The sequence below is a fragment of the Eleutherodactylus coqui genome, chromosome 9 (assembly GCF_035609145.1).
Source record: "Eleutherodactylus coqui strain aEleCoq1 chromosome 9, aEleCoq1.hap1, whole genome shotgun sequence".
NCBI classification, from domain to species: domain Eukaryota; kingdom Metazoa; phylum Chordata; class Amphibia; order Anura; family Eleutherodactylidae; genus Eleutherodactylus; species Eleutherodactylus coqui.
Window position 1 is genome coordinate 123,790,993 of NC_089845.1, and position 72,089 is coordinate 123,863,081.

At 43.1% G+C, this 72,089-nt stretch overlaps 1 protein-coding gene across 1 annotated transcript; it reads left to right on the forward strand.

The window, feature by feature from the left end:
- Nucleotides 1-475: 475 nt before the first annotated feature.
- PSKH2 (protein serine kinase H2) lies at nt 476-13,681 on the forward strand. The gene is made up of 3 exons (XM_066579027.1): nt 476-944; nt 7,124-7,790; nt 13,341-13,681. Exons 1-3 carry the CDS (start codon nt 703-705, stop codon nt 13,656-13,658), a joined length of 1,227 nt encoding a protein of 408 aa, XP_066435124.1. The 5' UTR covers nt 476-702; the 3' UTR covers nt 13,659-13,681.
- The last annotated feature ends 58,408 nt before the right edge of the window (nt 13,682-72,089 follow it).

Sequence of the window (72,089 nt, forward strand, 5' to 3'; positions counted from 1 at the left end):
AATAAATATTAAAACAAACATTAATAATATAATAAAACAAATGAAAAGGGAGACGGGAGTATCACATATGGTCTGCTTTACTCAGCTATGGAACAAAACTCAAGATTCCAGCAGCCACTTCTTCTCCGGAGGTGGTTGGTTGAATTCCATATTAATTCTGTACATGACCCTTATTAAGGTCATTGCAGCTACATGCATAATGAACTTGGACTGCAACCCCCACTGGAGGAACCAGCTGCTAGAAGTTTGAAAGTTACACTGTAGTTGGACCATAATATAGAATCTCCATATTTAAAATATGAGCCACCTCAACTTCATAGAAGGTATTGATTTACTGTAAATGGTAAATGCTGGTTGAGTAAAGAAAATGTTGGATGAAACAAGAGATTCACTTCACAATGTAAACAAAATTTGAATGATGCAAATGGCGGCACACATGCCAGCTGAAAAAAATGTCAATTAAGCTTACAGTAACTTCCAGCCGTGGTTAGATAGATTCTGCTTGGCTGCCTCCTCCCAGCTCCATGTCTACTCTATGTGTCGGACACTATGTACTCAGCTATTAGATGTTGTCATGGGAAGTGTGTAGGAGGGGCTGGTATAGCTGCTCAGGAGAATCTCTCTTCTTTTTGTCTTAGGTAACTGGATGTGTGATGGGTCCCGGTCTCCAGGTTTCATTCCTTCTGCTCCTATCTTCCTGAGATGGGGTGTGTAGTCAGCAGTAAGGTATTCCCAGAGACCATGGAACCTCCTCTCAAGAAGAACCCTTACTATGTCAGACTGATCCGTGCCATGGTCCCTGTGCAGTTCTGTGGTGAACCAGTGAAATGCAAGGCAGAATTTTGGGGTTTGCAAGAGGAACCTAAAAGAGATCGGGACATTGAGGAAAAACAGAATCAAGTGGCCCGATACCGTGCAAAATTTGACTCCAGAGTTACGGCAAGGTGTGTTGTTTCATGTTACTTTTGAAAATGTTGTGTTGCGCAAAGATATGTGTCTACCTGTTTCTTGTGTTTAAGCATAACTATCTGTGCTGAAGCTTTTGTATCCATGTATATTTTAGATCAACATCTCTAAACAAATGTCCGAAAAGTTAAAAAAAATGAATGAGTATATTGTCAATTACGCATGGGGTTATTTTGATGATCTAATTGGAAGGCTGCAAACAATTTATATGCCTTGTGCTTGTCCTCTTTATCCATCAATGGTCTATGACAGAGGTTGCCAACCTTTCATACCTTGTGAGCCGCATCCGACTTTCAAGGAAAGTCAAGAACCATATTCAAGTAAAAAATGAAGGAGAGAAACAATAATTTGGAAAAACAGGAAATTGTGAATTTGCAAACATTTTCTGCTCGAAATGAATTGATAGTATACTATCCAACTTGTTTGGAGGTTGGGACATGTCTGTAATAATGTAAATTACCAGTGCAAATGATTATAACCCAAGATTCACAAAGAGAGCCACACAGCATGAGATTGTCAGCCACATGTGACTCCTGAGCCACTGTTGGGGACAACTGGTTTATGGAAACCTACATCTGCTGACAGATTCACGTGGTAATGGTAGTGAATTTGACATCTAATTCGGATGTCCTAGTGGGTTTCATTGCATTCACTAAATGGACATTCAGACATCCAACTGGGGACTGTAAGCAAATGTGCAGTTGATGGCCAAGAGGCATTATGTACTCCATTCCTCGACCTCTTTCTAGTAATGGTGCTGTGGAGCAGGTCTGAGATCTTTAATGCACAGATCACACATATGCCCTCTCTCACAAAAGCCATAGGTATAAACCTGGAGAGATGTTTACTCTTTACTAGTTTTATCTAAATTATATATTGTTCTAAATAATGGTTGCATGTTTCAGAGGTCCAACATTGCCATTAACTTGCTATACTTTAAGACTAGAGGTTCTAAACCAGGGTTCCCAGTATCCCTGGTCAGGGTTTCCTTGGAAGACCATAGTGGTAAGAGCTATCGCATGTAGTTTCGGAGCAGAAAATGATCTTACACTATTGGAAGATGTTTGGTATATAGAAAGTCAACCACTCTCTTCCTGAACATATGCTGATCAGTGATAGCATTAAAACTACTGACAGGTAAATAACATTTATTATCTTGTTACAATGGCACCTCCCATGGGGTGGGATATATTCAGCAACAAATGAACAGTCAGTTTTTGAAGTTGACATGTCGGAAACACAGAAAATGGGTAAATAAAAGCATCTGAGTGACCTTGACAAGGGTCAAAGTGATGTCTAGACAACTAGATCATAGTATCTCCAAAACAGCAGGACCTGTAGGATGTTATTGATACAGTGGTTAGTAACTACATAACGTGGTCCAAGGTAGGACATCTAGTGAAACGCAACAGCTTCACGAGGGTCAGGTCTCATTGATGCAAATACAACAAAAAAAGGTGTACTGTACATTACCGCTTGCGTGACTATGCGGTCATACACAGTACATTACGGTGCTCTACATAGGGTCACAACAGGCTCACAGATGGAATCTGCTGCAGACCTCCGCAAGTGGATTTCGCATACGTCCATGTGAGCTCGTTCTAATGTCAAGTTGACTGAGAATAGAATGCCTTTTCCACTCCATACACACCATTTTGGAAGTATTGGATCAGCAGACAAAGCAATCTAATTTTCAGGGTTTCCCCAATGGTAAAAAAGTTGGGAAAAACATACCCTGAAAATAAGCCCTACACTGATTTTCAGGGTTTTTGGTGAGGCTTGAAATATAAGCCCTACCCTGAGAATAAGCCCCAACTGCATTACATAAAAAAGGAATACTTACCTACGAGAGTTCTCCTTTTGCTGTCTGCAGCTTGGCCGTGCACACTGCAGTTTTCGTTCACCCGCAGAAGATCACTTTCTGGTTACGGGATTCATAAATCCCACCTTCTGGAATAGATAGCTCTGATTGGCTGAGTAGCGCTCGAGAAGCAATCAATTCAATCCTTGATGGACCAATGCAATGGCTGTGAATTGGCCAATCAAGGTCGAGGCTCAGCACGTCGGAGCTCCGTAGAGCAGTGGGAGGGATATGGACCAAGTCTGCTAGGTAAGTATAATATGACATCCCCCGAAAATAAGACCTAGCGCCTGGGGCAAAAATAATATAAGACAGGATCCTATTTTCGGGGAAAAACGGTAGATATATTTTACCAGATTGGTCATAGTCATAAGTCATTACTGTAGCTTGTCCATTTGTTTTCAAGCTATAGTCAAGTATTACAGTAAGGATATATCCACACGCAAATCCATAGTTTTACAGAAGTGTATATTTATTTACCGTGTTTAGACTATTATGTTTCATTTACGCTGCATTGTTCCTACCCGGTTGGAGCTCAAACAATGGAAGCAATGAATGACATAAATATCCAGTGTCTTTGATAGTTGTCCTTTCATGGCAACCTTGTACAATGAATGCTTATATATGTTTTTTTTTTACATTTAGTCCTTGCTTTCCCAATGGATAATGCGCCAGATATTCTTAATGCTGAAGTTCTGAAACCATATATTTTATCTATCTCACACCCAAGGCAGTACTATTGTATTATGTCTCCACCAGAATTATGAAGTGGAGTGACAGCAAAGGGCTTGGTAATGCCCGCAAAGGCCCTGATTGGCTGCAGGAGATTTCCAAGCAGGTCCTCCAGCAGCTGCTACTGCTGTGGTGATGTGCGGCCGCCGGAGACGCAGACATCCGTGCCAGAAGCAGCAGAGCGGCGGCCAGGAGAATTGCAATCGGATACCGGGCAAAGTTGCAACCGGTGGCCTGGGATCAGCTGAGATCGGGGGGAGGCGGAGAGGACACTCACAGCGCCTCAACAACCGTAGATGGTAGGGGCACTGAGACCACAAACAAAAACACTGCTGAGATGGGATGCCACCGGGGCAAGCAAGGAGAACAAAGCTGCAGCATTCAGTCTCTCTGTCTGCCGCAGCACGCACCGCTGTAAGCAGTCGCATCGCAGGGCACCCTGTCACTGGCCCTAGAGCAAGGTCCTAGCAGCCTGGGGACTGAGGTTTGCCTTGGATGGATGGAGGGTTAGGGTTCGTTTAAGTGTTAGGCTTACATTATTAGCTGTAAATGCTTTGATATGAATGCCGGCCCCACTCTCACATGGAAGCATTTACAGCTAATAATGTAAGCCTAACACTGAAACTAACCCTAACCCCACATTCCAGGCAAAAATCACTCCCCACGCCGCTAGGACCTTGCTCCAGGCAGCAAATTAGTAGCTTGTGGGCAGATACAGCCCATTACTAGGTCTCCACCTCTACTTGTCATGAAGACAAGATACAATAGTACTAGCAGGACTACCCCAGCAGAGTATATCACAGGATCTTCCTGTGGGCCCAAGCTCTGACATAATTGACTCTAAAGATCCATCAGAAAAGAACCCCATTTTGATTTGATTCTGAAGCTAATGACTTACTACAGGGTCTGCTAACCGATTGTCACCGCAGGGGATGTAGATCTGCTGTGGCTCTAAACTGATTTGACTTGGGGCTAGATCCAGGGCAGCTGGATCCCCCAGTTTTTACCTTTTCACCCCACCAATTGGGACCTGTCTTTTACTACAAGGAATCCCAGACCTTTTCCATAGAAATAGTTTTAGTTGAGAGGCAGCTGACATGCTTGGTCAGGTTTTCCGGAATGTGGTACCAGAGGGTGTACACAGAGATGTAGTTGTAGAATGGAATTGGAGTCAGGGCAGGCAAAATAGTTCAACAGTGTAGATCATCCCAAGGGTCAGGGCAGACAGCGGACAAGGGAAAGCGTACTCAAATCCGAGATCAGGATTGGAGAAGTCAGGAAAGTTGGGTGGTTCAGGCATAGAGCAAATATCAGGAGATCAGACAGGAACACACTTGTACCTCCACACAGTATAGAGACTGATTGCTCAGACACCTTGGCCAGGAATGGAAAAGCTAGGTGCATACAAGACTGGGGCTGGCCAAATGTTTGCACACTATGGTGACAAGAGAACTGACTGGAGACAATGCATCTGCCACAGACAGCACGGGGAACATGACCTGGTCAAGAGAGACAGCAAAAAAAGGTAGGGAACGTTACTAGTCATGAGCATATTGATGATATGTCTTCTGTGTGCAATGAAAACACCAAAAATTACAATTTTTTTTAAATGGTTGGCCCTCATTGTCTCTGGCGGAACCCCATTCTGATAATTATCTCATCTATATCTTCAAATAACCAACTATGACTAACAACGGATAACCCTGTTCTCTACTTTGTGACCTTTCTTTTAGTTTTGTGCTCTTTACGTGTTAATTGTCGATGGAGTTTGCAATAAATGGTGCAAACAATTTTCAAGAGACACAAGGATAGTTGGTGCTTCATTGTAATCATTTAAATTAATTCTTCATCTACATTTCCTCGAGGCAAAGTCTACACATATTCACTCCTTGTGCACCAGGAGGGATTTTCAATGCATTTTGTGCTCAGTCATACTTTAAGACGTCTTAGGTCAGTTACCTGAGACCTTTTCTTCTTTCTGTTGTGAAATCACAGATCCGTGAAGGCTCTTGAGAGAACACAGAAAAGATATTTCATCTGCATTTAGTTGTACAAGTCCAGACAAGTAAGATTGTAGAACACATCATGGTCTATATATAGCCTCGCATTATGGAAATTATTGTCAGTTTTTTGTGTATGTTAATTAACTATTTAAGTCATTCCGTTTAATCAACACACCAAAGATATACCAGAATTATAACAATAGCCGCTCATGAGTTTTCCCGTGAAATTCTTTAACATTGGTTTTCAAACTCTATAGTAATTGGGCGTCTTATATGCCCCATCCATCATTGTCTAATGCGAGTGGACCTCTCACCAGTAATAATACATACTATGTATCCGTCGGAGGTCAATTTCATTACAATGGTTTAGCGCTGGTGGCATGGAATCAGAGGTCCCAGTACACCCTGATCTGACTACTAAGCATATAGGTGGGAGTGTGAAGCAATTAAATAAACTACAACAGCATTGAAAACCACAACAAATTGCAGCAAAACTGCATATGATTTACCAGGTTCAGTTTTTGATGTGGTTTTAACCACACCTTAACCAAACTGTCTAAATACCCGCTAAGCAATATTCACATTGGTTGCCCATCATTACAACTTTCTATTATTCTTCTCCATTATAGGAGCAGAACAAGGAAATTAATGGACACCAATGGCACTTGGCATGGGGTCCATTGGGTTCTGTCGGGTTTCTGTTTTGGTGTCCGGCATATTACTGAAAGAGATAGTGTTGCATGCTGAGCTATTGTCCCCATTATTCTCGATGGAATCTGTGGTGGAGGTTCCTACTAAAACCTGCAATGCAGATGTGAATAAAGATTAAGGCAATGGTATATTCACATGATTGAAATCCGTGTAAGAAAAATCTGACGCAGAATTCAATGATAACTGTAACAAAATCTGTGTGCTTGGAGGGGTTGTACCAAGATCTAAAGTTATCCCCCATCCACAGGATAAGGGACAAGTTTATGATCAGGGGCAGTTCGACCGCTGGGGCCCCCACCAATCCCAAGAATGAGGGTCCTGACGGTTTTTGCATGAATGGAGCACAAGTGTTCGGTATTCTCTGGCACTAACATTGAATTGAATGTCTTCGCTCCATTCATGTAGGGACGGTTAAGACTTCCATTTTCGGGATCAGTGGGAGTCTTAGCGGTTGCTCCCCCACCAATTATAGTGGTTCCCTTAAAATTTTTATACAACCTTTTCAAGCACAGATTCTTCTGCGAGTCTGACATTTCACTTCTCTTTTTCCAAGATCTCTGGCAACAGCGTGTCTCCCCAAGAATAAAAGAATCAGGCATTTGAAATCCACTTGCCTGACTTTTATCCATCCCAACACCTGCAGGTGAAGGGAGAGTCACCATTAGATGACCATCCGGATCTGCCAAAATCACCGGATTGTTGGATATGCTATACTGTACATCTAATGTGAATGGCCACCTTTAGATGTAGAAATTTGGATTGTATTTGGAATATGGAATGCAGAACCCAAGGTCACTTGATGCATGTGTTATGTACAATATTGGTTCTTATTAGAGTCTTTGTCTTTCAGATATGATATCAAGGCTCTTATTGGAAGGGGAAGTTTCAGCAGAGTGATAAGAGTTGAACACAGAGCTACTCGGCAACCATTTGCCATTAAAATGATTGAAACAAGAGCCAAAGAAGGCAAGGAAGTCTGCGAGTCCGAGCTTAACATCCTCCGAAGAGTCAGCCATAATAACATCATCCAGCTCATTGAAGTGTTTCAGGCTCATGACCGGGTATACATGGTGATGGAACTAGCCACCGGTGGAGACCTCTTTGACAGAATTATCGCTAAAGGATCATTTACTGAACGTGATGCAACCAAGGTGCTTCAGATGGTTTTAGATGGTGTAAACTACCTTCATGGACTTGGAATAACACACAGAGATCTAAAACCAGAAAATCTTCTTTTCTACCACCCCGGGGCAGACTCAAAGATATTAGTAACTGATTTTGGCTTTGCAAATTCTGGTAACAAAGGAGGTGACTGGTCAATGAGGACCATATGTGGGACTCCTGAATACATTGCACCTGAGATTATTCTGAAGAAGCCTTATAGTAATGCCGTGGACATGTGGGCTCTTGGAGTTATTACTTATATTTTACTAAGTAGATCTATGCCCTTTGAAGATGATAACCGAGCAAGACTTTACCGGTTGATCCTTAAAGGCAAATACAGTTACCTAAGTGATGTAAGTATATAGAGTGTACAGGGACATTCTGGACCTTTTGTATCTCATTATACCCCACCTCTACACTTGGTATGAGCTGCATACAGTCAGACCCATAGAGCTTTTATATCTTGAGTTCTGCTTTGTTTTAAAGAAGGTCTGCAGAGTTGATTGGTGATTCATTAACAATATTTGGATCTACTGTTAGACTAATTTGTTGGGGAAGGCAGCTCTTCAGTGTAAAAGGAGTCGACTGTGTTGCTGAGTATTCATAAGTAAGATGCTATATGTTGGCATGGTATGGGACTTGATACACTACAGACTGTACAGTAAAGAAGCATTAGGGCTCTGATACAAATGTCTATTGGCATTCTGCTATGTGAGGAGAATGAATTTCCAGACAAAGACCCAGATTTATCAAAGGGGTTGACCAGGACTGTAGTAGTATTGTTGACCTATTCCTCAGCAAAGGTCATCAATACTTGATCGGCAGGGGTTCACCACCCAGGATCTCCACCAATTAGCTGATATCAGGTCAGCTGTCATTGTAGACAAAGCCAGAAGCAGATAGCTCCGTCTGTAGTGCAGTGGCCCAGGTTGGTATTGCAGGTGTAGTAAGGTGGGAGTGGGACTTAATATTGTAGATGTTTTTTGTAATGTGACATTATTACTGTTTAAGGTTTGTGCCTCACACTCATGTAATGTAGAGAGAGTGTTTCCCTTTAAGTGCGTTCTTGGCACTAAGCACGTCAGGGGAGCGCAGGAGGTCACATAGGGGTGCTCAATGCAGGCTATAAAACGGCAAGAAGATAGGCGCTGTTGAGTTGTGACACAATGGAGCTACAGACAAGTGGTTTTGCTACTAGGCCTAAAGATGAATACACAGACTAAGGGGGGAGAAGATATCAGGTACCCGGCTGACAATGCTGACCTTGTGCATCCTCCCTTCCGCCTGCAGTCTACACTTATCTGTTACAGAAATTGAATTCTGCAAATAAACCATTAAAAATGTAATAGGATTATGATCTTGTCTAAGGTCTGCCACGCCATGTTTTCTGTGAACATTATGACTTTTCCCGTCAAGCTGCGCAGCGGTATCAGCAATGGGGATGTCTGAAGGACAAGACAACGCACAAAAGAAGTTGATGTAGGCAGCAGTTGCGGTGCAAGTATAAATGGTCTTTATTCCTCCCAAAGTGTGACGTTTCGACTCAATGAGTCTTTGTCAAATGTACTCATTGAGTCGAAACGTCACACTTTGGGAGGAATAAAGACCATTTATACTTGCACCGCAACTGCTGCCTACATCAACTTCTTTTGTGCGATGACTTCTGGTGGTGTAACGTGGATCTAAACCACAGTGGGCGCTGCAGACAACCTGTTCAACCCGACGTGGATGCTTTTTTTGCTGCTGACTCCTTTGTTGTTTCTATATGAAGGACAAGACAAGGCTCCATATATATTACCCCCCAACAGAGCCAACCTCGTCCGTGGCAGCGGGCAAGTTTCCTGAGCGCATCACAGAGCAGGAGATTATATATATATATATATATATATATATATATATATATATATATAATGTGTGTGTGCATGCAGCTATATGAAATGATACTAATGATATAGCTGTGTCATATGGAGGTGTATTAGTCTTAGGGTGGTTTGACATTTGCGTCAGGGGTTCCGGTGTAACAAGCCATAGTATACCTCCAGTTCGGACTATCCTGGGGTTAAAAGGCCTAGGCTAGATTATACCACTATTATACCACTAGGGGTACTATGGCCCAGGCCACTTTATACCTCACAGGCCAGATGATATCTCCATGATATCAATAGTGTTGAGTGATATGGCAGATCGTAGATCCGCTGGGGGTACTTTTGTTGTGTTGCAGAGTAGAATCTCAAAAGCTGGTCATACAGTTGGACTTCCATGGTTGTAAAACTTGGAAAACTGCTGTGTCTGAGAATGTTAACATATAAATATAAAAAGATAAGACACGCTATATTAAATTATTTTGCTTACAATGGGAGGGGGCGGGACAGGGGCGGAACTTATCCCTATTGCAAACAGTGGCGAGGAGAGGAGAGTGGGCGGGAGCTCAGTGCACTAGCTCCCAGCCTGTCCCGCCTCCTCCCCTTGCAGAGAGGGGCAGCGTATAGCGTGCAGGTGTGAAAAGCTGACTGATATAAGCCCGTTTGAATAAGCCCTAAAAGTGATAGAAAAGTCCTATGTTCCCCTAAAATGGTGCCAATAAAAACCACAGCTTGTCACACAAAAAAAAGTCTTCACAGAGCTCCGTCCATAGAAAAATAAAAAAAGTTATGAGAATTTGAATGTAACAATGTAAAAAAAATTCCAAAAAGTAAAGACTTTTCAATTGTAGAAAAACCTAAAAAAATTAATTTTGCTATCATTGTAACCGTACCGAACCGCATAAAAACGTAATCTAATCATGTCATTTATGCTGCATAATTAAAAAAAAAAAAACAATGGCAGCATTAATGTATTTTCTCTCCCTACCCTAAAAAAAAAAATTATAAAAATTCTACAATACAGTATATGTATCCCAAAATGCTACCAATAAAAACTACAGTCTGCCACGCAAAGAACAAGCCCTCATACTGCCATCTTGATGGAAAAAATAAAAAAGTATGGATTTTGAAAAGTGCAGAAGAAAATCCCCCTCCAAAATTTTTGCGTCCTAAACGCCAAAATAGGCCGTGTCCTTAAGGGGTTAAAGTGCTATTTTCTGGAGTCTCCACGCCTGCTAAGCCTTTAGAACCTGCTAAATATTTCTCTGAAAAGAACATAAGGTATGTACAACACAGCATAGTAAGAAGGCAATGGTGTCCCTTTAAGCTGCATACTATATACCTTTCAGGAAAGAAGTCTCAAGGATGAATGGACAAGTCTGTTGCTTTCTTTTCACTTGAGTTGCTTTTGGGCATTTTAATGGCTTTTTAATGAACTTTACCCCGTTCTATTTAAACTTCAGGGGATCCCAGCATCACTTGTATGTAATATACCATTAATACTCTTCTAGTGAGATGTCTTATCGCAGCCTATATGGCCCAGTTGTGGAGGGGCGAGCGTGGGGAGGTGGGCGATTAAAAAGTACCTGTCAGAGTTCTGCTATTAACTAGTTAGCAGACCCCTACCAGTATGCCTCAGCAGTGATGATGCTGTGAGACGGCTTTGGTTGCTGCTTATTCTTATACGGTTTATCATTTGTTATTGGTTCTATTTGGCTGCTGAAAAACATTATAGGTTACACTCGATGAACTTGTATCTTTGGTCAACCTTCTGAATGGCGACCTTCCGCTTGCAGGTCCTACTTACTGATTTGAGAAGGTCTGGTTTAGTGTCTTTAGGCTATTGATGGAATTACATTAACATTTAGAGTATTACAAGACATGAAAGACACTTTCTGGTCTCGTTAGGCTTTCTTCCAGTCGTCTACCATACATCTACAATTGCTTCCTAAATTTGCCAGGTCTCAGATACTTTGATGGTTCTTTCAAGCAGGCGTAATGCAGATGGAAATTCACTGAAATGTAAGTTGTGATCCGTCTCCTTAGATAACCGTCTCTCCTACGTAGATGAATAATCCAAGTCTTCAGTAACCAAGTGCTCCTTATTTATTGGTAGTGTCAGGATCTGTGCTTTATGGTGCTGCTGATGATGACATTCAGAGGCACCGCAAATGGAAAAATCCAAACTTTTGCCTTAGTCCAAACACAAGGCTTGCAGCAGTACATTGTGCAGATACGTTTCCAGCGTAGAACATTTATGGAAAACACAAATAACATACCTTCCCGTTTGGGAGCGAACTAAGCAATGTGCAGGGCTCTTCACCTGTAGACATCGGGCGGATTTATTAGCACTATACTTTAATATAAACAGCTTATAACTGGACTAGAGAGGCAGAGGCGGCACCAAACGCCTCTTGGTGGTTCACACATTGTAAAAGTTGGCGCATCTCCCTAAACAAGTTACATACTTTTCTCTTACTTATGCCACTTATTTTAAATTAGTAGTCTGTGCCACAATTTTGGCTCATGCCATTAATAAATCTGCCACATTTTCAGACTTTTCCTTTTCTAGAAACTTTTCAAAACTGTCTAGCACAAAAAGTGTGAAAAACACATTAATAATCTAACAGGTATGCTATGTTTTTGGAGCAATTTGAGCCATTCTGAGGCAGAATTCTGACCGATTTCACAGACGGACTCTCTCTGTGACCAATATGACCCCCGAGGGGGCTGGTTGTTCTGCTCATCTTAATAACTGAACCAGCCTCCTTCTCTGCATTGATCGTGACAGAGAAAGGGGCTAGATTGGTTACTAATGCGAGCGGAACAGCCAGCGTCCTGTGGAAAAGTCCATACCATGTGACCTGGTTTTGGAACCAGGTTGGAAGTGGAGGGTTCCACCTTTCTAGACAATCCCTTTAAGTATTATGTATATACACTATGCTAGCAAAAGTAATTAGACACCCGAGAATCAGAATTAGTATTCATTTAAATACGTTAATACTCAATGGGCCCTTCTTTGGCCTTAATGACATAAGATACTCTATGTGGCACACTTTCTATGGACATCTGATACACTACAGCTGGTATTTCCCTACATTCATCCTGCTAACATCTGGTGAGTTTTCTCAAAGAAGATGCATTGGCCCATCTACAATGTTGCAAGGAGCATTGTCATTGGACAGTTGAGCAATGGAAGAATGTTGTATGAGGTGATGAATTGTGCTACTCTTCAGATCAGATTGATGTACCTGGGTGTGGAGGATACCTGGGGAACGCCTTTTGTCTGAGTGTGTTGTGCCAGTTACGTACAGCAGAGGTTCCTTTATGATCCAGGGATGTTTTATTTGCTTTGGTTTTGGCCCGTTGGTTGTAGTGGCAAGAACCATGAACACGGAGGTGTACTTTGACGCTCTAGACGATAATGTACTGCTTACAATATAGTAATACTTTGGGAATGGTCAGCCATACTTCCAGCAGGACAACGCACCTTGTCACAAGTACAATGCTGTTTTACATTAGGTTGAGGATATGGATGTTCCACGGTTAGACTGGCCTGCAAACAGTTCTGGCCTGAACATACTGAACATCTTTGGAATGAACTAGAACATCGGTTCAGGAAATATGAACAGCGTCCATCTTCTCTGAGGAAGTCTCCAGACATTTGCAGGATGAATGGAGGGAAATAACAGCTGAAGTGTATCAGATGTTAGTAGAAAGTATGCCATAGAAAATAGCCAAAGGAGCCCCGCTAAGTATTAACATATGTAAAAAAAAAAATGCTACTTTTGATTCTTGCTCAAGTGTCCAATTATATTTGCTTCAATAGTGTAAGAATGAACAACACATTTACTATTATGAAGCATAAAAATCATCCTTACTGTTTCCTCTAGTCTGATCAATGCCCCCCTCCTCCTTTCCAATTCTTTTCTATTGTACTCTGATGTATCAGTATTACAGGTCCATTTATCATTGATATTGTCACAATATAATATTACCACCGTTTTCTAAGAAGTGAATAAGATGTTATTGTTTCCTTAGCCATGGCCAAGTGTCTCCAATCTTGCGAAGGACTTTATAGACCGCCTGCTTACTGTAGATTCCAAAGACCGGTTATCAGCCAGCGACGCTATACAACATCCATGGATCAAAACTATGGCGGCTTCATCATCCATGAAGAATCTTCACAGATCAATCTCACAAAACCTAAGAAGAAGAGTCTCATCTCGATGTCAGAGCACCAAGTCAGAGCAGTCAATGAAGTCTGGTAACTCCAACAAGTCCCGAAGGATGAAAGAGATTATGGAACGTAATATGCGCTATCACGTACATGTTGTGGGCACTGCGGCCCTGCATTGAGTATTTCACACAGTGTTGTATCTGCCACGTTCTTTTATTGATACATCTAGTTTTCACTCGTAGACTTTGAACTCAACACATTGAAGAGAAACCTACAAAAGCAAAAGGCCTGTCCGCATCACTAATGTTGCTGAATTATCCTTGACAATGTATATTTACTACCTGGTGTATCTTGGATGTCACTATATGTTTGTCTTTTAACCCCTTAGTGATCACACTTTTTGGTTTTTTCCATTTTCGTTTTTTTTCCTCCCCCTTTTAAAAAATCGTTACTCCTTTATTTATCCATCTACATAGCTGTATGAGGGCTTCTTTTTTGTGGGACGAGTTGCATTTTTTATTTTTTATTGGTACTATATTTATTTTGCTGTACTGCTTATATTTTTTTAAAGATATTTAATTTTTAAAAAATTATTTTCTGTCTCCATCATCTAAAAAACTTTTTTATTTTTCTTTCGAAATAATTGTGTGAGGGCTCATTTTGTGCGGTACGTCCTGTAGTTTCCGTTGGTATCATTTTTGAATACATAGGACTTTATGATTGCTTTTTATTAGATTTTTTTCTTGGAAACAGGGTGACCAAAAAAAAGCGCATTTCTGGTGTTTTTTATTTTTTTTTCAGGCAATGTTCACCGTGTGCGGTATATAATGCATTGCTTTGATAGATCAGATTTTTACAGATGCAGCGATACCAAATATTTATTTTTGTATTATTATTTAGATTTTTATTGTAAATATGGCAAAAGGTTTTTTTTTAAACTTTTCTAACCATTTAAAAAAAAATAATTAATAAAACTTTATTGTTCTTATTTTTACATTTTGTTTTAGTCCCCAGGGGAAACCACAACTTGCGATGCTTAGATCGCTTATGCAGTATGATGTAATGCCATAGAATTACATCATACTGCATTCTGCCATGACAGCCCTGGGGCCTTTCAGAAGGACCCTGGTTGCCCTGACACCCACACGGCTCTCCCGATCTCATCTCGAGGGAGCCGTACGGGACCCCCAAACATCGTTCGGGGAATTTAAATGTCGCTGTCAGATTTGACAGCGGCATTGAAAGAGTTAACAGTCCCGATCGTCCGTGCAGCCGAATGGGACTGTTGCCCGTAGGTGTCAGCTGTAATAAACAGCTGACACCCACGATGTATGGAGGGAGATAGCAGCGCTATTCCTCTCCATACACGTCCTGCAGCAGCAGGACATAAAAACATGATAGGGCGGTCACTAAGGGGTTAATGATTACATTGACTACACATTCCCAGTGCAAGGAGAAAAGCAAAATGTGAATTTAATGATCTGTAGACCCCCCCTTTAGAAGCAATCATCTCCAAACTTTTCCTGTAGCAACAAATAAAATTTAAGTAATGTTGAGGAGGTATTTTGAACTTTTCTCCCTGCAAATGTGTTGCAGTTCATCAAAATTTCTGGGATGCCTTGCATGTACAGATCATGCCACAGCATCTCCACAGATCTAATGTTAGGATTTTAAAGGCTGATTTAAACGCAACGATTATTTGCTCAAAATTCGTCGAAACAACGGCTTTTGTGCGATAGCCGTTGCGTGTAAATGTGTGCCCATTGTGCACTTACCGTGTACTCTTTGTCCATCACTGAGTTCAGCTCAGCATAACACCAGGGGGACGGCATGCTATGTTCTCCGCGGGCAGCGCTGATAGCATTGTATGCAGCCGAAAGCCCACAGGAGAACAAAAGGGATGTATTTGGAGAACAGACTACCCGCTGTTCTCTAAATACGTGCAAATGAAAGTAGTTACCTATTTGAAAAAATAATTGCTCAAACTGTCAGTTTCTGATACATTTTGAGCTATCATCTTTGCGTGTAAATGGACCTTAACTTGGCTATTCTAAAAAAAATCTTCTTTTTCAAACATTTTTCAGTTTACTTTTGTGTTTTGGGTTATTGTCTTGTTGTGTTACCCAATATCTCTTCAGCTTAAGGTTATGGACTGCTGCTTTTACACTGTCCTGTACAACATTTTGATACACCTTAGAATTCATTGTTGCCTCAGGTGTTTGACCTGAGACAGTCAAGTAGCCCCAAACCATTATTCACAGTTGGGATGAGGTTTAGGTGTTGGTGCTCTGTGTTCTTTTTCCTCCAAACATAGCATTGTGAATTTGTGCTACATAATTTAACTTTGAACATAGAACATTTTCCCAGAAGCATTATGGAACATTAGGCAGTCTTGGGCTACCTTGAGACAGGCTGCCATGTTTTTTTGGACAGCAGTGGCTTCCTTCATCATGTCTTTCCATGAGCACCATTCTTGCTCAGTGTTTCTCTAGTAGTGGATGTAAGAACAGATGTTTTTGCAGTTTGTAGAGTCTTCTATAGTCTTCTACAGGTCTTTTGCTGCTGCACTTGGGTTCTTTCTCAAAATTTTCAGGATTTCTTATTGCGCTCTTGGAAAGATCATAACACTCCTAAGAAGAGTATCAACAGACCTGAATTTTTTCTATTTATATATAATTTGCCTAACTGTGGATTCCTGTACTGTCATTAGTAATGTTTTTGTAGCTTCTTCTTGCTTCATTCATATTTAGAACATGTCTTTTAAAAGCTGCCTGCATCACTGCATGGTTCACACTAACCAATCTTTCTTGAGAAGAACAGATTTGACAGTAACCAGGCTTTGTGTGCCTTTATTTAATGGCCAAAGCGCCCGTGCAACCCACACTCCCAATCTCATCTCACTAATTAAAACATATTTGGCCAATTAGCTCCTGGAGAAGTCATCAACACAGAAGTTTGTTTCCTTTATGCCTGTGTTGTGCATATTTACTCAATGTGTTCAATAAGACATAAACTGTTATTAACACTATTAGTTACACACATTGTGTTTGTCTATAATTGTGACCTAGGGCCCTTTTACACGGAATGACTTGTGGGGCACAAAGGCCTGACAAGTCATCCCAGCAATAATTGTTCCAGGTCTTTTACACAAGAATGACCATTGCTAATGAATGGAAGCGGGCCAGGGATCGATCTGACCCGCCTCCATTCACAGTAAGCAGGCAGTGGTTCATAAGTGATACTGCCTGTTTAGATGGGCCGATCGGTTGTTCAGTTTTCTGCATGCAGTGAATGAATTCTTGTGCGTCGTTCAGTTGAAGCATGCATTTACACTGATTGATAATAGGATGTGGGAATCTGAACAATTTATCCGCCCGTGTTAAAGAGCCCTTAGATAACAATCAGACCACACTTTATTAGTAATCAATGCAGAAATCCAGGTGATTACAGAGGATTCACTCGTTTTCTTGCAACTACATGTCATATATTTTCCTTAGTGTTATATGTTTCCCCAAAATTGGACTTTGCGTTTGGAAATACCAGTTTTCTAAAGGTGGGGGTATTATGTGGTTTTATTATGTATTTTTCACATGTTTAACTTATTGCCTTTCTCTTTACTTGTTTTCTGCTCATTCTTTATAAAATCAGCTGGAAAATGAAGACTTATATTTGTGATATTTTAATATATATATATATATATATATATATATATATATATATACTCCCCTTGAAGGAGTTGTCAGAATCAACTGAGCCTGGTCCCCTTGTGTGCGTGCTCAGATGCATTCCACTGGTCCCAAAACCTCCTAAGGGTTTGGTCAGGTGGCAGGCAATTCGTCAATATGAACATCCATCTCCTCGCATTTGAATAATGCGCCCGCCCCCCTCAAATGCTGTTCACTGAGCAAAATCTCTACACTGCACCATAGAGGCGTCTAGTGATCAACAAGCTCTACAAGCGGAAGAAGAGGTCACTACACACAAGGAGCCTCCGAGAGCCTTTTATAGGCCAAGGTGGAACACTTTTAGGGCTCTAGGTGACAAGACCGTTCATCTAATCCCATTACAACTCTAATCATTTGCATATCTGCCTGACATGTAACTCCCTGCCGAGGTTTGCAGCAAAATGACAACTTCTTCTAGGCGCGGAATTATTTTTTGCCAAAGAGTGTATATTACTACTGGACTTGAACCAGGAGCGTAACTATAGGGGATGCAGAGGATGCGGTTGCTCCCAGGCCCAGGACCCTTAGGGGGCCCATAAAGCCTCTCTTCTCCATATAGTAAGCCTAGTAGTATGAATAAAGCATTATAGTTGGGGGCCCTGTTTGCATTGGAGCTTCAAGTTACGCCTCTGTTGAAGTCCCTTCAGGTAGACCACATAACTGATGGATGAACAATGCTGCACAAAATTTCCATCTACATGCCTCACCCCTTGATATAATCTACATTCTGAGAAGCATACGGGTGCCAGCCTGTGCCAGTACTTGTGTATATATTGTATCTCTTATAGTATCCATACTCACAATTGCTTGAATTGAAACCTCCTCACTGACTGCTCTGGATACATCTCTCCTCCTCCTGGGTATTCTAGGGTGAGACAATTGAACTTTTGTACCTACAGCTATAAAAATAGCTGATGATGATACAGAGCAAGACAGACAGGACAAGAACGTTTCCTCTCAGCGCAGCCTTTCAGGATGACATTCCCACCTGTGACATTCACTAAAGACATTTATACCCAGAGAACACTTTATTCATCCAAACTCTTTGCATGCGTATACTTCTACACGATTGTGATATGTCGATGGGTAGATGGGCAACAATCCACAAGACCCTTTAGGCCGGGTTCACACGGCCAAAAGCGTAAAATGTGTCTTACAGCATTTTTACAGCTGTGGAGCCGGCGATGACCCAATGTACTACTGCGTATGGCGGCGAAACTGTACTGTGCATTATACGGTATCTCATGCACTCTGTCATACGCAGTACACCTCTTTTTGTTTATATTGCCATCGCTTTGCGTATCGGCGTGCGTTTTTATATACCCATAGAGAACAATGTATAGCCAGGGCAAAATAGAACATGCTGCGTTCTTTTTTGCCCTTGCATATTATGCAATTCCAACACTCTAATGTGATTGCCTGTGAGTTACGGCGTATCACTCAGACATACAGAGCCCGCATAAAACGCAGTAAACATATGGTCATGTAAGTGCGGCCTTGGGGTAAGTTCACACAAGGAAATAAGACTACAAAGCAGATTCCCATTCAAAGGAAAGGGACAGTTTTTGGTGTAGCTTTCACTATGGAGTTGATGTGAAATCTGAGCAAAATTGGGCCAAATTCAACGCAGAATCCATACAGAGATCAGGCAGCTAAGGTCACTTTCACATGGCTGCTTCCTTTTGAATGGAGTCATATACATGAGCGATTTTTGGAATGTTCTAGCTTTTCGCATTCCTTAGAATGCATCACTCATTGTTTTCAACAGGACTGTAAACACATGGCACGGCATGCGAGGTGCACACCAGTGCGATGCGAGGTCTCCCATTGAAAACAATGGGAAACACTTGCTGATCCTCAACTACAACTGAAAGCCGCACCGAGGATCACTACTTCACAGAAATGATGGGAGGCATTTATCACAGAAAAAAACGCCTCGCATCCGCGGGTACCTCACATATTAACGAGCGCAATATTGGGCCAAGTTTCACTGACTCATATTGCGCCCGGCTGTGTGTAGAAAGCCTAAGGCGCCAATCTCATGAGTGTTTAGTCACCAAACCCCACCAATAACTGCAGGATCAGAAGACTCTCTAATGTGTATGGTGGTGGGGGGGGGGGGGGGGATCTCAACTTTCACCCAACAAATGGTGTCAGGGGAAAGAAGGATGAATTCCCAGCCCAATCTTTTTATTTCCCAGGAGGTAAACTGATGACAGAACTGTCTGGGGTAAAAGAGGAAGTTGTATGTAAGAGTCAGGGGAAACAAGTGTCAACCCAAATCCAAAAGTCTGTATCAATGCCACCTACCTACGGTAGCATGCGCCATTTACAACAATAGTTCCCATCTAATACCACCATGGTTTGGATGCAACGGCTACATCTGCACCCCATATAGCTAGATCTCTTTTGATAATCTGATTTAAGGCATGTTAGAAAACTTCCTGGACATCCTCAAAATGTTACCTTTGTAGATAATCATTATAGCGACACTGATGTGTTGGGGCGGATCGGGAACTTAAAATGGTCCTGGAAAAAAATCTAAGAGATTTTGCTGATAGATGTGTCTGCACCTTTAAACTGTAATGACCCTTTTACACGGGACGACAGTCCGCTAAACAACTGCAGGAGCGCTGACGTCACCACTGAGGTCATTAGTGCTCATGCAAAACGCTTAGACTGGCAGACTTCACTGCTTGATTGCTGAAGTCTCGCTCAACACTTCCACCTTCTATGTGAAGCGCTGAGCAGGGAGCATTTACACGGAATGAGAAGCCAGCGATCCAGCAATAGTTTTTATGCTGACTAAACGTCATTAATAATGACTTGTGAACTAATAGTGAGCGATTTTGTTTTGCATTTACATTACACGATTATCGCTCAAATTTGTTCGTTTGAACAAATTTTGTGCAATAATAGTTACGTGTAAATTTGCCATTGGAGTCAAGGCAGTGGGATCTCTGACATACAAAGTCACCTCCCGCTTCCTGTTCTGGTGAGTAGAGTTGAGTTGAGACCAAGTTCTTTGGAGTTCCTGTTGTAGGCCTGGCAGATACTCTGCTGTCCGCCCTTCACAGACAGTACTCAGCGCACGAGCCCTTTACCTTTCCAGATGGTGCTAGGCTCTCAGGCTTCGATTCCCGTGGCACTTATAGAGATGCGGACTGTATATACAATTTTGAGTTCTCTTTGAACTGGGGGGAGAAAACTAGCTGCTATTATGATTTCTATACACTTTACACAGAGAGAATGGCAGATTCTGCTCTCTAACTGTAACACACACATAAATAACAGCACCATGGAGTACATTAGAGAAGCACTGAGCAGTCTACGTGTACATCTGGTAGTTATAAGTAAATAGCTCTCCACTAGCTGCTGCAGCATGTCTTGTATGAGTCTCTTTCTCTGCCCTCCTCCTCCCCTCTTTTCTCTATAGACTTCTATTGGCAGCATGAGTCATAATCCTCTTCCACTTCCTTTATCCATCTTGTTCTCTCTGTTACTAGACACAGGAATTACTTGACAGCAGACAGTAGATAGCAAATTAGAAGGAAGAAAGACCCCCTAGTGGCCAGCACTTTAGAGGGATTTGTCAGCACAACAAAAGTCATTTTAGGTATATAAAGTAAATAGCACTTTTGCTGGTGATTGCACTAGTAATTACATAGGCACATATTTCAAAGAGCAGTGACCTTTTAAATGCAACTGTGGTGAGGAGAAAAGTGTTGGAGAAAAACTCTATGACACAGCCCGCTACTTTCCTGAAGTGATGTGAGGCGGTTTTGATATATCCGCAGGGAAATCGCATGTTGGCGAGCGTGATATCAGGCCGTGATTCACAGCCGATATTGCACTTGCCTTGTGAAGTTAGCCTTGATGTTAGGATACTTTTCCACTGGTGGTCTCCATTAGACTTGTACAATATCACATGGCAGCATTGTTCACTTATCTATCTATGGGCTTCATGTCACTGAGGCAGCAGCCATTGGACAATGCTCAGTTTAAACCTTGTTAACAGTAGAAGCCACAATGCAATGAGACAGGAGAAATCAAGCAAATAATCAATATGGTTATACAAGGGGGTGTTGATAAGTTCTTGGCTCTGACCACAAAAAGTTGACAGAGAACAATGAAATGTCAGTTATTCTCCATAGCCCCCCGGACATCAATAGACTTCCGACTGCAGTGTTGTAACTTCTTCTTTACCCATCCAAACAGAATTCCTTTGGTTGGGCGGCAAACCAGACATCAGCCACTGCAATTACTTCAGAAATGGAGGTAAGTTTGGTTCCCTTGAGGCGTTCCTTCAAATTAAACAACAGATGATAGTCCGAGGGTGCCAGATCAGTGAATAAGGAGGATGATCCAGCACCTTAAAGCCCTGGTCAGCCAGTTTGCTCTGTGTGATAGGCGCTGCGTGGGACAAGGCATTATTGAGCAAGTACACGACAATGCCTTCTTCACTTTACCTGTAAGTGTTGTCTAATACAAAGTCGTGATAGTAGACCCCTTGGAAAGTAGTCCACAGGCAGTATCCCATCATTAAAAATAATAATATGTATTTATGTAGCGCTTACATATTCCGCAGCGCTTACAAGACAGGGGGAACAGAAACAAAACCACGGTAACATTTAGTAATCAGTTGATGGAAACAGTAGGGGTGAGGGTCCTGCTCCAACGAGCTTACATACTACAAGTAATAGGGTGATACAGAAGGTAAAGGGGCTGGAGATGTGCGCAGTATGACGAGGTGGACAGCGTGGGATGCTATACACGTAAACAATGTATATAGTGGCTTAATTGGTATGACTGCAGGGGGTGGTTGACTGCGGCTAGAAGGGATTGCAGTCACCTTGGTTGACGACTTCTGCACTCTGACTTTTTTTTGACATGGGGAACCACTGTGTTTCCATTCTTTTGGCTGCTCTTTTAACTCATAAAAATCCATGTATCATCCATCATTTCCAGTTGAGATAGTCAAGCATCAGCATCCTGCTGAATATGCAGCAAGATTGCCTGGAAGGCTTGCACTCAAGCACACTTCTGATCTGCTGACAAACATTTCAGGACCCACTTGGCAGACACTTTCCTCATGTCCAGATGATCATCATGGACCCAACTCTTTCTCTGGAAATGTTCAGATCCACAGCTGTCGTCTTAGCAGAAATTTGCCGGTCCTCCAGAATCATGTCATGGATGGCGTCTATGGTTTCTGGAATGATCACCAATGGAGGACCCCCAGAATAATCTTCATTGTCCGTGTTGGAGTGGCCAGCTTTAAATTTGGCCACCCAATTTTTCCACTGTGGAGTACGAAGGGCACTTGTCACCTAATGTCTGCGGTCCTCATTTGTCTGAAAAAAAACGATGATCGCAAAGCCAAAAACTTATCAGCACCCCCTTGTATACTGGAAGGAACCGACAAAGCCTATAAAGTACACAATTCATTTTCATTCCTGCATTGCTCACTAATCTTAAACTTCGATTGTGAACACTGTATTTCTACTTTTCTGCCACTAGATGGCAATGAAAGCTAACATAATGGATGAACTGTGAGACAAGAACAAGCGGAGTAGAGAAGCAGAACAATAGTTGTCTCCAATAAATGTCCCTGTCATGTGAATGAGTGGAGAATGTCCGGAGGAATGCCAATAATCTAACAATATTCAGATAATCAGCGGCCGAGAAGCCTGTGGGTGCTGCTTGTGGTTTGTTTTCCTCTGCTGCTTCCTTGCACAGACATTCCTCCAAATATTATTTATAGTACATACAATGAAGACGTGATCAGAGGAAGTAGCTTATAACAATAATTGTTGACCTCAAAGCCCTCTCCCCTGCAGAAGGTTCAATAGAAGGACATTTAAAGTTCATCCGGAGTTTCGGTTACTTCCAGCACAATGGTGCTCAATCAGGATGTGACGGATCTTGTATCAACCTTTGAATTGGCGTCTGTATAACAGAAATTCTCAGGTGAAGGAGTTTTTGTCCTTGTCGACTAGGTCTCAGCGACTATGAAAACAAGTGCTGTTTGAGTGCTTTCTGGCATACAGATGTAGCAGAGCTGAATTTGTCATTTTGCTGCTCTTTCTGCATCTTGATCATTTATTTGGCACAATGTATAAACCGTTAATGAGATTTATTAAGATGTCAGCAACATATTTTATATAACGTTCCATGCCACATAATGAATGCTGCAGCGATACAATCTCAGCTCGTCTTCTGACTCGTCACTAATTTCACTTCCGTAAGACAAAGTTCTGTTTCCTGACATTGATGAATACTGTATCATGCGGGGATGTAGTAACAAGCTGTGCCCCTTCCACATCCCTGTTGAAACTAGAACTTAAAAGGAACCTGTCATATCCTATGAATTACAAAAACTAAGGCTATGGGCTCATAGGATAGGGGCGGCTGAGTCCAGAATGTGACTATCATGTCCACCCGTGCGCCCAGCGCTCAGTGCATTTATCAGGCTGCATCTCTTCATTGTCCTCTCATTATGGATGGTGTGCATGCAATGAAGAGGTTAGATGACACTCATACGTCATAAGAAAAGAGCTATATATATATATATTACACCAGGGGCATATCTAAAGGCTCAGGGGCCCGGGTGCAAGAGTTCAGCTCGCCCCCCCTCCCCCAGGCCTTTAGAATGACAATTAAGAAAAAGACATAAAAAAGCTGCATGCAGTATTTAAAGACCATGTACGTTATTAAGGAGCTGCAGACACTATGAAAAACTGCACGTGGTTTTGATGCATTTTAAAATTGTGTGTAAAGTGTTAAATTATATACAGTAAATACAGGGAGATGTATAATGTATACCAGAGAGAGATAGATATGAGAAAGATTTATAGATAAATGCCTAGATATGTGATAGATCGATGCAGATACACACAGATTATATATATATATATATATATATATATATACACACACACACAGTATATATATCTTCAGTAAAAACTACTAATGCGCTCGGACACTAGGTCAGGAAGATCGGAATAAACTCACCCGGTAGATGGGAGGGAGATCTGCCGGGTGAGTTTATTCCGATCTTCCTGACCTAGTGTCCGAGCGCATTAGTAGTTTTTACTGATTGTCTTTACCCCCCACCCATCTGATGGGGGTTTTGCTTTTATTCTCATATGCAGCTCTCCACTTAGTTGGATCATAGGAGGATCCGGAAAAACCTCCTGAGGAATGTTGTGTGTCTTCTTTGGTTCCAAGGCGCTGTCCCTATTCCTTATATATATATATATATATATACACACACACACATACTTACATACACACACACAACACATACACACACACACACATATATATATATATGTATATACATACATATATATACACACACACATATACACATACCCCGGGCCTGGACCACTTTTTCATGTGATAGCAGCAGGAGAGGCAGCCGAAGCAGCCGCCGTTCGTCAGGAGTCATCATCACTGTCCTCAACTCCCTGCTTTCGGCTCGTGTGGCTGCCTCCCTCTTCCTCCCTTCTGCTCTTCTCTGCTTCCTCTCAGGTTGGCTGCTCTGCCTGCCACATGATTGGTGGGGTGTTGCAGACAGAGCGACCAGCCGGTAATGCACTGAATGAGCATATGTATATGGCGGAGGGCTGCCTCTGGGCCCCCCCAGCGCAGGTGTTAGGTCGCCATTACGACCCAGCGACCTCTTGACAGTACGCCTATGTATTGCACAGGCAATCTGTCTGTATTTTACATCTGTAGAAAGCAGTAACATAGCTACATATCTATACCAGAAGAGGTCAGTGAATTAATACGGCGCTATAACCAAAGTCATAAACATAGTATCAGAATCAAGCTCAGCACATGAATACAGCACCAAAACCAAGCTTATAATGAATACAGCACCAGAACCAAGCTCATAACATAAATGCAGCACCAAAACCAAGCTAAGCACATAAATATAGAACAAGAATGAAGTTCATGACCTATAAACAGAATCAAAACCAAGCTCATAATGAATACAGCATCAGAACCAGGCTCATGACATAAATATATCACCAAAATCAAGCACAATATATAAATACAGTACATGAACAAGGCTTATAAATGCAACACCAGAACCAAACTGATAACATAAACACAGCACCAGAACCAAGCTTATAACATAAATGCAGCCCAGAACCAAACTCAGTACATAAATACAGTACATGAACTAAGCTCATAACATACATACAGCACCAGAGACAAGCTCAGTAAATAAATACAGCCCTGAACCAAGCTGATAACATAAATACTCTAGCAGAATTAAGTGATTGTGTTGCAGGAGTGCTGATGGAATGACAGTGGTATCTCAGAACATCAGAAGGGAGGAGACAGGAGGCGGATGATTCATGTAGTTCCACAAGATCCTACTGCATGGAGGGAAATTTGCTGTGGAATCAGCCGCGGGTGTCCGCACTGCGGAACCGCAGCAAATAGTGTCCATAATAGAGATGAGCGAGCATACTTGCTAAGGACAATTGCATTGTCCTTAGCAAGTATCTACCTGTTCGGGAGAAAAGGTTTAGCTGCCGGCACGGGTGACAAGTGTGTTGCGGCAGTCAGCAGGGGGGGTGGAGGTGGGTGGAGGGAGAGAGACATCTCCCCTCAGTTCCTCCCCGCTCTCCCCGCAGCTCCCTGCCCGCCACCGGCAGCCGAATCTTTGCTCCTGAGTGGGCAGGTACTCGCTAAGGGCAATGCTCAATCGAACAATTGCCCTTAGCGAGTATGCTCGCTCATCTCTAGTCCATAACATGCTATGGGAAATCGATTCTTCCTGCACACTTGGGGAAACCAATTATGGTTTCCGCAAGCGCAGGAAGAATCGCAGCATGCTCCATCTTTGTGCGGATTCTGCGCTGACAGCTTCCAATCAATGCACTGATGGCTTGAAATCAATGGAAGCCTTCTGATCAGCGGCCCTTCCGTAATCACATTGCACCCTAGTTTATGGGATTATAGGATGTGACAGGTTCCTCTTAGAAGTGTCTATAACAATGTCAAAAACTGTGCCTTCATTCGTCTCCTGGGACGTTCCGCTAAGTATATTACTATACAATGACCATGTAATACATTTAGTAGCAGGCAGGTGGTGGAATTCTCTCACTGATAGTGACTGGTTACTTGTTCCAGGATTTATTTCTATATCTCTTACCATCTGTTTTCTCCTATACTGACCTGATGGGTGTAGAATGCTGCCTACAGAACACCCTCTCATGTATGCATCCTGCCCTCCCAAGCATGGTGGACACATACATACAGTGGATATGACAAGTATACACACCCCTGTTAGAATGCTATGTTTGTCATGTTAAGAAATCCAACACAGATGAATCATTTCAGATTTAGGGCTAATTCACACTGCCTTGCCCCGCATCTATTAGGCTCTATTAAACCTAATAGCACAATGCTCACGGCGCGGAATTCCGCCCCGTGAATCCTTCCGTACTCATCTGTAGCACAGCGGAGGATAGCGTGAAAACGCTTCCCCGCCTACCGCTGGCTGCGTCATACGAGGCGGTGGGCATGTCATCAGACGCGGCCAGCATGTCACATGACACTGCCGGCGCATCATGTGCTCTACTGCGCATGCGTGCCGGAGCTTCATGCGGGATGTCGGGCGGCGGATCCGGAGGTAAGTATGGGGTTTCTGGGTGGGCGTCGTGACGGGCTCCGCTGCGCTATTCCGCTTGTGGAGCCCGTCACGGCCGTGTGCATAAGGCCTTATTTCCACCCTCAGTGTGACCCGTTAAAAACAAACTGAAATCTTTTAGGGTGGAAACATTTAAAAACAAAAACCTAAAATAATGTGGTTGCATAAATATGCACACCCTAAAACTAAGTGTAGCCTCGTGTGGCGCAGAGTGTTAAGGCAGCAGAATGCAGTCCTAAGCTCTGGCTCACGACCTGAAGGTTGCAGGTTTAATCCCCATGGTTCAGGTAGCCGGCTCAGGGCTCAGTCAAACGGGCGTTTTGTCGCACTAATTTTTGTGCGCATAACTGATGCGTTCAAAAAAATCGTGTGACCGAAGTGGGCGTCACGGCGAAAAATCCGCACCTAGCAGTGTTTATCCGCGCCGGTGAAATGCCCGTCTGACCTGAGTATATGCACAGTGCGCATCAAAATGCGCATGAATCTTTGAGCGGCCAGAACTTTTTCATCGCGCTCCATGATGGGAGTACAGTGCAGCGTGGTCAAAAAAGTAAAAATCGCAGGCATTTTCAAATTATGCGTTTTTGCGCAACATTGAACTGCAGAACGCAGATAGCTGCGTTCTGCGTATCATCGTGTCCCATCATTCTCGCCGCATGCGTTTGGGCGCATGTAAAATTCGCACATGTGACCGCTGTCATTGAAAAGCATTGGTTCTATATAGATGTGCAACTGACAGACGCGCGTACAAACGGCCTTAAGGTTGACTCAGCCTTCCATCCTTCCAAGGTTGGTAAAATGAGTACCCAGCTTGCTGGGGTTGGGGTGGAGGTAAATGATGACTGGGGAAGGCAATGGCAAACCTGCAAAAACAGTCAACCAACAAAATGTCACAATGTGATGTCACACTAGGAGTCGGTCACAACTTGGTGCTTGCTCCAGGAGACTTTACCTAAAACTAATAGTTTTCTTGATGTATCCTATGACTCTATGTTGCATTCAGTCTTTTTGGGTAGGTGTCTATCAGCATGGCACATCCTGACTTGGCGATCTTTGCCCACTCTTCTTTTGCAAAAGCGCTCCAAATCTGTCAGATTGTGAGGGCAGCACATGTGTAGTACCCTCTTCAGGTCAACTCACAGATCTTCAATGGGATTCAGATCTTCTCCTGGTAAAGCTATTCTTTTGTTGATCTGCTTTGGGTCGGTGTCATGCTTAAAGGGGAAATTCTTCTTCATCTTCAGCTTTTCAGCAGGGGCCTGAAGGTTTTGTGCCAGAATAGACTGATATTATGCTCATAATTCCCTCCACCTTGACTAAAGCCCCAGTTCCAGCAGCAGCAGAACAGCCCCAAAGAATAATGCTGTCTCCACCATCTTCACTGTGGGTCTGGTGGTCTTCTGGTGACGCACAGTGCTGTCTCTGTGTTAAACATACCTTTTGGAATTATGGCCAAAGAGTTCCTCCTTGGTCTCATCAGACCATAATACGTTCTCTCACAGAATTCATTCATTAAATGGCTGTGATTGGTTCATCGAGCACTGGCTGTGATTGGCTGAGCCCCTGGCGCTCGTGAACCAATCACAGCCAGCCCTTCCTGGGGGAGGGGATATCGTCCTCCAATCCAGGAAGGGCTGTCAGAAAAGTGAAGACAAGTGTCGGAGCTAAAGAAGAGACCCACGCTGGAGCTGACAGCGCTTCTTAGGTGATGTATTATTTTTGTTTGTTTTTTTTTACTTCAGTTAGGGCTTATTTTTGGGTAGGGCTTATATTTCAGGTGGTGTTATAAATTCACGCAACTTTGAAGGTGGAAATAAATCTGAAAAGATTCATCTTTGCCGGATTTTTTAACATGACAAAAACATAGCATTTTAACAAGAGTGTGTAGACTTTTTATATCCAGCATGTCATATATATATATATATATATATATATATATATATATATATATACACGAGGGGGTGCTGATAAAGCTTTGGCTTTACCCAGAAAGAAACGAGATAGGAAGATGAAACTTTACATTTATTCCACATACTCTCCACTGATGCCAACACACTTCTTACATCGGTATTCCAAGTTCTGTAAGCCTTGCAAAAAGAAGGATTTCGGTTGTGCCTTAAACCAGTCATCCGTAGCAGCCATGGCATCAGAAATGGTGTGAAATTTGGTACCCTTGAGGTGTTTCTTCAGGTTTGGAAACAGATGATAGTCGGAGGGAGCTAGATCTGGTGAATAAGGTGGGTGGTCCACCAGCTGGAAGCCTAGCTCCACCAGTTTTGCCGTGGTCGCTTGTGAAGTGTGAGAGGAGGCGTTTTCTTGCAGGAACAAGATTCCTTTGGACAGCTTGCCCCGCCTTTTAGCCTTCGGAGCTGCCTTCAATTGGTCCAAAAGTTCAATGCAATACCTTGCATTGATGATGGAACCATTTTGAAGGTAGTCCACTAGCAGCACGCCCTCCTTATCCCTGAAACCACTCCTTTGATGGTTTCAGGGTCATACAAATAAATCCAGGTCTCATCCATAGTGACCAGTCGATCCAGGAAGTTCTTATCAGTCCGGAAACGCTGACAAACGGACCAGGACGTTTTAACCCGCATGCTTTTCTGATCGGTTGTCAAACATTTGGGGATCCACTTTGTCGATAGCTTCTTCATGTTCAAATGTTCATGGATAATGACACAAACACGTTCACCAGAAATCCCCATGATGTCTGCTATTCCTTTAGCTGAAATTGGCCAATTCTCCATATGAGGTTGTGCACAGCATTGCCGATCTCCGGAACAACCACCTCTCTTGGTCGTTTTAAATTTGGCAACCCAGTTCTTAACTGTAGAATATGAAGGGCATTGATCCCCCAATGTCTGCGACATATCACCATGAATATCCTTCGCGGACTTTTCTTGCAGAAACAAGAATTTTATCACTTCTCTGCTCTCATTTGCTGTGAATATCGCCTTAGACTCCGCCATTTTGTTTTCCCGCGTGCCGAGATCTCTGTTGCGATAAGCTGCAAACACAACATTTTTAAAACACATATTAGACACATAAGACTTTCATGTGATGTAACATTCATTACCATAGAAACAAAAAAAGAACACAAAGCCAAAGACTTATCAGCAGCCTCATGTATAGTAAGTATTGCAGGTATTCTTAAACTTAGTTTGGCTGTTGAGACACAAGACGAAGTTGACTAGTCCTCACCAGTGGTGGATAGTGCACTTATTATGCCCAATAACTGTGCCAACCAGAGTACTAGCTACAAGTCCTGCCCAGTTTGCGCCACATTCTGACCCTCCCAACAGCACGGTGCAACAGAAATCTGGATTCATCTGACAAGGTGACGTTTTACCTCTGTTCAGTGATCCCATTTTAGCACTCTCTTGTCCACTGAAATCTTTCCTTTGTGTTTCCTTTAGACATAGATGGCATTAGAGATGGTCATCTGCTGTTATAGCCCATCCATGCTAAGGAATGACAAGTTGTGTATTTGGACACATTAGTACCAGCATTGTATGTGGCTGCAATTTGCGGAATGATTCTTGTCACCCTCCTCTGACCCTTTCAGTGATGAGTTGTTTACGCCACAGGTTCCCCTTTCGCTTTATGTATTTTCTCGATCACACCATTCTCTGTATACTCTTCACACTATTGCACAAGAAGACTCTACAAGGTTGGCAGTGTATGATGTCCTGGCCATGGCTAGTCTAGCAGCGATGACCAGGTCTCGTTGGTCGTTGCTTAAATTTATGAATTTCCTAATATAATGTGGATTCACACAGAAAATTTGTCACTTGATTTTATGCTGCACTGCAGGGTCACGGGTCTAATATCAATGCAGCCAAGTAACTGGAAGGAAAGGACCTGGTATGTGGTGCAACCCGCCAATGAAGATTGTCTCTCACAAATTCATGTATTTCGGTGATCATTTTATTTATGAAATACCAGCAATAAAACACGTTTCGAGGTGCGGGCCCTCTTCATCAGTTAGGGTGGGGTGCAGTCAGAGGAAGTGTGGGATAATAGCGATAGCGCCATTCCTTGATATGAAGAGGCACCTGTCTGGAGGGCTGGTGCAAACACAACAAGAGGTCGTCTAACTGATGAAGAGCCCTCGTGTCTTGAAACGTGTTATATTGCTGGTATTTCACCAACATACATGAATTTGTGAAAGACAATTTTCGTCGGCTGCTTGCACCACATTCCAGGATTATTCCTTCCAGTTGCTAGGGGGCCAACGGGTGCCCACCCACCCGAGGTGAGGTATTCAATATGGCTGGCAGCACAGCCATCTTGCTCTCTATCTCAGATTTGGGAAAACTAGGGGGTCATATTCAATACCTCCCAATAAAACACCCTTACGGCACCTTCACACTGGCGAGAAAATCACGTGATTTTCATGCGATGCGACAGTGAGAAAAAACACTGAATTATGAAACCCATGCTTTTTAATGGTTTCCTTCACATTTGCAATGTTTTCACTCATGCGATGTTGCAAGAAAAAAAAATCGTGCCATGCCGTATCTTTCTGTGTTCTTTTTTTTTAAATCTCCCATGTTTACCTACGGAGCCTTCTTTTTATCGCATCACAAAGCACAAACTCGCGATTTTCGTGCAATAGGTTTTTAACATTAGAGAGTCCAATTGCTGCAAAACTGCACAAGAAAATCAAAAGTAGCAGCAGTTTTTTTGCGAGAAAAAGCAGCGCTGACGCACAAAAATCGCAGGAAAAAAGTTGTGGGATATCACAATCGCCACTGTGAAGGAGCCCTTAGGGCCTATTCACACGAGCGTATATTGGCTGGCGTTTTTACGGCCAGCCGATACATGCTACCATGTGATGCACAGGCTCAGCGTATATGACGCCGGGTGAGGGGAGACAGCTTAGCTCTGCTAAGTTGTCTCCCTCTTCCTTTCCCCTTGCCGGTTCACCTCCTCTCTCCTCCTCTCCGGCTGTTGGCAGTGGGAGCGGGCGGGACAGGGTGGAGCTAAGCCCCACCCCTTGTCCTCAGCCAGCAATGGGGGTGGAGCTTAGTCTAGCTCCGCCGAGTCCTGCCACCTCCCATTGTAAACAGTGGGAAGGGGCGGAGAGAAGAAGAGAAGGGGGAGGGAGTTTAGCAGTCACGCTGCTAAACTCCCTCCCACCTCTCTTCTCCAGTTTTACGCCACGGAAATACGCCTGTGTGATCTGATGCATTGGAATTAGAGATGAGCGAGCGTACTCGCTAAGGCAAACTACTCGAGCGAGTATTGCCTTATGTGAGTACCTGCCCGCTTGTCTCAAAAGATTCGGGTGCCGGCGGGGGAGAGTGGTGAGTTGCGGGAGGGAGCAGGAGGGAGCGCGGGGGGGGAGAGAGTGAGAGAGAGATCTCCCCCCCCCCCCCACCCACCCACGTTGCTCTACGCACTTCCCGCCCCCCGCCGGCACCCGAATCTTTAGAGACGAGCGGGCAGGTACTCGCATAAGGCACTACTCGCTCGGGTAGTTTGCCTTAGCGAGTACGCTCGCTCATCTCTATTTGGAATCCAATGTATCAGACAGTAGCTTATATCGCCTGGATGTGAAAACGATGGCCGATATACGCTCGTGTGAATAAGCCCTCTGGCACATTTTTGTCTTCCTCTGGCTCATTTCAATACAAGGAAGGTGATTATAATTATGAAGGCCATTCGGCTTATATGGTAGAGGGTGGAGATCCATCACTTCTGACATACTTTACATTTGCAACCGCTCATTTCTTAAGGTTTTACAGTCCCTGCTGTATATATAACCCTGTTAAACCATTTACAAGGAGGACCTGATTATTCTGCACCTGCATTTTGTGTTTTGGGTAAATACCAATCTGTCCCATAAACCTGCATTTCTGCAAAACACGGTATTGTATAAATAGATGTGAAATGTCTCATGGAAGGATGAGAACTTATTCCCATAAGTGCAAATTCTGGACCGTGTTGTTACGAAATATCCGGCAAAGGACAGCCTGACCTCTTCCATCAGGGATAATAGTATTCCAGTGAATGTTTCAGTCCTAAGTTAAGAGCCTATGGATAACCTATGTAAATCTTCACCATCATCAGTCTTATCATATATGAGATAAAGGGGTTCAAGAAAACATGGGCAAATGGAATCAAATAAGAAAAAAGTACAACTTACCTACTTAATGCCCTGCCACTCCAACACTACTGCTATGGTGGCCTCCACTGGTCTTTGTTTACTATGCAGCACTGATGACATCATGTAGACATGTAACAACTGCAGCCAATCACTGGCCTCAGCAGTGTAAAGCAAGAGACCACTGAAACCAGTGATTGGCTGCAGTAGTCATGTGTTGATGTGATGTCATCACTGCAGGACCAGAACTCAGGGGTATTTAATAGGTAAATAATGCTTCTTATTATTGTTTTATGCCATCACAGACAACCCCTTTAATGCAGCATTGGCTGCTTTAAGCTCACTTAATATCACATTTTAGCAGTTTTGACATGAGGTGTATACCACCACTGGTAAATGCTTAACCTACACTAGCCTACCAAAAGTAATTGGACACCTGACAAGAATCACAGGTAGTATTACATACATATGTTAATACTTAGTGGGGATCCTTTGGCCCTAATGACATTGGATCCACTCCGGAGCATACTTTCTATGTCTGATTCATTTCAGCTGCTATTTCCCTTCATTCATCCTACTAAACATCTTTGGGATGAACTGGAACTTCAGGTCAAGAAATATGAACAGTGTCCATCTTCTTTGAGACAACTCACTGGACATTTGCAGGATGAATGGAGGAAAATGCCAGCTGAAGTGTATCTGACATTAGAAGAAAGTTTGGCACAGAGAGTATCCATTAACATTAGGGCCAAAGAAGCCCACTAAGTATTAACATATGGAAATAAATATTACTTTTGATTCTTGCTCAGGTGTCCAATTACTATTGGAAGAATAATATATAATTAAACAGTGTTCATCCAGAAGAAGTCAAATAAAAGGGTAGTAATAAAGCAGTTGTCAATTTTCTCAAATTAGGGGGGATTATTCTTTCCTGACTCCAAATATGCTATCCATATAGTACATGGATGCATCGGGTCTGCCAGAATGGAGCAGCTATTGGAGAACAGCTGTCTTCTGGTATATAAAGGGAAGTCATGAGTGGGGAGCCGCATTGGACCACAAACTATATTATGCATTACAACTATATACAAATAAGGAAGATGGTACAATACCTCTGCACAGGGGCATATCTATAGAGGATGCAGGGGATGTGGTTGCACCCGGGCCCAGGAGCCTTAGGGGGCCCCATAAGTCCTCTCTTCTCCATATAGTAAGCCTAGTAGTATAAATAAAGCATTATAGTTGGGGGCCCTGTTACAGGTTTTGCATTGGGGCCCAGGGGCTTCAAATTACGCCTCTGCAGCGCATTTCTGCATATCACTGTCCGACCTTTCATACAGGTCTTTGTAACAATAATTGGGAATTGAAAACCAAGCCAGACTCCATACACAGACAGCTGTTTCGGGGTGTTTGCCCCTCATCAGTGTGTAATAGGATTCTGGCTTGGCCTGTGATGTGGGTCAGGTGGGGTATACCTTAGGCCTTAACCCAATGAGCGTTTTGTCATATGTGTTTATCAGCGCTGCATTTTTGCAGAACAAATGTTGCTTTTTGCATGCACATCAGTGTACTTTAAAGTACTTTTCTGCACGCAAGGCGTGTGCATTTTCATGTGCCGAAAAAGAAGCACCCAGCTGATGACATTAGTCTAATGAGTTCCAGATGTGTTCTTTTTCTTGCGCAATTATGCAGTGTTTCACATATCTCCTAATTAGAGATGAGCGAGCATACTCGTCCGAGCTTGATACTCGTTCGAGTATTAGGGTGTTCGAGATGCTCGTTACTCGTAACGAGTACCACGCGGTGTTCGGGTTACTTTCACTTTCTTCCCTGAGAAATTTGCGCGCTTTTCTGGCCAATAGAAAGACAGGGAAGGCATTACAACTTCCCTCTGCGACGTTCAAGCCCTATACCACCCCCCTGCAGTGAGTGGCTGGCGAGATTAGGTGTCACCCGAGTATTAAAATCTGCCCCTCCCGCGGCTCGCCACAGATGCATTCTGACATTAGTTCAGGGAAAGTGGTATCTTGGTGGAGCTGCTATAGGGAGAGTGTTAGGAGTGATTTTAGGCTTCAAGAACCCCAACGGTCCTTCTTAAGGCCATAAATCTTCTCTATATGCGCTCAATGGGGCCGGCGGCAGCAGCGCCGACCCCATTGAAAACATATAGAAGGCAAATCATTCTTCTCTGCCACAGCTGTAATAGCTGTGGCAGAGAAGAACGATGTTTGCCCATTGAATTCAATGGAACCAGCAATACAGCAGGTTCCACTGAAAGCAATGGGCTGCCGGCGAGCGCGGGGATGAATTGTCGGGAAGGGGTTAAATATATAAGCCCTTCCCTGCAATTCATCCAGAAATGTGTTACAATAAAAATATATACCGGCGTATAAGGCGACGGGGCGTATAAGACGACCCCCCAACTGTCACCTTATACGCCGGCAATACAGTGGAGCAAAGAATAAAAATCATTACTTACTACTTCTGACGTTCTGCGCCGCTGCTGCAGGCTGTCGCTCCCTCCTGGTTCCCGGCAGAGCATTGATTTCTCTACGAAGGGCTTTAAATCCCCGCCTCCAGAAACACACGTGCCTTCAGCCAATCACAGCCAATGACAATGATGTCATTGAATGGCTGTGATTGGCTGTGTTTCTGGAGGCGGGGATTTCAAGCCCTGCGTCCAGAAAGCAATGTTCTGCCGTGGACTAGGAGGGAGCGACAGCCTGCAGGAGCGGCGCAGAACGTCAGAAGAAGTGAGTAATGATTTTTATTCTTTGCTCCACTGTATTGCCGGCGTATAAGGTGACAGTTGGGGGGTCGTCTTATACGCCCCGTCGCCTTATACGCCGGTATATATTTTTATTGTAACACATTTCTGGTTGAATTGCAGGGAAGGGCTTATATTATTTAACCCCTTCCAAACAATTCATCCTGCGATCGCCAGCAGCCCATTGCTTTCAGTGGAACCTGCTGTATTGCTGGCTCCATTGAATTCAATGGGCAAACATCGTTCTTCTCTGCCACAGCTGTTACAGCTATGGCAGAGGAGAACGATCTTTACGCTGACAGTGCGGGGGGGGGGGGGCACTCTTGCCGCTATTGTGGCTTAATAGTGGGACCTGGGAACTTGAGATGCAGCCCAACATGTAGCCCCTCGCCTGCCCTATCCGTTGCTGTGTCGTTCCCATCACTTTCTTGAATTGCCCAGATTTTCACAAACGAAAACCTTAGTACGCATCGGCGATATACAAAAATGCTCCGGTCGCCCATTGACTTCAATGGGGTTCGTTACTCGAAACGAACCCTCGAGCATTGCGAAAATTTCGTCCCGAGTAACGAGCACCCGAGCATTTTGGTGCTCGCTCATCTCTACTCCTAATGTATTATGCGCACATTTGTGCATTCCCATTGACTTCTGTAGGTGCTTTTGATGCACAAATGGGCAGGAAAATAGAGCATGCTGCATTTTTTTCTTTTTTGCGGAACCGAAAAATACGCTTATGCGAACGAATCCACTGAAATCAACGTGTTCTATTAATTTTGTATTGTGTGTGCAAATTTTGTGTACGCAAATATGCCCATGTGAATCCAACTCCGGCAGCCATGTTTAATCTACATTCCTAGTCTGCATGCATTGATCTTTTCAGTGTAGAGTAGGTGCAGCCTGTTGGGCGGTCAGTGCGGACTCCGCTTTCCCGAGTGTTCTTAAATCCCACTGTCCCTTTAGGTTATTGATTTCTTGTCAGCGTTAAATTATCTTACATTCCAGTGCTTTTCCCCGGGCGCTCTGGCTCGTGCAGCCAAGCTCTTTTATATAACAAGGCTGTGCACTTGCAGTCATTTTGATTCGAGTTTCATTATAACTGGCTGAATTAGGAGGCTGCATTCCTGGAAATATTAACAGGATTATATCTGGGGATGACAAACCTGAGCCGGTCCTCCTGGAAGACTCAGGCCCTTACTGCTTAATAATGAGGGGTATTAAATAAGAAGAATGTCGGTCAGGTTCCTACGTCGCCTCTCGGTGGATCAGCGCCAGGATGGGGGGCTAAGCTTAGAATAAGTTACGTACAGGAATGTTGGCGATCACTGATTGATCATTGTTAGCCTCAATGAAGCCATTTGTAGAAAAAAATGAAACATTTTAGATACAAGTACAGTTTTCTGACCAATGACTTCATGAGCATTGACCATCATGTATTCATAGCAGTCAGTTCATAGCACCGCGCTGTGGACGCAACGCCATGATATTCTCTTACGAATGAAAATAGTCATTGAACATCTCCATGTCACAGGATAAGGGATATGTATCTCATTGGTGGAAGTGTAGCCGTTGGGATCGGCACTGACTAAGAGACTGGGAGTCCAACGTCCTGCGTATGAATGGAGAGGCGTTCCAACACATGCACTGCTCCTCCATTCATCTCTATGGGTCTGTTGAAGATGACCCAATGCTGTTCTTCGCTTTCCATTGGCAGTCTGATAGGTATGAATGCAGCAGGCACATTTAACCACCCCCTCAATTCTTATGGAGGGACATGGAATCCCAGTTCTGGTGATTAGTGGTGGTCCCAATGGTCAAACCCCCACTGATCAGACAGTTATTCCCTAAGTTGTGGATAAGGGATAAATTGTTATCTTGGGACAACCCCTATAAAGCAACTCTTCCGGCTTAACCTTACTAAGGCTGGCTTCATAGGCACTTATTTGCGCGAACAATATGCAGTGACTAAAACCCATTAATTTCAATGGGTTCGTTCAGATTTTTTCGTATTCTGTGTGCGCATATTCGGACCCCCCCAAAAGAGATAGAACGTGCTCTATCTTTTTGCGCATTTGCTCACCAAAGGTCCACCGGAGAAGTCACTGGGGGGGGGGGGGGGGGGGATGCAAATGCGTAAGGAGGTGCATGGTTGCCATTAATAGAAATCAGCTCTCTGTGCACAGACTTCCTGATGAGCCGATGATAGACTTCTGTTATGCACAGCAGCCAATCAGTGGAAGAGCAGAGGAAGGGACAGAGCATGGGACTGAACCAATGATGAAACAGGGCTTGTGTCTCCCTGAACCAATGATGAGACAGGGGGTGTATCTCCCTGAACCAATGATGAGACAGGGCGTGTATCTCCCTGAACCACTGATGAAATAGGGGGGGTGTCTCTGACTTCCACAGACTCCTGTAGACAATGTAGATAAACTGTAGCCTGTAGTAACAGATAACTGCTCTGTCCTAATGAAGCCAAGCCTCAAGGAACATAAATAGCTGGCAATCATTATCTAGAGATACTGACTTACATTTAATTTTTGAGCACACAAGTTAATTTCGCTAACTAAACACTTTAATATTGAACATTTTAGGTTGATATTAGATTACATGTAATTTTAGAGTTTGAATTTCTTGTTTAATTGATGATCCACTCTCTCCTTCCTGGCAACAAAGGAACTGTCCACAAGGAACTGTGTCAGTATGACTGACCTACTGTATACAACTGGACACCAGGACCAGAGGCACAAAATGGGTAGAAGGATACCATATGGGATGCATCTGTCTAGCTTTGCATTTGCCCTGAAACCACTTGGTACTATGCTTTGAATTAAGAGACAATGGGGCCTTGTCACGTCCATGCAAGGTAATACCACAATGGGCCTCATCAAATTTGACAAAGACGAGCTAAACAAACACAAAACAAGGAATTCTTTCCCTAACTGAGACTAAAAGCAGGGCGATTGTCCTGACAAGTACAGCCCCGTGTCATAACTAAACAGACAGAACAGGAACCAGACAGACAGACAGAGATCAGGACCAAACAGACAGAACAGGAACTAGATAGACAGAGAGAGCTCAGGACCAAACAGACAGAACAGGAACCAGAGATGCAGACAGACAGAGCTCTGGCAAGCATGCATGCACACAACAGAGATAAGCAAAATAACCAGTTCCCATGACAGGGGGTAGCTAGGCTATATAGCAAAACGTTATCACTGATTGGTCGACCAGAGCAACAGCCTCCCTGACAGCCAATCAGATCGTGCACTACAAGGGATGATGCAGCAGGAGCCCAGATGTATTCACAACAGCCGTCACAAAAAACTTCTGCAGCGACAGGACTTAGAAATTATACCCAACCACAAGGAACCTCAGCAGTGACAGGACATGGATTCCTGATTGTGGCTAGCATGCTGCAACACTTCTTCTCTTTTTTATGCTTGAAAACAACTGGTACTCACATGGAATGGTGATTGGCTGGCTGGATTAAGACTAAACATAGACAAAACAGACAGGCAGATGGAAAGTCCAGACTACCACACTAGGACAGGCCTATTTATTATGCACAATTTTGGTACATGAGCCCAGACTGTTACTTTTAGGGCATTTATGCCATGCCCCAACACTGCTCGACCCAAGGACATGTGGTCCAACGTGGCAAATCACAATTACTGCAATCCACTCCAAAAACCTACTGCAGCTCAGTGTAGATTAGATGTAGGTGGAAATTTCCATCTGGCGCATGGAAGTGCCACAAAATGAGACAAATCTATTAAAAGGCTTGTGCTTCTTAATACATTTGTCGCTCATAGCCATGTGCATAATTTACTTAGACTGACCAAAATTACCCATTAGGGCTTGAACTGACGAATGCGACTTTGTCAGGTTTTGCGGCCATGAAAATCACGGACGCATAATGTGACGAAGCAAAACCATTGATTTCAATGGTTCCATCTTTACTAGCGTGATTGTCACATGTAGTAAAATTGTGAGCATTGACATATTTTTCTGTACTTTTTGCACCTACATGACATGTCCATTGGCACACAGCAAACAAAAACGCAGCGATTTAAATGGCTAATTAGTCTAATGTGTACTAGATGTGTTCTTTTTCCAGTGGAATTACGCAGCGTATCTTGTATCTCCTAGCATATTGCACGTGCCTTTATGCACCCCCCACTGACTCCTATAGGGGCCTTTGGCACACAAATGCGCAGGTTAATAGAGCGTGCTGCGCTTTTCTTTTCCACAGGAAAAATACGCGCATGTGAACAAAGCCATTGAAATCAATGTGTTTTATTCTCTGCGCATTGTACACACAAATACGCCCATGTGATGCCAGCCTTAAAAGGGCATTTCTATTTCGGACATAGAAATGTCTAATAAATGTGGGTCTCATCTTTGGGACCTGCACCTATAGTGAAAGCAAAAAGTCACCCGACCCCTATAGTATCCGGTAAAGATTGATCCAATGTGTTTATAACTTTCATAGACATGAATGAAGAGAGTGATCACCTTTTCTTTATTCTTCACCTGGATGGAGGGACCACTTCACTAGATGGGTTAAGGGTTGGGGTGAATATACCCTAAATGTCTGAGATGGGAATACCCCTTTAACTCACATCATAGTAAGTAGGTATGGGTTAAAAATGAACTCCGAAGCGAGTATGATTGTGTCGGGGGATAAAAAATGTTCCTGGAACATCAGTCCTTCCTATGTGCCTTCTTTCATGATTGTGTTCTCCTTGGAGAGTTTGTCATTAAATTAAGTGTCCAGAATGACTTGGTTTTCCTTCTCCGTCTACAGGATGCATTCGACCGGTGTATTAATAAGATGTCAGGCGGAGCGACAAATCCCTCTGCCGTGGAGCTCCCTTAGGTGCTGACTGGTGGCTTTTGTTTGTGATAAATGGAATAACTCTCCCAATTAGTTAGAATGCTGAATGTGCTAAGAAAAGGAGTAATTAAGCGGAAAGACAATGGATTCTATGAGTAAGGATGTTTTCCCTCTTCAATTACACTTATATGATGCAAGATATTTTGGAGAAAGTAAATGGTGATTACAGTGTGGTGAAGGATGACAGACTGTGATTACGAGTGAGGTGTAACGTTCATTGGGTTTCTGATACATTACCATAGTAAACTGCTGAAAAATAAGCTTTTCTGTTGAATTTTGGGAGCCAGGTAAAGAGCAACTGAATGCTGAACAGTAGAGAAACCATATTTTTTTTCCTACTACCCATCACCTCACTGTAGCTGTAAGGGGTCTATATAAGACTTTAAGAGGATGTGTCGTGGGTGGTGGTATGCGATGCAGGTTCCAGGATACGAAGCAGACGACAGAGTTACAAAAATAGGAAATGTTATTTTGAACAATTCTGTAAAGGGAACAGTATTACGCAATGCAGGAAATACATAACCTTTATGTAATCCAGACTAAGACTAACTACAGCTTAGAAGAGTTTTAGGAACACACCATAACAATAATGGTATCACACTTCGTAAACGACAATTATAACATTAGCGAAGCAGTATTATGAACACAACTTGGTTCTTATCCCTAGGGATGAAACTGCAAAATTACAGATACAATATATACATAGTAACATTGTATTTTAGGCTGAAAAAAAAGACTTCCATCCAGTTCAGCCTATTACCCCCCCCCCCCCCCCCCAATGTTGATCCAGAGGAAGGCAAAAAAAGTCAATGAGATAGAAGCCAATTTTTCTCATTTTAGGAAAAAAAAGACTCCTTCCTGACTCCATATCTGGCAATTGGAATAATCCTCGGATCACCGACCCTTCTGAAGTAATTAGTGATTATAACATGTAATATTGTGTCGCTCAAGAAAGGTGTCCAGGCCCCTCTTGTACTTTTCAACAGAGAACACATCAACAAAGAACAGTCCTTGTTGTGGCGATTCTGGGATGGCTGCCTTGCTGGTAGTCTGGTGCTGGTTTTGGAGATATTTCTACATCTTCTCACTCAGGTGGGTGTGGTGTTAGGTGTGACATGTTTAGTCACACCTGTTAGGGCTATTTAGCTTGGCCTGATACTGAGCTGAATTGCTGTTGATTTTTCAGTCTCTCTGGCTGGGATAGCAGTCAGAGCTTGGTCCTGGATCTCTTATCTACCAGTGCATTTCAGAGCTAAGTACTGCACTTGTTTGCTTTCCTATTTTTGGTTTCTTGTGTTTTTCCCCATTTCCCATGTAAGGTCAACTAGGGGCCAAGGCACACGGTGAGGAACGATCGCCCTGCTTTCAAGCAGGTCCTCCTCTGTGTTTAGTTATATAGAGACAGCATTTCCTGAGTATTTGTTCTGTCTTGTTTTATCACTGTTTGTTTGCAGTTGTGAGAGATCTGTGGGTGACAGATCCAGCATGTCCTTGCTGGACGTAACAATCCTCCTCTGTGTCATGCAGTGTCTGGAAACAGTTTGTTCAAACTCTGGTGTTATATAAGTGTTGGGCTTGAAGGTCCTGGCAGCAGTTCACCCTAAAACAGTAGAGCCCTGAATTAATCCCTACTGTCCGTATAGCTAGCATCTCAAACCTCAATAGTCTGCAGCACACCAATCAGTTTTTAAGGAGGCCAGCTTCACTTACAGTAGTAGCATGGTAGTACTGGCTTTGTCTGGCTAAAATTGAATCTGCAGCATCTCTCAAACATAAGTGATTGTCCGGGCATCCTCTTGATGGTTTCTGACTCAGCACTTTCCCCCACACATCGTTGCACCTCTGTAGCGGCTTCTCTGAGATACTGGTCAGCTTCTATTCCTCAGTCCTTGGGTCTCTGGAGTCTACCCAGCAGCTCCTGCTAATGCTCTCCAGCATCTTCTGCTCAGCCTGCTATATCTGCTGTTCTACCGCAGACTATCGTGCCCCCAGCTTTCCCTGGGTCGCAGCACGTCTGCTCTCAATCAAGGCCCCACTGTGCTGCTGCTCTTTTATGGTGCAGCAGTCCACACCTTTTATACGGTGCTAGAAATGTGAGGTACCATCAGGAACTCGGGGGGGGGGGGGGGGCAGGGCTTCACCCCTACTTCTCCCTACTGTAAGGGGAGTCCTGCGAGCGGTGACATGCTAATCACATCACCACCGATGTCTCGGAAGGGGGTGGGGCTTCCTCCTTGCTCTAATAGCGCTTCAGATCATTTTCACGTCTCCCCTGCCCAGCCATGATGTGGCGGAGGGGGCAGGGCCACATGAAGCATTTGAATGCCACTATCTTCAGTTAAGGCGAAGCAATACACTGCTTACCTGTTGCATATGTTATTTTTTTTCTCAATATGTTAGAAATTTTTTAAATTTTGTAACAGCTTCTTTACAACTTTGTGCCGCTATGCTTTTTGAGTGGAGTGGCGCAATGGTGCAGCACATGTGATGGGGTGGTATCACTTGAAACTAGGTGGCCCCAGGTAATAAAGCTCCACAGGGAAGCAGAAGTCAGTGTGATGATACAAAATGTTTTTGTGTGGGTAGAAGGGAGATAGACAGATTCCCATCTGGCCAGTCTGGCCGTCTCCCCCTCAGTTACACTAGAGTAACACCTGCCAGAGGACATCTTGTTCAGGGGGCTTTTTCATAGCCAATCACTCAAATAAATACTAGGACCATTGTCTTTTGGGGAATAAAGTCTTTCCACATGTGGAAATAGGTGCTGAGTCAGTGTATGAAGAAGAAGACCATATATCTTCAGAAGAAGGTTTTGGTGGAAAGTAAGAAGTGGGGGAAACACCACTTCTACAAGGAAAACCTGAAAACATTGGTATTTTTTTACAGTGAATGTGCACAACATTTTTTTGTTCAAGGGACATGTTGAACCACTCTCAGGGTATTACTGTCTGAGATATTTATGCCATATTCCAATTCATCACTCCAGAAAAGAATAAAATTTTTCTACATTGTAGATGATGGATGTGGTGGTATTAGGCAATTTGATGGCATCAATGTATATGTGGATGTGTGACCCATGGTTTTTGCTCAAATGTTGGAAGAATTGCATGGGGCATCATATAATCCATACTTTTTCAGCCTGAATGGAGTGAAATCAACAATGCTTAAAGGGGATGTTACATTTCAGCCTAGAGAAGTGAATCCTCCAAGTGGCAGTCGGTTTGGCATTTAGATTTCCACTTTACATTCCCGAGAATAGTCATATATTGGCTGAGGCTGAGGGTGCACCAAGAACAGTAGTTTAACCAAAAGCTGAGCCACAAGCTGTGCCAAGTGAGCAGTCAGGATGTGAAAGAGATGTAGTCAGAGACCAGGCCAAGGGATGAAACCAAGAGCCCATTCAGATAGGCACATTATCTGTCCATGTGTTTTATGTGTATTTCACAGACAGCACATTGACCCATGATAGCCAGTTAGTCTATTTACGCAAGCGCTTTTTCATATCGACTAATTGTACATGTTAAAAAATAATCACAGCATATCCTATTCTGGTCCGTATCATGGACAAGATTCGGACATATCCACTGCCTTGTGTCTGTGTGGTGTCCGATACAAGCTGCACCCAAGAATCTCGGCTGCAACTCACATATGGCCGTCTGAATGGGCCATAAGAATAGGCCAACAGCTACTATGTGACAAATTCAAGGAGGGTTAGGGTTACCGTCAAAATAGAAGTAACCAATGAAGAGCCTCTGTTGGAGTGCTCCTTTAATTGTAGAATAGGCAATAAGGTTACTGGGTTCTAAATTCTCTAATGTGTCCAAATTAGTGATGATCATCAGAGAAAGAACAAGAGCCATTGACTGTGTGAAGTCCCTATTGTCCTCCTTCTCAGGAGCTAACTCAGTGTTAACTTTATGAATAGTGCAAAGTACAACAAAGCAATGTATAGTGGTTCAATCACAGGGGACAATACCCTAAGTTGCACCTTATTGCAGTAGAAAAGCAGCAAACCGTTGCAAAAGTTTAGTACTAACGATTGAATACATAATATGATGAGTGCACACATTAACTTAACTACATTGATAAGATTAACGAATGTGGATACAATGACTAATTATGGTATCCTGGAAACATCCAAAGGCCCATTAATAAAGTGCAGCTCAGTCCATTAAACAACACACTTACAAGCTTCGGACTAAACTGCTCTGCACATTTCAGCACTGGAGCTGTCCACGGAAATCTGTTGGGGTTTAACTGCATGGTGAGTGCTGCAAGCCCCATAGATTTTCCTGGCGTGCCACTAAGGGGGTTAATAGAATGCTGCAAGTAGAGAGTAGTGCTCATAGACGCTGGAGCGGGGTATGGTGATTCATCTTCCTTTGCAATTTGGAGTTGTGGCTGTCAGCATGGAGCTGCTGCATGAACACAGAGAGGTGAGTAATAGTGGGATACACTATTATATGTGTGTGATAATAGAGACATGATCTGTTAAAGACACCTGTTAATTACATGGTTGGTGGGTACCAGCTCGCTTCAAAAAAACACATCCTGCACCATTATGTATGGCCACTTCCATTAGGAATTAATTAAGGAACTTGTTTGTAGTATTTATTGTAGGCTGCTAAGTGCAAATCTCTCATTAAATAAACTCATATGTTGTGTCTTCATTTTTGTCACTTTAGTTCTAAAATATCAGCTTTCTGGTCTGTTTTGCAGCTTGTACAAATGAGGTTAATAATTGTTCTTACACATCATCTGGCAATGCTTTGTGTTCACGTCCGCGCTCGCTCTGACTGACCCTGGGGCAGGATGATCCCTGGAATATCTAAAGAGGAAACCAATTATCATGGCTGGATGACTGAGGCAATGAAAAGAAATAAACTGTGAGGCGATAACCTTCACTGCTGCTCTTGGTGGTGCAACATGTTCAGTGGATTCAGGACAAAGTCGCAATGTGGTAAGAAAACAAGATGATAGATAGATAGATAGATAGATAGATAGATAGATAGATAGATAGATAGATAGATAGATATGAGATAGATAGATAGATATGGGATAGATAGATAGATATGGGATAGATAGATAGATATGGGATAGATAGATATTAGATAGATAGATAGATAGATAGATAGATAGATAGATAGATAGATAGATAGATAGATAGATAGATAGATAGATAGATACGTGCAACAAACTCCGTTTTACAGTTTCAGCAAATGAGGCATATTGTATAATCTATGGTAAAATAAGATGTTTGTGATTATGCATTGTGAATAATTTAGACGTGCAGTGGATCCAGAATGCCTCCAAAAAAAAGTGGAAACCCATCGGACAAGTTTAGCCAAAAGCAAAGAAAGTAAATTTACTGTGAGTGAGTGATACAAGCAAAAAGCATGACAAATTATTTAAGATTGAGTGGGAAAGAGCCAGGACATCAAGGACATCAGAAACCAAGGAATAGCCTGAGGCCCGACTTCAAGAGTTGCTGGAAAGAGCCAGGACATCAAGGGTTGCAGAGATCTCAGAACAGCATGAGGCCTGACTTCAAAAAGAGAGGGCAAGAATCAGTGCATCAAGGGCATCCAAAACCATGGAACAGCATGATGCCCAACTTCAAGTATTTCAAGAAAGAGCTACTACATCAAGGCCTATAGAGACTCCAAGACAGGATCAGGCCTGAATTCTAAAAGAGAAAGACAGAGCCAGTACATCAAGGGAGGCAATGAGTTAGGCTGTGCCGCTGGGACCTGTTCTTTTATGAGGTTCCAGGAGCACACCTTCTCAGCTCTGGCATAATTGAGCAAGCCTGGTGTGGAATTTCTCCAGCCAGCCTATCCCCACTGGTCTGCTACATATATATACCAGCCCCTCTGCTTGAGGAAGCAGGTTTCCCAACTCCCTGGTGTTTGATCCATGCATGGTGTTTGTGTATATTTGTTTGATCAGTGACATGTTCTGTGGATCTGTGCAGGTGGCCAGACATGAGGTGGGAACAGTCTTGTTCTGTGTATAGGTGTGAACAGTGATGTGTTTGTTGGATCTGTGCAGGTGGCCAGACTAGGTGTATGAACAGTCCTGTTCTGTCTTGCGTGCAAATCCCTGGCATATTGGTGTGAGCTGTGTCCTGTCCTGCTGTTGATTGTTTGCCACCTAGGGCAAGGTAGGTCTCTAGGATTGAGCGTGGAGCCGTCCCTGTTAGGAAGATTGCCCTGCATGCAGGCTGGTTTCATGTGGGACTTGTCTCGTTAGAATATTGGATATTGGGACAAACGCTCCGCTTGTAGGCTGGGTTCCCTTTTTTTGGTTTTGATTGTCTTGTTAGAGTAGACACTCACAAGAAAATGAGGACCCTTGCAGTAGGCTTGTGGACTTAAGTATCTTGGCCAAAATATGAACTAACACCTCACAATTCTATAGTTATTCCATCTGACTATGTGTGCAAGTATGCTGGTGGGTGTTTTGAACGTTTGTCAGTCTTTGTGCTATGTCTGTCCATGAGTCCTCTTCCCAGTTTTTTCTTTGCTGTTCCATTGTACATTGGTGTAGTATTTTAAGTCTCCAGCCAGTGCGTCCTGTTTGGATGTGATACCATCTTGCGCCCGCGCGGAGGCGTGGTGTGCCCAGCGGACGTAACACAAGGCATTCCAATTTGTTGCTGGAAGGTTTTCAATTTAATAAACATCTGGATGTTATTATTGGATAAATTAACCAAATATGTAGCTTTTGTAATGTGAAGAAATTTAAAGTGGAGCCTCCTAGATTGTGTTGTAGGATGTATAGAAGCTTCTAGGTATATATTAGGAAATAGCTGTTTATGTATTGGCATAATATGTAAGTGTACACAGTCACAAAAGTTGAACAAGTTCCAGATACCTTGCTGGGATACTGCAGGCTACATACTATATATATTAATGTCATCACTGAAGGCCCATTATATAGAGCCGAAGTAAACTCCTATCACATTACATTTGCAGTAGAATCACAATGCAGTTCTCTTCATTTTCTGCCTTGGTAATATGAAAGATATTACAAACCAGCATGAGAGGGCACTTGTCAGTTTACGGTCTCTTTAAGCCTAATTTAATTAAAATTTGAAGATTAAGGGACTTTAAATGACCACTTGAAATGGTGTTAGGTTAATGGGATAATAAAGCAGTATATTTTATTCCACATTCATTCGAGGTATCAGATTACAGGGATAAGTAACTTGGCTCCAACTTAGACAAACGAAAGCATTTGCACTGCAGCAAATGGATAATATCACATGGATAGTAAATGTAATGCTTCATACTCAAAGCTCCTCAGTTGTCACCCCCCTCCCCTCAGTGCTTGTATCTAGAAGTCATGTCTAATATGCCAGTGAAAAGCTTAATACAGCAAATAGTGCCACAAAAAGTTGCAGCCTCTTAAAAGTTGAGGCAGCCACTGTAAGGCCCTGTTCACACAGAGTATTATAGGTGCGGAACCTTATCGGAATCTATATCCAAATAATATCCTATTTCCGGTAAAACAGCTACATAAAGGCTTGTTTTTTGTGGGAAGAGCTGTAGTTGTGAATAGTATCGGTTCACGTAGCCTATAATGTATTGAAAAACTTTTGAAGATTTCTAAGTGTGGTGAAATGAAAAAAAAAGCAATTTCAGTATTTTTCAGAGGGGTTCTGTTTTGTTTTTGCAACATTCACAGTGCAGTAAAAATGCCGTTATCTTTGTTCTGTGGGTCAGTACAATTGTGGCAATACCAAACTTAAATAATTTTTATGTTTAACTACTAAAAAAAATGCTTTCTGTCATCAACTTTTGACCTACATTACTTTCCTTTCTCCATCGATGCCGCTGTGTGAGGACTTGTTTTTGTGTTGCAAACTGTAGTTTTATTGGCAACATTTTTGTTGACTATGACTTGTTGATGCCTTTTTATTCTATTTTTTCTTGGATTATTACTAGAGATGAGCGAGCGTACTCGGAAAAGCACTACTCGCTCGAGTAATTTGCTTTATCCGAGTATCGCTGTGCTCCTCCCTGAAGATTCGGGTGCCGCTGCGGCTGACAGGTGAGTCGCAGCGGGGAGCAGGGGAGAGCGGGCGGGAGAGAGGGAGAGAAAGATCTCCCCGCTCTCCCCCGCAGCTCCCCGCTCCGTGCCGGCACCCGAATCTTCAGGGACGAGCACAGCGATACTCGGATAAAGCAAATTACTCGAGCGAGTAGTGCTTTTCCGAGTACGCTCGCTCATCTCTAATTATTACGGACGCTGCAATACCTATTTTTTATTATTTACTTTTCATGCAAAAACTGGGAAAAGGTTTTTTTCTTAAACCTTTAATAATTTCTGTTTACTAATAATTTAAAAAACTCCTTTATTACAATTATATTTTTAGTCCCCTAAGGGAACTAGAACTAACAACTAACTAACAACACAGGCATGGCTTAATAGGCAAAAATAGTTTTTAGCCCCAAAGACCTTCACAAGAGCCCAGACTACCATGGCAAATGAATGGCTGTCCACAATCTTGTTCTGAGCAAACAAAGAGCTAACTGCCAGCTAAAAAGTTACTTGCCATGATTTGAGTTATCTCTTGGTCTTGGCAATTACGGCAGGATAACTGTATGCAATGACACCTGACATCCACTATGCCTATATGGCGCACGTCGGAAAGAGGTAAAGGGGTTTTCTAAGAGCAGCTTCACACAAGTGTATGCACAATTGCACACACTTCAGCACACCATTATAGTGCTATGAACGAGGTAGATTTGTGCGCGTATGTGTGCATTTTACTGTACTTTCTGCACATGTAAGGCTTGATTACTTGTGAATTTGACACAACCACACCTCGATTTAAACGGCTATTTAGCCTATTTAGTCTAGATGTGTCCCTTTCCCGTTGCCTATTGCGTGCTTATTTGTGCACCCTTCTATGGGGCCTTTGGTGTTTAAGTAGGCACAAAATAGAGCTTTTTTTTGCTTGCGCAAGAAATGCTCGCAGAAAATACGGAAAATGTGAACCAACCTATTGATATCAATGGGCTCTTTTCTCTGTGTATTGCAAATACATCCATTTGAAGCCTAAGACTACAATATTGATGACCCATCCTCAGAATACTCCATCAATATCCGATCGACAAGGGTCCGATACCCCCCAGCCGTGACAATCCACTGTTTACTTCCCAGAATGGTACTGCAAGCATTGTGCCATTCACTTGAACATACCCATAATATTATCATTAACTACTGGAAAAGAGTTAGTGAAGTTTCAGGGAAGTCTTTCGGAATATTACAGCTACTGAGAAGTCTTTTACAAATATTATTTCTATGGTAATATATAATATCCAACTAATCATCAGGAAGAACACACAGCACAGTCTCCATTATGAGCTTTTTAATGAGATTTATTTGATAATGTACTATGAATTATTTAATATGCAATCAAAAATTCATAGCTGTAATGAGCAAGTGCCATAACCAACAATACTTGTAGAAAGTCATCAAGGTTGGTTTCGAAATGTTTTCTTTAGTCCGCACACATCTGTCAAGTGCCGCTAATAAACGTGTCTCTATGTAATAATTCATTGTCAGCTGAACAAAGCGATGGTGATAATCTCTGTCCACACGGATGCCTGGCTAGTACATAAAGGTCAGGTAGCTTGGGCTCTCACAGTCCTGGCTTATAATGCGCATTCATTGGATGAGATACCTTATTATCGTGTGGATGTGGATCTGCCTTGCTACACACCAGTTTGACTTTGGGTTAACTGAGAAGGAAGCATTTGGGGAACCCCAATTTTGACCTTTGACACCTTCAAGCCAGATGCGGTCTTTGGTACAGATAGTCTGGGCTCCCAGGTTGCTGATGCTGCATTGGGCCAAGGCTGGGTATCTGATGGTGGGAACAGGTGGTTATCCAGTAATGTAGTAAAGGTCAAGGCTGGCAGTGCACAAGCACAAATAAGGTCCAAGCAGAAGGTCAGGACAGGCAGCAAGCAATAACATAGTCTAGTTAGTAATCAGAGCCAAGGTCAAGGAATGCAGAAGTCAGAGTAGTCGAAGATCAGGCAGGAGTCAGAACAAGAATATGCACAAGCAGGAGCTTTATCACAAATGGTAGTAGAAGACCATTTGCTTAGGCATCCACCCTAGGGTGTGGATGCCTAATACAGTAGATGCTGAGACAGGATTGGAGGGGGACATGTCTAGGGAGCATGCACTGGCCCTTTAAGGTTGCTTTTAAATGGAACGGTTATAATCTTTCAAAAAAATCTTTCAAGCGAGTGAAAGTGAATGGTAATCGTTTAGTCTAAATGCCAGCCAATGACTGAATGATGAATGAGAATTGTTCGTTATGTGTTAGTTGTTCATTTTATGCAGGCATAAAAAAAAACAGAATTGGCTCATTCGCTTATCGTTCGGTTTAAACAGCAATTCTTCAGCCCTGTCATTCACAGCGGCTGAACGATTCTGAATGATTTCCATTTGAATGAGCTACAATTAGAGATGAGCGAGCGTACTCGGAAAAGCACTACTCGCTCGAGTAATTTGCTTTATCCGAGTATCGCTGTGCTCGTCCCTGAAGATTCGGGTGCCGCTGCGGCTGACAGGTGAGTCGCAGCGGGGAGCAGGGGAGAGCGGGTGGGAGAGAGGGAGAGAAAGATCTCCCCTCCGTTCCTCCCCGCTCTCCCCTGCAGCTCCCCGCTCCGTGCCGGCACCCGAATCTTCAGGGACGAGCGGGGAGATACTCGGATAAAGCAAATTACTCGAGCGAGTAGTGCTTTTCCGAGTACGCTCGCTCATCTCTAGCTACAATGCATTTGCTGCACGAGAGCGAACGCTTTAGCGGTGACGTCACTGCTTGTTCAAGCGAGAATCGGCTAGTCTAAAATGACCCTAAGGGCTTTGTCAGACGAGCGTGTTTTTGTGTGCGGGAAAATCCTGCCCGCAAAATGCAGAGAAAAGAACTGATTGATTTAATTGGGTTTATTCTCACTTCTTTTTTTGTGCGGGCCTGGTCTATTTTGTGTGTATTTGCGCACCAAAGACCCAATAGAGATCTACGGAAGGCGTGCAAACACAGTCATTCTCTGTACAAAACAAATGCGCAGTAGTGAGCGTATTGCGAAATACGCTTGTCTTTCAAAGCCGTAAGAGAGAGAGTGGGAGAACGTGCAAGGCCTACAGCCAGATACCAGAGAGCAAGCAGAGGGGTGAGTGTAGAGAGCAGTGTGCCGATGATGATGATGCAGCCCCAGCAGCAGGTAAGCGAGGTGGCCAGTGGCGGCACACTGTGACAATTACGGTATGTAGTTATTGATGTATATTAGTGATTGATTATCTCTCATTGAAAACAACATTTACACATAACATAATTCATACACAATTGTGAAGTAACATATAATGCATAACACAGCAGATGATATACAGTGTAGATGAGATATATTAGGATACAGTCCTGAACATCTGAGCTTGAGTTCTATATACATCAATTCACATGGCCATATTTTAGAGCTGTATGCTGTCTGTATATTCCACGAACAGCAAACAGACCCATTAAAGCCTTTGAGGCTATTCAAATGAACAATTTTTCTACATGGACTAGTGGTACATGTGCAAAAAGTCTCTGCATGTCCTGGATGAAAATTGGACATATAATGGGCAATGTTTATGAAGATCAAAGTGCATACGGATGAATGCCCATGTGCTGTCTGACATGAATTGCATCGGAGTTTCACTGTGCCCTACAAAGTGATAGTACCTGTTCTATGTCCCCATAAAGTGATAGTGCCTCTTCTGTGCCCGCATGAAGTGATAGTGCCTCTTCTGTGCCCGCATGAAGTGATCGTGCCTCTTCTGTGTCCCCATAAAGTGACATTGCCTCTTTTGTGCCCCACAAAGTGATAGTTCCTCTTCCGTGCCCCCATAGAGTGATAGTGCTTGTTCTATGTCCCCATAAAGTGATAGTGCCTCTTCTGTGCCCCCATAAAGTGACATTGCCTCTTTTGTGCCCCACAAAGTGATAGTGCCTCTTCTGTGCCCGCATAAAGTGATAGTGCCTCTTCTGTGTACCCATAAAGTGACATTGCCTCTTCTGTGCCCCCATAAAGTGACATTGCCTCTTCTGTGCCCCAGAAAGTGATAGTGCCTCTTCTGTGCCCCCATAAAGTGACAGTGCCTCTTCTGTGCCCCCATAAAGTGACAGTGCCTCTTCTGTGCCCCCATAAAGTGATATTGCCTATTCTGTGCCCCCATAAAGTGATAGTGCCTCTTCTGTGCCCCTTTCAACCCACAAACCCACTGAAATTCTGGTTAGCAGCAGCAGAACAATCTTGATATCTTGTCCTTCTACTGGTCCAGATGCTTCTGGTTCTTTGCAGTGCAAAGTCCTCCCCCGCCTCCTGCTCTTAGTACAGTAAAGCATGGAAAGCAGGAGACAGGGGAGGAGTCAGGTCATGCACTGCACTGAGTCTTGGCCATTTTGTTTATGGCAACAGGTCTATTTCAAACCAGTCCCAAGCTGCTATTTACTATGGATAAGTATTGTAATTGTGTATAGCACCTGCACATTTTCCTCCAAAGTTATACCTGGGACGCCTCAATTGAGCATACAAAACTAAAAAGATGGATACAAAAAATGTCCTTATTTATACAAGATATCAAAATATTTATTTGACGCTTATGTAATACAAAATAGTCGAGGACAAAGACATTGAGGTGTTCCGGGCGTTGTCACAAACAAATGTAATCATGGCTCAGGGTAGGTTGCGATAACACAGATGGCCTTATTTGTCCTGCTGCCACTACTCTGATGGTCCTGTGAGCAGGATCCACCTGTATGTCACTACATGCAAGAAGCATTTTATTGTATTCCTTGGTTATAAGAGTTTTCTTTATGCACTTTATTGATTATGTGTTTGCTTTGGTTATCTTTATTTGTCTACATTAGTATTAAAGGGCACTTTATATTTTTCCAGTTCTTGGATATGGGCAGCGTATGTTTTCATTGTGTCTTACAGGTTCCCTGGCTCATGCTGAGATGTAGTTGTGTCAGTATGCTTTCCGCATAGCAATGAAGGGATGATATCCATCTTGTATCTTTCCATTTTCTTTTACTGGCTGTTTTTGTACTGTGGGAGTTTAATAAAGATTTTGATATATTGTATATGGACTTTTTTTTTGCCTCCTTCTTTTTGGTTTTGATCTCTTGCAGACAATGGTGGATGACTTCCTGGATGGTCTACCCCTATCATAGCAGAAGGAGGCCACTACCAGTATGCTTCCCTTACTATGTGAGCATTTTATATATTCACAGTCTAGACATTTTATACTCTGTGAAACCCTATTTTGATATATGATTATTATTAGTCTTTTGCTCTTTCAATCTAAAATACATCTTTAATAGCGATGAGCGAGCACGCTCGGATAAAACAATTAATCGAGTGAGCATCGCTCTTCTCGAGTAACTGCTTACTGGTCCGAGCAGGCTCGCAGGGGGTAGGTGGGGGAGTGAGAGATCTAGATCTCTCTCTCTCTACCCCCCCGCTAACACCTGCCGCCACCTGCTAACCCCCGCCGCCCCTTCCCCCGAGCCTGCTCGGACCAGTAAGCAGTTACTCGAGAAGAGCGATGCTCGCTCGAGTAACTGCTTTATCCGAGCGTGCTCGCTCATCTCTAATCTTCAACTCTCAGCACAGGACTATATGCTAACCAAATTTCCCCAAAAAATTGTTTCAAAGGGATAAACTGTGAGATGTTATCATGGATTATGCAACACAATGGGTGATGCATGTCCTGTAACTGAACACCAAGGGAGTAAAGGCCCACTTACACGCAAAGATAAACTTTCAAAAGACTGAAACGTTTTAGCGATCTTTTTGCATATAGTGTAAATGGCCAGTAATGCCCATTAACACTTTATTATATTCATTTGCATATAAAAGAGCCTCCAGGAGCTGTCTGCAAAGCCTAGCGTGTGACTAATCAAATGCCCAGCTGTGTGCACAGCTGCATTGTTCATGCGGCTGCCAGCAGAATACAATGTAATCTCCCGACTCCCATGGAGTACACAGCATGCAGTCTATTGATACATAGTTTATCTCTCAGCAGCTGACCACTGGATTTTAAATTCACCTTAAAATCATTGGTCTGACGAAAAGTGCACGATGGCTGCGTTTAGGCGTAATGATTATCGTTTATTTGCGGTCGTTTGAACGAATTTTGAGTGATATTCGTTACATGTAAATGGACCTTAATGTCTCCCTTCAGTTCCTGTGCTGATAGGCTGGCTGGACTGCCTCTCAGTTCAGTCAGCATATAAGACATTTGCTTAAGATATTTAAACCAGATTCTTTGTACTAATTACACTGGTTATAATTCTTGTTTATCAGGTTAACTTTCTGCATCAGTGAATACTGAATTTAGGTGTTCTGTGAACCTTAGTTCTTAATACTAGTCTTGATAGCAAGCTTCTACTTGAGAATCTGTTTTTGTAGTTATCAGTTAGTTAGTGTGTGCAATGGCTATTTTTGTTTAGATCAGATACCGACTTCTCTTCCATAGTGGGGTTGCCTATTTTGGGGCGGTTGCCCCAGTTGAGGGGTTGGTCTAGTTTGGGTGGTTCTGGTATCTTAGTTTACTTGTTCAGGTATTGGAGACCTTTGAAAGTGGTAATTTGTTGTGCTAGACATGTAATACATCTCTTATATTCGTGTGGGCAAATAAGCACCAGACCCACACGAATGTGACCGAGAAAGGATAGGGAACACGAGGTGCACTACAACAGATTTACACCTCTCCCTATCAACTAATCAGGGTTAGTGACACAGAGCTACCTGAGCGGGAACATCACCCCAATAAAGGGCGGCCCAGCGGTCTTCAGATCTAGGCCCTCGCTGCTCCTAGGAACCACGTACCCAGGATAGGACATATAAAACATGCCACCACGACAGGGACAACTGAACAGGATAGGATGACACAGAGCCAGAATCACACCATGCAGCAGTCAAAATGCAAACACTAGTAGCAGATGTTAAAGCTATAAATGCCAGGTATTAGTTGACATTTTGATCAAAATATGGAAGCTAGCGGGCCATGTCATGGCTCCTGGCTATACTGCTAGTCCCTACACTAACCAGGAGTCCAGTGACATAACCAAACACAAACCTTTCTTGCAGCAACCAAACATAGGACCTGTTCCCACTGCAAACAGCTGACCACACCCACACCTGGGAAGATAGCTGACCACACCCACACCTGGGAAGATAGCTGACCACACCCACACCTGGGAAGACAGCTTTATGTGTATTGACAGAGAGAAATTGGCTGACACACACACCCAGCCAGCACAATCGCAACACCTGAGTAGTAGAACTCCAGAGCACCTGTAGCACCATCGGTCTCAGGATACAGACATGACAACATTGATCTGGGTTTCTATGTTTTTTCTTCTAGGCTTCCAGTTTTATTCGTTCTCAAGTTTGTATTGGTGCTTTATTCAGAAATTATAGGTCTTTTAGCACACCGTTAAGCTTAGTGTAATGTGACAAAGGGTTAAGGAAAGCTGCAGTACTCAACATCTGGTCTCATGTTTTCTATACTCTGTACATGGAAAAAATTGAAAACTCTGCCCTCTAACTCTCTTTAGCTTACAAAGAGGAATAACAGTAGCATGGAGGACAGTTTCCAGCAGTACTGAGCATTGTAGATGTGATTTCAGTAGCTGTTACACAGTAAACACTTATTATTAGCAGTAGCCATGTCTGTCTGTCAGGACTCGAACCGAAGACCTTTTGCAGCAAGTTATCACAGTTAAGTTAAACTTTGCTTTATCTGTAGAAACTTAGAAAACTAACAATATTTCCTAAGTGCGTTGCTGCCTACTGTGCCGGAGTGGTGGCTAGTCTTCTCCCACTCGCTTACACTGCAGTGAAATGTGGGGGATTGATCGTGAAGTGCTTGTCTCTGCTCCCTGGTGTGATGGTGAAGCAGTTTAGTACCCAGTGGAAGGTAGGGTAACAATTAACTTCCTTTTATTCAGATGAAGGGTTAAAGTTTACAATCCAAGTATTCAAATCCATGCTGGAAGGTGGTGGTTGGAAATACTGCTGCCTCTGTATAATCCTTACTGCTGATCTCGGTTTTTCACCAGGCCCTCGAAATATATTCATCTTGCACTAAGCACCTTGTACCTTCCAGGCATCAGATCCAGGAATGGCTGTTCGGGAACTTCTCCCTCCAACCAGTTTGGTAGATGGCTTTATGCTACACTGCATTTTATTCTTCTCTCTCCTGAAACTTTTGGATCATTATATGAATTTATATAACTTTGGTTCCTCCCATCAACTTAATCTTGATTGGCTGAGAGTTGGGAGGCTACAATCACTGGCTGATTCTATTCCCTTCTAAACTAAACTCTACTGTACTGGAAAAAAGACGACTAAGGGGCAATAAAATAACTATGTATAAATATATCAGGGGACAATACAAAGATCTCTCCCATGATCTGCTTATACCCACGACTGCGTCGGTAACGAGAGGGTATCCTCTACGTCTAGAGGAAAGCAGGTTTCATCACCAGCACAGAAAGGGGTTCTTTGCTGTAAGAGCAGTGAGACTGTGGAACTCTCTGCCTGAGGACGTGGTGATGGCAAAATCCATAGAGGAGTTTAATAGGGGACTAGATGTCTTTCTCGAGCGGAAGGATATTACAGGATATAGACATTAGGTGACCAGCGGGTTTGTAGTTCCGGGTCTTATATTTAGGTAGGAACTATCAAAGGTTGATCCAGGGATTATGCTGATGCCATTACGGAGTCGGGAAGGAATTTTTCCCCAAATGGGCTAATTAGCTTCTGCCCCTCTGTGTTTTTGCCTTTCTCTGGATCAACTAGGGGTTGAAACAGGCTACTAGATGGACATTGTCTTCATTCAGCCTAACATACTATGTTACTATGTACTCAAACTACCAGTTTCAAGTCTGAATAGCAGTACAGTACATAACACAGTTAAACACATATACACACATTTTGCAAGCATATTTGTCTCAATCCCAGAAATGTCCAAATTATTATTACGTAGTGACACTTCTGAGTCACCACACAATGCTACACAATGCAGCTGAAGGACTTGTTAAACCTGTGGATGTAAAGTGACTTTATAATGCATAGACTTTATATTTTGGGAATGATCCGTTTAATTAGTCACTTACTCAAACAAAGTCTCATGTTAATGATGGGATTCTCATGTTTCCTTTGTTATGTTAATCAACAGTCACTGATGGCCAAGGTTAGAATGACACAACCATAAATTCACAGAGAAACCGGACACTACTGTGCAGCGCTATTGTTCGTTCCTGCACATTTTCTGCATGAGCAGAGCCTGCAGACCATTGACGTACATACTGCTCTAAAGCTGCTTTATACTGTTCTTACTTTATATTAGGAATGAAAGACATGGAAACCTATCTGAAAAGTATACCTTTACTGCAGGCAGAAAGTAAGTGGAAATAGCAAAAAAATGATGATAATAGTCATTTATTAGAGGAAAAATAAATGCCACATTTTACATCAGCTGACTGTAGAGCCTAAGGTGGAGGTACACATCAAAATCAGTCACTTCATTGACTTTTTCTTTCTGCTGTCCAAAGGAAACAACTTTATCTTTTACTAAAGAATACTAAAACTGTACTTTGCTGGCCAGAGGCGTAACTTGAAGCTTCTGGGCCCCAATGCAAAATCTGTAACAGGGCCCCTAACTATAATGCTTTATTCATAGTACTGGGCTCCCTATATTGAGCGGAGAGGCCTCATGGGCCCCCTAAGGCTCCTGGGCCCGGGTGCAACCACATCCCCTGCATCCCTATAGTTACGCCCCTGATGCTGGCATACTGGACACTTTAGGGGTAGATTTCTCAATACATTCACACTAATTTTCTGGCATCGTGACATTGGAAAATATAGACTTTTCGCTGAACACTATATACTAAATAGTCACTCTATAGAGACACCTATCAAGTATCGTGTTGGACCTCCTTTGGCCTTTAGAACCACAGCGATTCATTGTGGCATCCACCCACAGGTATCAAAGGACCCTGAGTGTGTCAAGAAAACATTCCACATGCCATTACTCTGCCGCCACCAGCCTGAACTGTTGACAGCTAACAGGAAGGGTTCATCGATTCATGCCACCTGCAATCTGGATTAAGTTAACCAGGAGATATTTTCCCGTTGATCAGTGATCCAAGTTTTGTGTTCTTTTTCCACTGGAGTCTTGTCTTTCTGTTTCTCTTAGGCAGGAATGGCACTCAAACTGGTTGTCTGCTGCTATATCCCATCTGTGCTATGGCACAAGGAGTTGTATTTGGTTGCATCAGCAGGGCCTGGAATCGATTGATAAATCTGGTGCATACAGCATGAGCAAGTAATATTGGAACACTACTTGTAAGGTGCACCAGTATTAATAAATCCTTGCCAGTACGCTGCCACAGTACACTATTCTACTTTCCGTGTATATACACAAACTGCTGTATTACAGATCTCTATTCAACAAACATATTATGAGCTTCGTCCCTATCACAATTGCGCATAGAGGCACCATGTGGAAAAGTTTGGGGTATCTACTTCTTCAGAATGAAGATATGGACCAAGAAGTTAGGGTCTATCTCCATCAGCCGGAGGGATCTGGGTTGATGACTCAGTTTGGGTCACAGTAAGGAGAGGCATTCCTACTGTAGTTCAGTTTGCACCTGAGACTGGACCATAAATGGAGTCATTGTCGCTTTGTGGGTATACGACGGCCGTGGTGTGAGAAAGCCTTAGTGACAGGGTCTTGGCTACTCCAGACTAGATTTTGGCTTGTTTCACGACTTTTTGGATCGCCTCCACAGCGTAGCAGTATAGCAGGGGCTCTGGTGATATGTATTAAAGGTTTTTGAGCCCGACAAGATGCCAAAACTTTATAATGAACAGAACAGGCTGTTAACGGGCTGCAATAATTATAAGTATTCCCAGAAACCAGGTACCTAATTCGTAGTCTTGGCATATTCGGGTAACTGAGTATAATAAAGGTCTATATAAGAACAAAATAATTCTGCCTTGGAACGGAGCTTGCACCCGTACTGAAGTTTAGTACAGCAGGAGACTTTGCAGCAGGCTTTGGCATAAAGGCCAAAAAATGTGTCTTTCTGCCCGTAGGGTTTTGTGATGTGTTTGCTTCACTTACTACTAGAGATTAGCGAGTATACTTGCTAAGGCACTTTAGTAGTAAGAGATGAGCGAGTATACTTGCTAAGGCACTTTAGTAGTAAGAGATGAGCGAGTATACTTGCTAAGGCACTTTACTCGAGCAAGTAGTGCCTTAGCCGAGTATCTCCCCGCTCGCCTCTAAAGATTTGGGGGTCGGCGGGGAGCGGCGGGCGAGAGCGGGGAGGAACGGAGGGGAGATCTCTCTCTCCCTCTCTCCCCCTGCTCCCCGCCGCAACTCACCTGTCACCCGCGCCGGCCCCCGAATTTTTAGAGATGAGCGGGGAGATACTCGGCTAAGGCACTACTTGCTCGAGTAAAGTGCCTTAGCGAGTATACTCGCTCATCTCTTACTACTAAAGTGCCTTAGCGAGTATACTCGCTCATCTCTACTTACTACTAGAGATGATCGAGTATACTCGCTAAGGCACTTTACTCGAGCGAGTAGTGCCTTAGCCAAGTATCTCCCCGCTCGCCTCTAAACGTAATTTGGGGCCGGCGGGGGGCGGGGAGCGTCGGGGGAGAGCGGGGAGGAAGGGAGGGGGGATCTCTCTCTCCCTCTCTCCCCCCGCTCCCCCCTGCTCCCCGCCGCAACTCACCTGTCACCCACGGCGGCCCCCGAATCTTTAGAGGCGAGCGGGGAGATACTCGGCTAAGGCACTACTCGCTCGAGTAAAGTGCCTTAGGCCTTAGTCAGACGGGCGTTTTTTTCGCGCGATTTGCGGATCGCATGACGGATGCGCATCCGCAAATCGCGTGACCGGTGCGCGCAAGTCGCCCGCAAATCGCCCGAAAATCTGCTCCTAGCCGCGTTTCATTAGAAACGGGCCGGAGCTGTCCAGCGCATTGCATTCAATGGAGACGGCAATACAGCCGTCATATTGACGGCTTTTTCATGTTGCAAAATCAGCCAGTACAAAGTATCTCAAGATTACAAAAATAGCCATCTGTGTACTTGTTCAGTATTACTTTGTGTTCTTTCCATAGAGATTGCTAAGCTCTGGAAGGAGCGCAATCTCAGGGGTCTCAGTACAAGAACTGTTTATTGCCGCTCGGAACAATGAAGTGTGCTTTTATCAGGGCTGTCATGGACGAGACATAAAACAATTTCATGCCTCACGGTAGCTGTGCTTGTGTAGTCATATTCCGTGCGGAGGGCTTCATGAATAATCCGTATAGAAAACGTGGAGTGCTGATTTAGCCAAAGATTGCACTAAAAACTTCTACCAGTCACGCAAGTTACCAGCAGAATTTTAACTAAGTCCTGGGATCCTCTGTCAATACAAATAAAAGGACGCTGCGTTTGCAATTGCAACTTTATTTATTTTTTCAAGGATGCTAAAAGACTTAGAATTAAAGCAAGAATAACGGCTTAATTCTCGCTGGCTTAGCGGAACATCCAAGCGCGGTGTACTATTTGCATAATGCTTGTAAGCAGGTCATGGGAAATGATAGTGATCCAAAAAAAATATTTTCATACATTTAAGTGATCTAGTTCCAAGGGAGGAAAAGAAGAGGGGGGCAACCCTGTTGTATGAAGTGAGTGATAATGGAGGGCCGGTGTCAAGACAGTCTCATGTGATGAAGGTTTTTTTTATGAGATGCAAAAATGCAGTTCTCAAGTCTTGGGCACCGGTACTCAAGAAGCACATATCAGCGGATACAAAGGCGGGCAACTAAAGTAATAAATGGAATGGGTGGACTACAATACCCAGAGAGGTTATCAAAATTGGGATTATTTAGTTTAGAGAAAATATGGCTAAAGGGCGACCTAATAACTATGTATAATATATCAGGGGACAATAAAGAGATCTCTCCCATGATCTGTTTATACCCAGGACTGTGACTGTAACAAGGTGGCATCCTCTATGTCTAGAGAAAAGAAGGTTTCTACACCGACATAGATCAGGGTTCTTTACTGTAAGAGCATTGAGACTATGGAACTTTCTGCCTGAGGATGTGGTAATAGTGAACTTGATAGAAGAGTACAAGAGGGGCCCCTGGACGTCTTTTCTGAGCATTATAATATTACATGATATAGTCACCAATTACTTCAGAAGGGTCGGCGATCCGGGGATTATTCCAATTGCCAGATTGGAGTCGGGATGGAATTTTTTTTCCCTTAAATGGGGAAAATTGTCTTGTACCTCATTGTTTTTTTTGCCTTCTTCAGGATCAACATTGAGGGTAATAAGCTGAACTGGATGGACATGTATGCCTTTTTTCGGCCTCATATACTATGTTACTATGTAAAACATCGTTCTACAAAAGAAGTCAAATTTCTGACCTTAATCCTACAGAAATGTTGTAGGAAGAACTGAAGCAAACAGTTCATGGGAAGAACTCAGTTGAGGTTCATAACATAAAAACAGCACCAGAACCAAGCTCAGTAAATGCAGCACAACACCACCTCAGTACATAGATACAATACTGGAACCAAGCTCATAACATAAATATATCAGCAGAACTAAGCAACTGTGATGCAGGGTACTGATGGGTTGATAGTGGCGCTTCAGAAAATCAGAGGGGAAAAGACAGAGCCAGGAGGAGGAGGATTTGTATAGCTCCACAAGACAGTGCTGTAAAGAGGAAGAAGGTCATCCGGTCTGGTGGACCTAAGAAGGGCAATTGCCCCCCAAACTACATCCACCTGGAGCTCCCTATAAGATGGTGGCTGGTGCCCTGTGTGACCATACGGGTCATATGTACCAAAGACCGGACATGGCCCTAAATTTCAGAATTCTGGTTCACAGACACTCAGCAGTTATTACAGTGCTCATTTAGGTTGCTTTCTTATGATTCTGATCAATGCAGAGTGAATACCCTCTCCTTCTTTTGTCTTTCTGTACTTACAAAAGGCTTCTAACGTAAATCTACAAGTGGGCAACAAACTATATATATATATATATATATATATATATATATATGTTGCTCAGTACTGCTGTATAATGTCCTCCATGCTACCGCTGCTTCTGAAGGTGTGCTACAGAGATAAGGAATCTCTGATACAGAATCTTCTTTCGCTGTGTGCAGTGTATAGGAGACATTGCAGCTAGTCTCCCTCCACCAGCTCAGGTGAAACTGAGAATCAGGGCGCTTTTAGACAAACACATTTTTGGAGGCATTTCCGCGTGTGAAAATCTTGCCCGTATAATATGACAAAGCAAAGGCATTGCATTCTTTTTGATTCGTTCAGACGAACATGTTTTTGCGACACCAAATCTTCATACGAGACAAGATACAACCTGCTTTATCTTTCTTTGTGTTATGCAGAAAGCTGCTATAGAAGTCTATGGCAGCTTAAAAAAGGGAAGGGGTGGGAGTTACCCAGAGTGCATTGCAGAAAAAAGGAATGGCTGGTCCTAATTAAACATTTAATTGCCATTCTATTCCACAGGAAGAGTGTAACACGCGAGCGTGTGAAACGGCATTTCGAGTGCAGAAATATCTGCAGACACGGACATATCAGCCTGTTTCTTGCCATTTCGTTATTTCGTTTGTGTGAAAATATGTTTCGTACTGGTGAACATTTTTGCACATATGCTCATCTGAAACTGCCATTGGTCAGAAATAATTCTGCTCCCAGGTACACACATGACTGTATAAGTCACCTGAAATGACTGGCCCTTTAAATCGTGCACACAAAGACCTGAACCATCACAACACATAATGTCCGTCTTCCCTATAATATGTATGTAACAATTAGTGGTAACATCTGAGAACAAGCATGCTGCAATCTGAAATGATAACTGATGAGGAGGCTGCCTTCAGGCCTCGGTAATATCTTATATCTCATCAGGCAATGACTCAGGTCTCTTTGCCAGATAAGTAATGCTTCTACAGAGAAGACATTCATATCAGAATTATCTCGGTTTTGTTTTTCTGGTTTTTGAGAGTAATAAAGCAGAGAAATTTAGGACATTTATGGAGGCTTTATGCCGATTTTCTCACATAGAAAAGTTGCAAAATTTTGCGCATGGCCATTTGCCAATTTTTCAGCCTTCTGCACCAACACTGCCACTTGGGTAGGGTATGACCGCCCAAACCGACAGATTTATGTATAATGGACACCACAGACTGGAATATATTATACCAGAAATGAACTCCTGGTCAGGATGAGGTACATGGAGCTGCACTTAATAGAGGTGTGCTCTGGGGGAAATCTTACTACGCCCCTTTGCTTTCTCTCTGGACATTATTATCAAACACATTTAACACATGTATATAGAAAACAGAAGAATACTCCTCACTCCAAACACTTTTGTTTTGGGGCGCCATGTATTCTAATCGACATTCAACAAGTCACGAAGGTGAACTGCCGGAGCCCTGAGTCACATTGTCATCACCTTATCCATCCCCCCACTGCTTGGCCACCTACCTCTGATGCTGACGTCAGTGCAAGTCATGGTGAAATCCTGTCTTTGCATTATGTGACCCTGTGATGAACATGTATGATGACTACATATGTGTATAGGTTTGATACCCACAAGGTTAACTTGGCATTATCTGGTAAGCTCTTGACACTGGCCAAGATTTATTATGGCAAGAAGAGATCTCCATGAGGGTGCCTACATCTTTGGAGAGGGTGCCATAATTGTCACTTAAAGCTGGTCCATAGCAAGCCAGATAAAGATGGGACAAACTTCAAAGGAGAAGACAAGCAGATTCCCCAATTCTAGTAAGGGGGGGGGGGGGGGGGCGGGGAATACAGGACAATGTACTGTTTAATATTAGTTGTATTTCTCTCTTATTACCTCATTGTCCAATCCTAACTCAGGGATTTTCTTAATAAACTAATGGGTAGTTCTGCAAACTGAGCAAAGGACTGAGAAACTTTATGTTAACCCTTTCCAATCCACTGTCTGACGTCTTCCTACATTCTGATTGAAGCTTGTACAGCTCCAATGTCAGAAGACGTCTGACAGGGTATTCTTACCGTCCATTGCCAGCCACTCCGCTGTCGGAGCCTCTCTGGCGCACACACACTGGCTTTAGCCAGCAGATGGCACCGTTGTATAACAGCAAAAAGGGAAAGCCTTTTAGGAAACCCTGAATCCAAAATTGGATTGGAAAGGGTTAAATTCCCAGAGGCAAGCGCGATATTAGACCAAGAAGCTCGGCCTGATATTGCGCTTGCCAACGTGTGTTTTTCACGTGGATGCATGGCGTTCTTGATTCAAAAACACCCTGCATCACTTCTGTGAAATTGTGGTCCTCAGGTGCGTTTCAGACGCGTATTACAATGTATTTCCCAATCAGTTCAATAGAATATATCTCATCACACTGTTATGCATATCGCAACGCTCAAAACTTGCGCAAGATTCTCGCCTGTGTGAATAAGCCCTTAAAGAAGAGTGGGATAGTAGAAAAGTATCACATTTGATGAAGGCAGCTTGCTGCTGAAATGTGCATCACTATCTCTTCACCCTCAGGAAAACAGAGACATTAGGAATTGCTGTAAGTTTCAGGTTTCTGTATTTCTCCCTTTTATTTTCAGAACTGTTTTGCATTTATTCAGTCATTTTAGTTTGTTTTATTTTCATTTTTTTAAAGTACTGTGTTTTTTTCTTGTATCAAAGTCTAAAAAGTTTTAAAGTCTTAAAGTCTAAAATAAGTGCGAAGCTTGTGGCTCTGACCCTAAGCCTTCGGTGGTGTAACCCTTTGATTGTTGGAGAACTACATAGGTGAGTGTATGCAGTTGCCCTGGGCTTCTCCAGGGATGGTAGCAGCAAGAGTTTGAGGTGTATGTTCCCTCATCTAAGGCATCATGTCCACGGGGAAAATCAGGCCCGCCGCAGATTCTATATGTAGAATCCGTAGCGGGTCCCTGCTGCCCCACGGACATGATTCCTTTAAATATATGAATAAACTCACCTGCTCTGGGCGATGCGTGTCTCCCCTTCTTCGCGGCCGGATCTTCTTTCTTTGGCCCGGCGGATGTGCCGCGCGCATGCCCCGGTAACATCCGCCGGGCCGAAGAAAGAAGATCCGGACGCGAAGCAGGGAAGAACCGCATCGCCCTGAGCAGGTGAGTTTAATTCTAGTACGGGTCTCCCGCGGATCCGAACGGCTTCCATAGGCTTCAATAGAAGCCTGCGGGAGCTGTCCCTGAGGGAGACCCGCACTAAAATGGAGCATGTCCATTTTTTTTCCCGCACGCGGATCCGCGCCTGACGGGAAAAATGACATCCGCAGGTATTTAATTGCCTGCGGGTGTCTAATGCATCCCTATGGGGTGCGGATCCGCGTGCGGGAGAACTGCTGCGGATTTAAAGCCCGTGGACATGAGGCCTAAGGGTGCTTTTTACATCTGCGGTGGGGATTCCGTTTGCCTGCTCTATTCACCAAGGCAGAAATGGGAATCCTCTGGTTGAATGGATCCGTTTTATGATGGAAACGAACAGCGCTGAATGGATCCCATTGACTATAATGGGGTCTGTTTGGTTTTCCGCTCAGCTGTCCCGCATATTAACAGAAGAAAATGCGTTGCATGTATCACTAGTTTTCTGCGATGGAACCTGCAAATGGAGATGTGAAGGGAATCTTTGGCTACTGAACTACAGATTACATATCTCTACTCTATTTGTTTTTTACATGATAACTTGAGCTAGAAGCTCCTTTTAGCTAATGCAACAAATATTTATACTGCGCGTGTTTACTGGGATGGTGTTGATACTGTTAATATTGCATTGACTTTGTTTTAGTGCCAAACATAAGTATTTACATTCACATCTTTCCCATAAACTATATGACATGTAATATTGCACGTTTATACATAGCAGCCTGGATTGTTTAGATAACACTTTGGACAAGTTGTTACATTTCTGTTCTTTCAAATATTTTGGCCTTATATTCTGGGTCATTTCTTTATAGGGGAAGCAATTTAGCTTTTTAGTCTATAAAAACGCAATAACCGCTCAGACAAAACAATAGAGGTACTAGTACAGAGGGCATAGATGTACTTTATCAGTTTATTCATACTGTGGTATGATGGCTAATGTCGTATGAAATACTCAATGGGGGAAAACACAAAAAAGTTTTATTATAACAGGTGCAGAATATGATGCGGTATATGGAGAGGCTGAACACAGTTCAATAGGGAGAACAAGTCTTTATGTTTGGCAACAGTAGGTATAAAGAGAAAGTCATTCACATGTTGTGGTTGCCTTCTTGCTGAAATCAAGTGAAGAAGTGAGTGCTGGTACCAAAAACATTTGAGGTTCCCCTATAGCCTACAATGTTTCAATGGTGGCTTCAAGGGATTTATGCTCCCCTTCCAGCCTTATCAACACTGTCCTCCAGGCATCTCCCTCAAGGGCATCTAGGGCCATTTCAGACTGATGTTCTTGGGCTATATTATACAGTATCACAATCTCCTTTAAACATTCAAACCAGTCAGACCGCATCATATTTTGGCCATTAAACTTAGGTTGTCCAAAATGGCTCCCTCCAGTAAGACCATTGTAGACGTAGCACCACTATCGGCATTAGAAATTGTAGCCATTGCGTTAGCACTTTCCATCTGGATCTACATATCCTGCAGACTACACCAGTTTTATAACAGGTGCAGAATGTGATGTATATGGAGGGGCTGTACACAGATCAATAGGAAAAACAATTCTTGCAAAAATGTTTGCTAACGGTAGATATAAAGAGGAATTATACTGAAAACAATTAGGAAGGTGCACAATTTTCTAAATTACATATAACAATAGGAAGCCATCAGTTCCAACAGAATTAGCTAACTTTAATAATACGCTTTTACTCTTATGTGATCACAGCAAATAATCCGCCTTGGCCAGGGGTCAACAACACAACAGCTGCTATATAGCACTAAATAACTTCCATGATGTGACAATACTTTACAAGAGCTCCGATGCGGATTTAAAGGGAATGTGTCATCAAAAATGACCTATTATACAAATTGCAATTTTGGCAGGGGGTGGATTACTTAGTACTAGGACTTTAAGAGCACAGCCAGGTGTGCATGTACACCCTCCTGGCTGCTGTCAGTGACAGTGCAGGCGCTCGAGTTGGGCGTCTAGCGCCATGGCAAACATAGTATGCGCCGTGGCCGCTGTCAAAGGTAAGTTGTGACTTTGGCCTCACATTGTAACATTAGGGTTGTCTAAAAGGCATGCTATCTACGATCTAAAATAGTTGTTTTTTGCTTGGGGAGGCGGCCTGATTCTGAGTTGTATTGTGGTCCCCCGTGAGTTCTATGTGCTCTTCATTCAGAGGTATCTGTTAATGTACATAGCGGCTGGACCCCTCAGATAACACATGGAAGATGTCAGAATGGAGTAGACATCAGCGGGGAGAAGTCGTCAGGGACGCAGGATTTTGCAGCTCACTGATTCTGTAACATTTAAGGGAAATATGATTCACGGACAAAAATAGATTTAGATTTCATTTGGTTCTTCTTTTTTGGAACACATCCTGCAGCTTAGACGACTTCTGGGGAGAACAACATCAAGTTATAGGAGCAAGGAAACTACATTAAGTGTTATTACTCTATATAAAGAAGAGAGACAGTGTGAACAGATTAACGGAAGCATAAGAAAATCCATTACATTTCATGATGCAGAAATCGATAAGGAGCTGAAGTACTTATGTTTTTCTCTTCTGTCCGGCTGAAAAAAAATGTGATTAGCCGTCCCTTAATACTCGGTTTCTAGTAAAAGTTCATAAAAATCAGTATGGCTATTAATGGTAATTCAACCTAGAGATCCTAAGTGTGGCAAAGCCATATGCATGGTGCCTATCTTTATGCGCCTCTGTGCAGACTTTGTCAGGTGTCTTATATACACAGAATACCTCCATACATGTACAATCCAATGAAGCATGGCCAGTATGAAAATAAAGGCAAACTTCCTGCGCACCTGAGCCTTATTATAGGTGTGTGTGAACCCTAAAAGAGTCTGTCCCATATGAAATCACTTTTGCCTAATCAATTAGACCATGGTTAGTTATAGACCTTATAATTTAGTCTCCTATTCCAACATTTGCCATTTTGGAGACCCCTGCACTGGACACGTGACCAAGCCCCCTAGTAGTTTTGGAACTATCACTGACGTCTTGTTCCTTCTCTAAGTTCTTCTCTTCTGGCTTGGTCAATGTGTAGCATGTCAATACTGACGTCATGTACATTACTCTACTGGATATATAGATACTATCTGCTGTATATGAAGGTATGTATTATGCATATTAGTTAAGTGCTAAACTGTGTGCAGGGGGCGAATCTGGTACTGGCTGAATATCCAGTAAGCATAGGTAATGTTCTCTGCAGCAGGTTTACTGGGCAGGGTCAGTCCTTTGGCCGCAAAAGATGGCGAGGTAAAATCAAATAATGTGTCATGGGTGACTCTACCATCTTCCCCTTAAAGACCCAAGGTGTAGTTGGCACAGCTGCACGCAGGACCCGATATAAATAACGGTGCTGGGTAACTTTATTACTAGAGATGAGCGAGCATACTCGCTAAGGACAATTACTTGATCGAGCATTGCCCTTAGCGAGTATCTCCCCGCTCGGAAGAAAAAGTTCGGCTGCTGGCGAGGGTGAGAGGTGAGTTGCGGCAGTGAGCAGGGGGGAGCGGGGTGGAGAGGGAGAGAGAGATCTCCCCGCTCTCCCCAGCCGCTCCCCGCCTGCCGCCGGCACCCGAATCTTTTCTTCCGAGCGGGCAGGTACTTGCTAAGGGCAATGCTCGATCAAGTAATTGCGCTTAGCGAGTATGCTCGCTCATCCCTATTTATTACCTGTTTTTCCTCGTGACGCCAGTGCCCATTTTCAGTGGTCATTACAAATAACAGAGTCCGCAGTCAAGGAAATAGTTTTTAAACTGGAGGCACACAGTTTTCTTTTACTTGAACAGTCAATGCAAATTGTTCCAATAAACGACATTTAACACTCTTAGGCATTACAACACAAACACTCCTGTTCGTTATTCTTCCCCCAACAAGTTTGTATCCAGAAGCCACTCTTCCCTCCAAATATCCGCAATCTCAGTTATCTGTTGGACCAGTACTGGGGTGCTCCCATTACTTGCTTGGCACACACCGAATACACTTTACTCTTCTCCGTTACAATCACACTTCTCACTCTTGTTACTCAGTTTCCTCACTTCCGCTTATTACTGTGGTAGATAAATGGAGGAACCAAGCACTCGCCACCGTTGACTCCAAGAGAATAGGGTCTGCTGCTCACACACCCCGAACAAAAGACACCCTATTACCGCCGGAGTAAGCCCGGGACTCGGCGCAGGTTAGCTTCAGATCTCCTGCCCCTCCTCACACGATCTCTTTCTCCAATCACATCTCCACTCATTTCTTAAGGCACCTTACCTGCTACTCCACCGCAACACACCTCCTCTCTCCTCATTCCCCGACTACTCCGACAGGTGAGTAAGATGCACTTCAAGGAATGGCACCATAGTCCACATCCCAAAAAATTCCAGTCTGTCAGATCAACACTGAAGCAAATCCTCAATTTTTCCAAAATGGATTTCCCACTTGGGTTCTACGATGCATTGCGTGTAATGGTGACTATCTTGAACAGTAGTTTTGTCAGGCTATAGCCCATGTCCCTTTTGCTTTGATTTGTTCATTAATAAGGTTGTGGTGATAGTGGAGGCAGTCGTTTTTGATTCCTTCTTGTAACATAAGGGCAGACCAGATGGACCATATGGTATTTTTTGCCATCAATCTTCTATGTTTCTAATTATTTTAGTTCATAGGATCATTTTCTTTCCATCTTTGAATCCATTTTTTTTTCTCAACTAGTTGTTGAACAGGATAAGAGTTCTAAAGGGCTTGTCCTGTTGTAAACTATTAATGGCCTATCCTGGAGATAGGTCATCAATAGTATATATGTGAGGGTTCATCTTCTGGAGACTGACGCCAATCCACTGCTTCTGTGGCTATTCCCCAATTAGCTGTTTGCCAGGCCAGTGTGGTTGTGTACTGAGCTGATTTCTACAGGTAGCAGGCAACTCCATTCCCACTGCAGTGGTCTGATTTGATATTGCAGGCCAAGTTCCCACTGAAATAAATGGTCACTTGGCCTCCAACACCCAGCCTGGCCACTGCAATGGGAACTGAATTGTCTGCTCCTTCAGAAATCGTCTCAGTTCACGAATGTACAGGCCTAGCAAACAGCTGATTGGCAGGGGTACCGTGCAGCAAACCCTCGCCAATCCATTATTGATGACTTATCCTAAGGGTAGAACATCAGTAACTTACAACTGGTCGGCCCCTTTAATATAGGAGTATTAAGGGTTCATATACTTGCAGTTTCTAGGTTAGTTAGTGTAATTGCTGCAGCTTGCCTCGAGGCACGTGTTCTCAGGTAGTTGGAAGAGTCTTCCATCTGTCATTGTATTGCAGTAGGAGGTGTTTGCAGAGCGCGCTGCTGTCTTCCCTTCTTCCTGCAATTACTAAGACGCATTCCGGGTCACAGTTTAGAACAATTTGCTGTACTCATTCTTCACTCTCTTGGAAGTTTCTCCTTTTCACTTCCCAGAAACTTTATAAGGATTGTATCACCTTATTTTTTATTTACAATCTATACAAAACATAATGTTTATTTCCTGCTTGTATTTTTTTCTAGTTTCTTGACATGGTTATTATGTAACCTGAGATGTTTCAACAGCAGATCTATTGATTTGCTTTACAGTAAGCACTTAGAAATCCAAGTCTGCTTTCACACCGGTGTTAGGGTCAGTTCAGAGTCTTCATCTCTCTGCTTCGTCTTTGGAGGAGAGAAACTGAAATAAAACTGAAAAAAAGTATCTGTATTTCCACCATTGTTTGTATTGGGGTTTCAAAAAAACGAAGAGGCTTCCATTTGCTTCCATTCCATCAGGTGTCCGTTTTTACATAATGCCGCAGACTGCGCTATTTTTGCGTAAAAAAAACAACAGATTTGAGTGAATGGAAGCAAACGGAAGTCTTTCCATTTGTTTTCCATTTTTTTGAAACCCCATTGATCCGTTATTTTCAGTATTGTTTCAGTCTTCTCCTCCACAAATGGAGCAGAGAGATGGAAACCTAAACGCAGGTGTGAAAATAGTCATTTTACACAGAACGGTTATCGTTTGAAAAATCGTTGATACGAGCGAAAATGAACACTAATCGTCCAGTGTAAATGCAGCGAACGATGAACAATAAGGGTAAAAATACATGAATACAAAAAACTGTGGGAAGATAGGTCCTGCC

Coding starts and splice junctions, on each gene's coding strand:
- PSKH2 (XM_066579027.1), top strand. CDS start 703: ATGGGGTGTGTAGTCAGCAGTAAGGTATTCCCAGAGACCATGGAACCT. Junction 945..7,123: donor GACTCCAGAGTTACGGCAAG/GTGTGTTGTTTC, acceptor TTTGTCTTTCAG/ATATGATATCAAGGCTCTTA. Junction 7,791..13,340: donor AATACAGTTACCTAAGTGAT/GTAAGTATATAG, acceptor TTGTTTCCTTAG/CCATGGCCAAGTGTCTCCAA.